The following is a 72,089-nucleotide window of genomic DNA, read 5'->3' on the forward strand; positions in this document are numbered from 1 at the left end:
CATAAGCCAGCCCCTTCTGGTCTCATTTCCCACCCCCCTGCCCCGAAATAGGTCTGACTTGCAACAGTAGCTTTCCTCCAGGGAGAGCTCAGAGGAAGGGGACCTGAGACCTAAGGGAGTGGCTGGAAACCCAGAGGCCTGTCCCGAAACCTGAAACAAGGGAAACTGAGCATCTCCTATATCATGAGTTTGCTGGGAGCAGAAGCCCAGCTGGCGGGAACACTTAATGGGTGAGGGAGGTGGGGTGTAGACAAGTTCAATATAAAAACCCCTGAGGGCCTGACCTTGGGGATGGCAGGACACATTCATGAGTTTTACCTCCAGGAACCCTCCAGGGTCTCAAGATAAAGATCAGAGAAGAATCCCTGCCTACATTGTCACATTGTCAGAGGTGTGGGTTTACCATTTTGAAATATGCCCAGAACACTCTGTTCTCATTAATAAAGACAATTCCTCAGGGTAAACTATGTTACCAGAGCCTAAACAATGAGGAAAAAGAGAAGCACCCAGCCTCAGGCCACTCTAGACTTTTTTGTCTCACCTAAGGGGGTAAAAAAAAGCCTGAGAAGAACACGTGAGGGTCACAGCCCAGGGGCACAGGCCCATTAGAAAAGGAAGGAGACTTAATCATAAGACTATGAAATACTTCCCCTCGCCCAGCACTGACCACCGTATCAATAGGACCACTCCTTTATAGTAACAGAGGATTAAGCTCAAAAGAACACTAAGGCTCAGACTGTTTTAGGAATCAGTAGGAAAACCTAAAGACACCAAGGAGACTAAAACAGAGGCATTAGAGGAAATTTTAGCTTCTGACACCTACAGCTACAGCCAACAGTAAGCACAGCCTAGTTCCTAGCCAGATACATAGAAAACCTTAAGGGTATGTTTACCCCAGTCCTTCTACTCAGTACATCATGTCCATCTTTCATCAGAAAAACAACAGACTGAGGAGGCAAAACAAGCATCAGAACTAGATCCAGATACAGCATACATTTGGAAATACCAGCGTCGGGCTTGATAACAGAGCCCCCTGCCCCGTCTTGTGCAGGTAGTGAGTCAGGTAGTTGAAAAAGATTCAGGCAGCGAACAACAGGATAGACATGCTTCATTCCAAAGCAAGCTCTGCCAGCCAGCAGTTCAGAGCCACTGCCTTTTATCTAAAGTACACAACGATGGCAATGAGTCAAGGAGTTTATGGGCATACAGTTACACCACTCTTATATAACTTGTTTACAACAGATGTGCTGAATGATACCCACCCGGACATGAGGCAAGGGGGCCTGACTAAACTAACTCCACTTTCCTCACAATCAGACTAGGAATCCAAAATAACTATGCCCAATATGCCAAGGATTAAAATGGCAAAGTGAACAACATGCAAAAACAAATGGATAATATGAACAGCGAGATAGAAACTCTAAGACAGAATTAAAAGAAAATGTCAGAAAACAAAAACACTGTAGCAGAAATGAAGAACATCTTTAATGGGCTCATTAGTAGACCCAACATGGTCCAGGAAAGTATCAGTGAGCTTGAAGATATATCCATAGAAACTGCCCAAACTGAAAGCAAAGAGAAAAAATAATGGGGAAAAAAACAGAACTGAATATGCAAAAATAGTGGAGAGATTATTTTCTTAAAAATTGACTTTATTTTTTAGAACAAAATTAGTCTTACAGTAAAATTGTTGATAGCTCAGAGATTTCCTATCCAATTAGTGAACCAGTATGATACATAGGTATTCACTAAAGTCCATGCTTTATTCAAATTTTCTTAGTTTTTACCTAATTTCCTTTTTCTGTTCCAGTGTCCCATCCAGCATACCACATTACATATGATCATCTTCACATGGTCTTTTCTCTGTGTGTATCTGTGCCCTAATGTCCTCTTTTTATAAGAACATCAGTCATATTGAATTAGGGCCCACCCTAATAAACTCATTTTAACTTAATTACCTCTTTAAAGACCCTGTCTCCAGATAAAGTCACATTCCTCTGAGGTACTGGGAGTTAGGACTTCAACATATGAATTTAAGGAGGACACAATTCAGCCTAATACATGTACTTTAATTTTTCACTATCAATTTTCAGATTAACACTGATCACAAATTTAGTACAGACTGGATTTACCAAGAGTATACTACAAAACCTTTACAAAAAGTGAGATTCTCAGCAATTTTTTTTTTTTTTTTTTCATTTCAAGAAAGCAATCAGAGGTGCCCAGCAGGACAAGAACCAGTTCTCCCAGTTGGTGCTAAAATACCATTTCCAACTAGGCTTTGGAGTGACCAAAATACCTGTCATCACCAGGACCAGTGCCTCCAGGAAAGAAACCTTGTGACACCTCCCTGCCCCGATTTGACCACAGTAAATCTGAGAGGAATAAAGACACAGATAAAAATTAGGCTCACTCGCAGAGTAAATTATTCATGAGCATTGTAAACCCCTTCATGTCTTACAGAAGAAAATTAAGAGCATAGGAGCTAAGACCAAAATACACAGCTGGTTAAAGCAGAGCCTGAGCTCTGGATTCCTGATGCGCTGCTCACTGCCCTGGGAAGGACAGGTTACTCCATGTTGTTGAGTTCTTGAGCTCGTATATAGGGGCCCTGAGGATAGGAAAATTGTGTGTGGGACCCTGCACCTGTGCTCAGAGAGCCCGTGATTGTATGGAGGTGGCTAACAAAAGGGGAATGTGTTTCCAAATGTTTCTAGAAAGAGGTAGTTGAATACACATTTTGTATGAATGAAACAGAAAGGTGCCAGAGGCACACTAAGGACAAAGGACAAAGAGTGTGTTTCCTGTTGGAGTGATCAATAAGGTTAAGATTCCCACAACTGAGCAACGTCAGTCAGGGGCCTTAGGTTTCTCAATAAAAGCTATTAAGTACCACTGGTAATCTCCATTTGAAAGAGGAACTGCATAAATAAAGTATTCAGTTGGTGCAGATGTAAGATATCATATTAAATGCCTCATTATTAAAATTAACCTTGACAGTTATCTCTCAACTGGACGATGTTACCCATCATATGGTAGAATTGGTATTCTTGTTTTAGGATGGTTCTCTCTCTCTCTCTTTCTCTCCGTGCATGTGTGTGTGTGTACACACACATACATACTTACATGCATACATAGTCGTAATTGAGAAAGATTTAATGAAAATAAAGTAATGTAAATTAATATGCAAACTCAATATCCAAAGCAGAAAATTAAAAACGACATTTCCTTTTATTTTCTAAATAAAACTCTGTGTGTGTATATGTGTGTATCATAAGACTGCTTTCCAAGTGATATAAGTCCAGGTCATTTTAGTTTTTCCAAATCACTTGTTGAGTTTTAGAGTTTCCTTGCCACATAGCCTATTGTGTTCGGTTGCTCTTCACTGAGTTCCCAGGGCACACTTGGATACAGTGAAGGAATGGCTGGCTGTGAGAAAGGGTCTGCCCCTGGACCCCAGGACTCCAATAGGACCCTGCCACAATGCCTCCAATGCTGCTGCCAGCTGCCTCTCCCATTTCCCTGCCTGCAGGAGCTGGGGTTGGGCAACTAACCCTGGTGCTGTGGCCCCACCTCTGCCTCTGTGTCCTCCACAGCATGGTCTTACTGCACTTTGCAAACTTAGCCTCATGCTGTTTGCTAAATGGTGTGGAAGGATTTGCATAGTTTGTGCCCTCACACTGGGGGCCACTGTTTGAGTGTGTATATGTGTATGTATATGGAGATTTATATGTAGGTTACATGATAAAAGAAATGATTCTATGCATTGAAGTCAGTTATAGCCTCTCTTTTGTGGAGAATAATAGATATAAAAGCTTATCCCATTCCCATCCCCCACTGACCTTAAACCCCCTGGGCTTCTTATTCTGTAAAGCTTTAATAAACTTGCTCCTGTATCTAGTCATGAATTTAATATCTTCACCTACCATGAATTCAGATAAAATAAATTCCTATTACTCTGAGAACAAATAATTATGGGCTCTTTGATGTTTTGTTCAGCTTATTAAACTATATATAACTTGCCTTGGGAAACACATTTTAATGTCATACCAAAAAAAAGTACATGTCTCTTTGTATTTCTGATTTCTAACCCAAGATTTCAAACAATCTAATTTGATAATAGATTATCAAAGTATTTTTATGTTGTTATTTTTTAGTGCTGAAACTAGGACTGAGAACTGTTAAATAACACATTCAAAGCTGTCAGGCTGGAACACAGATCCTTCTGCCCCTTCCTGTCAGGCTGGAACTCAGATCCTTCTGCCCCTTCCTGTGCAGGTCGCGAGTCAGGTAATTGAAAGAAGATTCTAGCAACTTTATGCAAGGTAGACATTTTTTACTCTTCAAATATGAGCTTCACAGACATGCTTTATTCTCAGACATGAGCTCTGCTAACCAGCGGTTCAGAGCAGTTAACTTTATACTCTTAGTACACATAGTGGCCACAAGCTGAGCATTACATAATTACAACAATCATGATTAATTAGTAAGTGGGAACACACGCACAGTTATACTACTTTTAACTTGTTTCTAGTGAATGTGCTGAATCTTGCCCATTTGTAACAGATGTAAGGTGAGAGATCCTGACTAAACTTTGATAATATTTGATAATATTTGTATAAATTTACTACAATAATATTTAGGAATCTGAAATAACATGCAATGATGAGTTTACTTTTTATTATAAACTCTTTATTATGATAGGGAAATTATTATATGTAAGAGAAATTTGTTTTTTGTGTCCTGATAAAATGTCTGACTTGACCAAAACAATTTAGTAGCAAAGACAATGTTGGCTCACAATTTTTTTATTCCTGTCAAAATATTTGAGTTTGGGGGGATGGCGGGGAGGAATGGGGGATATTGTTTCAGTCCTTAATTACATTTGAATGACATTATCTGAAAAGATTTTCAATAGATCAATTAAATTTTACCCTGATTTAAAGGAAATGCCCTCCATCAAAGCAGTCTTTAGAAGAAAATGCTTATCTACAGAGGAACAATTTCAAAATACGACTTAAAGAAAAGCTGAGGTCTGTTTTAAATTTGAGAACAATGTTTGGGAAGCATTGTGGGATGAAGGTATAACAGCCAGCAGAGGGCCCTGGGAGGCCATTGCATCCCAGTATGTCACAGCAGAGCTCCAAAGTAGAACAGCCTGGGGAAAATATCCTGTAGTTCACCAAAAAATAAAAATAATAAAGGTCATCACTAAAAAAGAAATTTAGTATTTATTGGCATACTGCTACTTGATTTATCTCACAGAGGACAAATTACTCTTAACTCTCACTCAATTGAAGTACGTTCCTGCTGGCATAGGTCATAGTTTTGTGTGGGGTTACAAGGAGAATGGCAGGACCCTCTTCTCTGTATGTGAGCTGAAGACACAGAATTTTATGTCTTTTTCCTTCACTGTTCCTGCATTATAATCTCTTCACCATGCCAGCAACATGCCTGGGTCTATGCACCTCAAAATGGTGTCTACTTTATCCCACTTGTAGGATAAACTTAGGTGCAGGTATCCACCATATGACAAAGTCCTATGCACTGAAGAGCTCATCTCTATGGAAGGTATGGGAAAATCATGAATTTAATCAGCAGAGGTAAGGGATTGTTGTACACTGTGTTTTTTGTTAGTGAGGCCATTTTTAGAGCTTTTATCTCTAACAGCAAATCCTCATTTATTTCTAACAGATGTCACTTTATACTATTTAATATTATCAATGTTAAACTCTTTAAAAGTATTACTTACTCTGTAGTTTATGTGTTAACTTTCACTTACTAATTTTAAGAACATTCTATTTTCTTTTATTAATACAAAATATAAATTTAGATATTAATTGCTATTTAGAATTAATACTCAGGAACACAAATATTTTTAGTGTGGGTTTTCTTCTTGGCAATACATGAATTTGGAGCTCAGTTTCCAGAACAGAAGGGGAGAAGCAGCGTAGGTTGTCAGAGCTCATGTCCCTCTGTCCTGTGGCAGCCTATGCCAACAATACTACTGCTCTCAGTCTCTGCTCATCCCACACCTTAACTCACTTCCCACCTCCACTGTTTTACATAAACATTCCTTTCAAAGCTGTTGTCCCCATTTTTCTGTTCCCACCAGATTCTTCCCTTCCTTCCTGTAGAGCCATTGAGGAAAAGACAGAAGTTTGACTAGATGAATATTTTGGTAGACAGCCATTTTCTCTCTCTTTCCAGCATCCCTTTCTCTTCTCTGGTAATAAGATTCCTTTTTCCAGTGGAGGCCCATTCTATGACACTCAAGGAAAACTAACTTTCCCCCACTCCTCCCTACTAATACTCACATGCACACACACAAGGGGCTGGGGAGCATGGAGCTGAGGCCTGGCCTGTTGGAGTCCTGCATCCCAGAGCAATAATGACTCGTTCAGGGATAGGACAATTAGAATCACTTCCTTGGATATATAGTTCCTGGAAAAGCAAAAGTCTCTTTGTTCCTTGGTTGTAATGAGCTGTAGCACCACGTGAACCTGGAGCTGCCAGTGCCACACGTAGAGAGAGATGGCCTGACAATGAAGGCAAAAAAGAAGACCCTGGAACAAAGAAATGAAGAGAGAAACGGAGCCCTGATATCATCATTTGAGCATTGAATCCACCCATGTCCATATCTGAGACATGCAGCTCTCTATGCTGCTTTGCAGATGGAGCCCCCATGTCTGATGAAACAGCATCCCAGTGTTCCCTCTTCAGGTGAGAAAGTAACCAGATCAGTTCTTTCTCCTTTCCAGTTCAAACACTCACTTCCAAGAGGGATCAAGCAGTGGTGACAAGGCAATCCATTTGTCAGGAATGAATAACTTAGATTTGGAGAAGGGAGCAAAGCCCTTGGACTAGGCTTCTCATTACACAGGAAACCCAAAGCCCTGTGCTTCGTCATGCTAGAATCTCAGGCCTCTTCCCAGAACATAGTGTTGTCCAAATTTTACGTTGCAACCACTGATGGGAAGGAGATGACAGTAGAAACAATTTGTGTCCTCACTGCTTGATAGATCTCATGTGTCCGTGATGGGTCAGGTGACTTTGTAAAGCAGCCCACAGAGAATCCAGAGTCGTGTAATTTTACAATTGGAAGAAACCATAGAAATAACTGAATCCAGTGTTTTTTCAGTGAGGCTAATTGAAAATAATAATTATTATATTAACCAACATTTATTGAGTACTTAGTTTAGTTGTATGAACCCAGTTCTATGTGAAAGATATTCTTTTTGTCACTATTTTACTAAGGGGACTGTGGTACAGAACAGATGATATCTTGCACAAGACCACATGAATCCCAACTGGAGCTGGGATTTGAAACTAGACAGTCTAATTCCCAAGTCTATATTTGTTTTTATCCTTCCAATCTCCTCTTTTACAATTTACTAACCTCCCATAAAAACCAACCCTGAGATCTCACATCATTTTGCAAGTAATAATCACATTCCACCTCAGCCACTTCCTATACGGCCTTGGCAAGTATAATTGATATAGCCAAACTTAGGACATATAAAACACTTAGTATAGCAATAAATGTAAGGTTCTATAGTTATTGATAGTAGCAGTAGCAGCTAATCAAATCCTAACTGATACTTTCCTCCAGTAAAAAACTCTCAGGCTTGAACGACATATTTTTAGCCTGAATTTCTGGTTGAGGTATATTATGATATAGAAATACCAAGTTTTATTGATAACTTCGAAGATATAGAAAATCCTTAGCTTAGGCCAATTGAGAGACACCTAGGATTTCAAGGGCGGTTTCCAGTCCTTCCTGCCCACATTACACATGGGTTTTCTTCCCCTTAGTAATAATTGGAGTTTCTTTTTGTTTGTTTGTTTGTTTCAAAATTCTAAAAATTTTATTTTTACAAATAAATTCAATGTAAAAATAGTATTTTTAGACAGGTGTGTCCCATGTCCCCACTCCAATCTATGCCCAATATGGAGTTATCACGTTGCAATTTTACTCTAGCAGCTTTTTTTTTTTTTCAATAACAAAACTATATTTTTTTTTTTTAATTTTATTTTGTCGATATACATTGTGGCTAATTATTGCTCCCCATCACCAAAACCTCCCTCCCTTCTCCCTCTCCCCCCCCCCAACAATGTCCTTTCTGTTTGCTTGTCGTATCAACTTCAAGTAATTGTGGTTGTTATATCTTCTTCCCCCGCCCCCCCATTTTGGGTGTGTGTGTGTGTGTGTGTGTGTGTGTGTGTGTGTGTGTGTGTGTGTGTGTGTGAATTTATATATTAATTTTTAGCTCCCACCAATAAGTGAGAACATGTGGTATTTCTCTTTCTGTGCCTGACTCGTTTCACTTAATATAATTCTCTCAAGGTCCATCCATGTTGTTGCAAATGGCAGTATTTCATTCGTTTTTATAGCTGAGTAGTATTCCATTGTGTAGATGTACCACATTTTCCGTATCCACTCATCTGATGATGGACATTTGGGCTGGTTCCAACTCTTGGCTATTTTGTAAAGAGTGCTGCGATGAACATTGGGGAACAGGTATACCTTCGACTTGATGATTTCCATTCCTCTGGGTATATTCCCAACAGTGGGATAGCTGGGTCGTATGGTAGATCTATCTGCAATTGTTTGAGGAACCTCCATACCATTTTCCATAGAGGCTGCACCATTTTGCAGTCCCACCAACAATGTATAAGAGTTCCTTTTTCTCCGCAACCTCGCCTGCATTTATTGTTCAGAGTCTTTTGGATTTTAGCCATCCTAACTGGGGTTAGATGGTATCTCAGTGTGGTTTTGATTTGCATTTCCCAGATGCTGAGTGATGTTGAGCATTTTTTCATATGTCTGTTGGCCATTTGTATATCTTCCTTAGAGAAATGCCTACTTAGCTCTTTTGCCCATTTTTTAATTGGGTTGCTTGTTTTCTTCTTGTAAAGTTGTTTGAGTTCCTTATATATTCTGGATATTAATCCTTTGTCAGATGTATATTTTGCAAATATTTTCTCCCACTCTGTTGGTTATCTTTTAACTCTTTTAATTGATTCTTTTGCTGTGCAGAAGCTTTTTAGTTTGATATAATCCCATTTGTTTATTTTTCCTTTGGTTGCCCATGCTTTTGGGGTCGTATTCATGAAGTCTGTGTCCAGTCCTATTTCCTGAAGTGTTTCTCCTATGTTTTCTTTAAGAAGTTTTATTGTTTCAGGGTGTATATTTAAATCCTTAATCCATTTTGAGTTGATTTTAGTATATGGTGAGAGGTATGGATCTAGTTTCATTCTCCTGCATATGGATATCCAGTTCTCCCAGCACCATTTGCTGAAGAGGCAGTCCCTTCCCCAGTGAATAGGCTTGGTGCCTTTGTCAAAGATCAGATGGCAGTAAGTGTGTGGGTTGATTTCTGGATTCTCTATTCTATTCCATTGGTCAGTGTGTCTGTTTTTATGCCAGTACCATACTGTTTTGGTTATTATAGCTTTGTAGTATAGCTTAAAGTCAGGTAGTGTTATGCCTCCAGCTTTATTTTTTTTGCTCAGCATTGCTTTGGCTATGTGTGGTCTTTTATTGTTCCATATGAATGTCTGGATAGTTTTTTCCATTTCTGAGAAAAATGTCTTTGGAATTTTGATGGGGATTGCATTGAGTTTGTATATCACTTTGGGTAGTATGGACATTTTCACTATGTTGATTCTTCCAATCCAAGAGCATGGGATATCTTTCCATCTTCTTGTATCCTCTCTAATTTCTCTCAGCAGTGGTTTGTAGTTCTCATTATAGAGATTTTTCACCTCCTTGGTTAACTCAATTCCTAAGTATTTTATTATTTTGGTGGCTATTGTAAATGGGCAAGCTTTCTTGATTTCTCTTTCTGCATGTTCACTATTGGAGAAAAGAAATGCTACTGATTTTTGTGTGTTGATTTTGTATCCTGCTACTGTGCTGAAATCATTTATCAATTCCAAGAGTTTTTTTGTAGAGGTTTTAGGCTGTTCAGTATATAGGATCATGTCATCTGCAAACAGGGACAGTTTGACTTCATCTTTTCCAATCTGGCTGCCCTTTATTTCCTTCTCTTCTCTGATTGCTCTGGCTAGTACTTCCAACACTATGTTGAATAGGAGTGGTGAGAGTGGGCATCCTTGTCTAGTTCCTGTTCTTAAAGGAAAAGCTTTCAGCTTTTCCCCATATAATTGGAGTTTCTAATGAAGTTGCAGGTCACTCAAACAGTAAAAAGAGCATTTAAGTTATGAAATATATCCATTTTATACCTCCTCAAACCATAAGCCCACAGATTATAGGTTTATTCCAAGTAATCCTCTAGACAAGGACATCCTGCTAAGGACATTCTGTAAGGTATCTTTCACATAGCAGAAATCATTATTTATCTTAAGTCCAGTTGACAAGGAGATTAGATAGTCACCTGTCTTCTTTTCTCCTCTCCCCACCAGCCTCTGATGGGGGGGAGGTGCTCCCCACAAAGCAAATAAATTGGTTACACACCTACTATTTTTTTTTTTTGGATAAGGACTTTGATTCTTTTTTTTGTTTATTTTTAACTTCTCAATATACATTTAGTCGATTTTTGTGACCCTTTGCCCATTCCTCTTCCCCCACTCCCTCTCTCCCCTCACCCCCCCCACATCATATCTGTTCACTTGGCTTAACAAGTTCAAGGAACTGTTATGATCGTTTTAACTTCTTCCTCCTAGGTGCATTTTTCAAATATTAAGAGCAACTACACCAGACCCTGTAGTTCAGTCTGTGTCTTACAAATGCCTTTATAGTGTAGCTCGTAATTATAAACATCTCATCCTCTGGTATGATTCCAAAGTTATTTTGTTGCTAAATTATTTGCTTCCAACATACAGTCTTTCTTGACCAATTCAAACTCAAGTCTTGTATTATTTACTAGTAGTTCCATTTTAACTGTCTCCAAATATTGGAATAATCATTACTTGAACTTTTCTAGTACTTTCTAGTGTAACATAAAGACATAGATAAAGCAATTTTTAAAATGTATGTAGGTAGACAGATAAACAGATCTCTTAGAATAGGTTTCATTCCACTAATTTGTGCCCGCATTGCAATATATTGCAGTTCCCTGATTAATAGCTTGTCTTTTTTAAACAGTAAGCATCAAAAGTGTATTTGGCCACTTAAGGCACCAATAAGTCTACTAGTAAAGCATTAAAGAAACTGTTTCTGTTTTGTTTACCTCTCTCTATCCAGAATATAGCATAGTTCCTGGCATAAATATGATTGAATATTCCTTCAAGCACCAGTTATTTTAAAAAATTCAGTTATGGCATTTCTTTGTTTTATGTTGTTATCACTAGTCTCCACAAACATGGAGGCTATCAGCAGGAATGTGTAGTGCTGCAAATTCATTATAAATAGAAGATATTGTAATGCCTAGAATTTGCTGCATATTGTGTTTTCTCTCCAAATATAATAATAATTTTCTTAGAAAGTTTCTGATCACATTCCACAAAGTCAGACATTTGTACATCCAAACATACAGCATCCAGCTCAACGAAAGGGTCTTGTTTCAAATGAAAAGCTACTTGCTCCCTTATTTAGATGTTTTCCAATTTATTTTTGTTCATATTTTATTAAACAGGCCAAAGAATCCACCAAAAATGGAAGTGGAAGCCCAGAATATACTTGTACTTCAATCACTTATAAAGCAGAGTTTTCAAAGATAAACAGTAATAAGAAATTTGCTCAGTTTTAAAATAAGAGACTCTGCTAGTGTGTTCTTCCCAGTTCACAAGATGAGTCCCTTTCTACTTCCCTTCTCTAAGTTTTTGCCTTCCCTAAGATTTTTTTTAATCTTTCTTTTGTAAGATGCTGGTTTTTAAATTGTTCTTTGTTTGTATATACAAATACCATGAGGTTTAGAAACAGATAATTCATGGCCATAATGTGGTTATATTGCACTGTGAGCAGGGCAGAGGCTGTGTTTCTCAGTTGAGTTTGATTTCTTTGTCCTTCTATTGGTGGGACAATTCTATTTTGAATTTTGCATGTTTTTTATGGTTGAAAAAGTAGATTTCCATTGGGAGGGCAGTTGGTAACGTTGATTCTGGGATCCTGACACATTATTGTGAAAACAGGTGAATTTTCCTAAATGATTCACAGGTCTGGGAATTTAAGATCATAGTTTAAATTCCTGTATGTTTTGTTGCTGTCCATTAATTATCCCGAGCATTGTCACAGATGGAAAGTTTAAGTAACTTTCATAGTTCCAGGTATAAATACGATTGAATATTCTCTCAAGTACCACTTATTGAAAAAAAAGTCAACTATAGCATTTGTTTGTTTTATGCTGTCACTAGTTTTTGCAGACATAGAGACCATCAGCAGGAATGTGTAGTGCTGCAAATGAATTACAGATAGAAGGTATCATAATGCAGTTCTTAGAAACAGTTAACATTGTTCTTACTGAAGTGGAGCATCATTGAAGTCATCAAAGAATAAATGATTTACCACAGAAATTGATTTTTAGCAGGTACTATTTTGTTTTATTGCAAGACCCACAATCATATATACAATGCATAATTATCATCTTCTAAAAATACAAGATATAAATAATATACATTATAGTAAAGAATATATGAATATATACTTTTGTTTCAGAGAAGAAAGTTGCCTTGGGTGAGTAGGTTTATGCTCTCTTTGGATGAGATTTTCATCTTTATGCTGAATCATCCAAAAAACTCTCAGTTGGAAAATAAACCTCGAATGCACATACAACCTTGTCACAGTTTTCTCCTAAAAATGCTCTAATTTAAAGCCAGCCAATGTATTCCTTTTATTCCAGTTATTCATCTTATTATGTCCCATTACTAGATGAAACATCTATAAATTGTCTGATAATAGTTATACAAGTTTATGAACTTTTATTTCTCAGTAATATATCATAAAATAGAACCATTTTCTTAAGATATATGTGAATATTCCTTGATGTTTTTCCAAACTATTTTTATGAACTATGCTTTCTTTTTAGTATTAAGCCTGGAGTTTTACCTTAAGCCATAGGGGGCACTCCTATATCCTAAGTGGTCTGCGACACTGAGAGCGTTTAGAGGTCTCATCCTCCCTGCTGCCTCCTGCGTGTCTGGTTCATTTCTCTGAGTCTTCTCCAACCTCTCATTAGTTCCTGTCTTCCAGAAGTTGTTACCAGGGTGAGAAGAGAGAATTTATGTAGAGGGTCAACCTCAAGGTTAGACACAGCAGAGAGTACCCTCCTTGTTGAGGTGGGAGGTGTCTGAGAATAGAGGGGCTTGGGCAAATGCACAGTCTGCAATGATGGATGGATGGCAATATGATCACTGCTTCACAGCAGGACACACACAGGCACTCCCACAAGCATGCACGCACACACACGTGTGTGCACACACACACTTTGGCAAGAAAACACATTTGTTCTAAGTGGATTTTCCTACTATATGTGATTTACTTTATTATTCCTATAAAGAAGTGCCATAAAATGACACTCCCATCTTCTCTCCTCTCTCAGTTTGGGGAAGTCGGTACTAGTAATCAAGAAGCTTGGAACATCCTTCGTGGGCTCTAGAGCTACCTCCCTCTCACTTCTGAAGAGATGCAGTATACTCAGGCAACCATCCAGACTCTAGCAATGACAACTAATGCTATGAGAGCATGTACAGTGCTAATTTGAAGAGAACATGCTACTATAATTATATCTCTGTTGTATTTTTTCAGTGGGTAAGAATCTACCAAGAAAATCTGGGGTTTGCTGTTCCATAGAGGTTTTCATGTTTCCTATTTGAGTAGGGTTTGTTCCTAGAACTACGCTGTTGCATGGTGGCCAAAATTTTTAACTCCCTGCTTCAAGTCAACCAATATTTAAGCCATTCCTATCAACATTCAGTTATAAGAATACAAGGGCACCTAGGAACTTCAACGAAATTTAAGACATACTCAAAACAGCATTTCATTTTCATTAGGAAAAATCCATGTCAGGCTGCCTGAAGTATCTTAGGTGACTATCGACACCATGATAATCTGGGATAGAGATAAACATGATCAGAGTGAAATTATGAAGCCACGTGTGAAACCTTCAATGCAAGGTTTTGTTTCCAAAAGGAGAGAGGATATACACCAGAGAGAAAGCGCATGGCGAACAGAACGTAGACACATAGTGACGTCTGTAGTTATTCAGGGCTATACGTTTGATTTTCCTATTAAATTATAGAGGGTACTGCCCTAATAAAGATGGGTGTCATTTCTAAATTATCTCTTTTTTCTTTCCAGGCAAATTACAGAATGTTGCTTTGCCTCCCACGGATTTGTCACCCCTCTTCCCCTGGGTGATGGAGCCATAAAAGATGACTCAAAGCCCATCTCTTCTGAGCAGCGAGAAGCCCCAAAGTGGTTAATCTCCCAGAATCTTCAAGAGAGAGGCATTCCTTTCATTTGAGAAATTAACCACGAATTGGGAGTCTCTTCCCACATTTATTCTCCAGACCAGGAAGTTACAGGAAGAGAACATAGGTGGGGTTATAGTTTAACAATATAGGCTGGTAACATTCAGTAAAACAAGATGACATTCCATAAGGCAATTTAAGTGATCCACCAACAGAAGCTTGATCTTAGCAAAGATTCCTTCTCCCTACAGAGCTTCCCAGTATCTTTACATATCAATCAGTAACTAGTCTGTCTTAGAACCAGCAGCCTTGCTGTGTTACAATTCTTTATCTTACACCAGAGACTATATAGCCTGGGGAAATTTTTCTGGTTTTTGCAAGGCCAACATTTTATATGTACTTTTAAGAAGTTAGACTAAACCTGAAAGTACAAGAAACTAGGCCCTGTGAAATTTATTTGCTTTATAGTATACTTCACAACAGAAAAAGCCATTACTTCTGAAACCATGAGTTTCAGGGGAAAGAAGAGGAAATTTATATGTCGTCTGGAAGTTTTAGCAAAATTACCCTAAATGTGCTGTTCATGGCATTATCCTCAACGGTATGACCTTCACAGAACACCATGCAAGGTATGTCCAGGCACCACGAGTGACATAATGTCCTCATTCGGCACACATTTAGGAACAATTCTACTTCCTGCTGAAAGCTGCAAATAATATCTGGAGACCTACATAAGCAAAATACCTTCCCCTCCATGAATAAAGAGAATCTGGTAATAGCTGTATATTTATAAAGAGATACTGAAAATAAACTAGATTCGGCCAAGCCTACAACTTGGGAGTGAGTTGCAGGTTTTGTTACTTGTTAACACATGAGTTACGAGCACTGTTAAAGGACTAAATGGTGTTCAGGGAGTTTGAAAGATATCACACCATGACTGATTCCCAGGAGTGGCTTATGTTGCAGCAAAAAGTCTCAGCATCAACTCGTAATAACACCTTAATGACATCTTGGGGGATGTCATTAGTGTGCCCTCAAGAAATTGCCTGGCTGGAAGCCAAACCCAGTCCTTATTTGAGCATATACAAATATTTACAGATAAAACTATATATTCTTTCAGTGCTATTCAAACCATTTTATGTTTCTTGACATCAGGACACGCTTTATCATAAGATTATTTACCTGAATAGCATGCTTAAAAAAACAACAACTGTAGTTTTCAAGAAATTAAGCTATGTCAGAAACCAACTTTTGCATGTTTAAATAATTTTATGTCAAGATAATATCCTACTATACATGAGACTCCTCAGGTGTGGGTCCAAGTCTTCCTTAAGCTGTATCCTCACCACATAGCCACAAGAAATGGGTGTCCACACAGCACAGAGTGAGCTGGGCATCAGTCCTGGAAATGGCTCTTCTCTTTTTTGAGGTTGTTGCTGTCACTATTAAACATCTGCTTTGGATGCCACATCTGAATCCAGTGTGCTGCCTTTTCTCTTTTTCTTAAGCAGAACTTTTGAAGCCACGTCGCATATGAAAGCCAGCACAGATTGGTGCTGAACTAAATCTAGGTAACCAGAAGAAAGAGGCCTGTTTCTTTGTCCATCAAGGGAAATGGAAGTCAGCCTTGCTTCCCTGCCCTAGAGAAGAGCCGCGTTTGTTGCTCAGATCTTTTGTCCTTCATCCCCACAGCCTTGATGCTCCCAGGGACCTGGGTCACTAATGCAGCCTGCATCTTACGACTTCAGACCATGAGATTTCTAAAAGCTTATCAAAAATTCTATGTTTCTATCTCAGACTGCAGTAGTAATCTGAGTTAAACCTAGGTCATTGAACTCTTCTCTTCCTGGAGAACTGTAAGAAGACATTTCCACGACTAGTCATACCGGTTTATTCATCCCATCCACATCTCTCACGTAAGCAGGATCCTGGACTGTATTTCTGACCCTGCTGGTGCTCTGTCGTTCTATCCTCATCTTAATTGGAAAGCAGAAGTCCCTGAAACACCGCTTGAAGTTTTCATCAAGAAAAGCGTAGAGAATGGGGTTCAGGCTGCTGTTGGTGTAACCCAAGGCGATGCAGAAGTAATAGCTGGAGAGGGCGGCTGTGCTGTGGGAGGTGCTCCCCAGAGCCTCCACAAGGATGAAGATGTGAATGGGGGTCCAACAGATGATGAAGACAGCCACCACCACCAGGACCAGCCTGGTGATCCGGCGGAGGTTGCGATCTTTCTCTCGGGAGCCAGAAAGGAGCCGGACACTCTTTAGGCGCAGGATCATCAGGGTGTAGCAGACGACGATGATGAGGATAGGGATCACAAAGGCAAAGACGAAGACACAGATCTTCATGAAGAGGTCCCACCAGGAGTAGTCGTCATCCGGGAACTGCAAGGAGCACTCGATGACATCCATGTCTGCAGGAGGGGGACAATACCAACAAAACCACAAAAAGCAAACCTATTAGTGTTATTACCGTGGCTGCAAAGTGTTCCAAATGTAAATTTTAATACGTTTGGTTGCAAAGGTTCGATTATGGTGAGATGACGTCACCTGAAGCAGATCATCAAGTTAGGAATGAATGTCATATTGTATTAACCATCCTATCATTTTGCATAGGACAAGGAAGCTGGAAAGTCACCGTTTATTGGTAACATGCACGAGGCTGAGGAATAAATAAGATCAGCTAGCAGTACGACTTATCTAGTTGCAGAAGCTGGTTTGACATTGATGGTTTTTATAAGACCTAAATTGTAAATGTATAGCATTGGGCACGTGTATTTTCACTTACTAACAGTTCTCCCAGACCTAAGGCTCTGGGAATAAAAGCTAATGTCTATTTGGGTTTTTTGTTTGTTTGTTTGTTTGTTTGTTTGTTTGTTTGTTTTTAAAAAGATGACCGGTAAGGGGATCTTAACCCTTGGCTTGGTGTTGTCAGCACCACGCTCAGCCAGTGAGCGAACCAGCCATCCCTATATAGGATCCGAACCCGTGGCCTCGGCGCTCTCAGCACCACAATCTCCCGAGCGAGCCACGGGCCGGCCCGATTTGCAATAAATAACTAAATATTTCAAGTCTAGCCATTGAGTTTAACAAAGCCTACTTGTCTGAAAAATATTAACTGGTTTATAAGAAATTATTATGTGTCAATAAAAATTGATGTGAAATTTGTCTAAATATAACCCAGGTGTTGTGCTTTAATGGAACAAGTGGTGCTCACTGGGATTAAGGGCATTGCTGAAACATGAGTAAAACTTCGGGGGAGCGGAAGGGCAGGGAGGGAGGAGAATAAAAGGAAAGAGAATCTTTGTCATCATCGTCATCATCATCATCAAGGCAATTCTGAGTAAATCAGGCACATTTTTTTCATTTTTACTAACATTACTGTGTAACTAAGACAAAACAAATATTTTTATGCCATTACTTAGAAAACCGCTTTATTTGCAATGCTTCTCTTTTCTGAATAGTATTCTTCTGGAGTGACCTTAATACTAGAATAGCAGGGACCTGGTAGTTTTTAAGCTACTTTCATGGGGGCTGCTGGCCCTGGCCCCCTTGCTCTAGGCATTACCTGCTCCCCTATCTCGAAACCCCTGCCTTGAGCAGTCAGTGAGCACTGAGCAAGTAGGACACTCTTTGCCCTGATCCTTCCTCACAAAGAAATGAGTCAGGAGCAACACTATGAGTGTAATTTTTGTAATGAAAATATCTTCTGGTATTGGAAAAATCTGCTTCAAAAACAGAATATTTTTACACTTTTTTTTTTTTTTTTTTTTTGTCTTTTTCGTGACCGGCACTCAGCCAGTGAGTGCACCGGCCATTCCTATACAGGATCCGAACCCGCGGCAGGAGCGTCGCTGCGCTCCCAGCGCCGCACTCTCCTTAGTGCGCCACGGGCTCGGCCCCAACTAGATACACTCTCAAATACAAAGGATATAATCATTTTGAACAATTAATAACTATGGCTATTGTAGAGGCCTTCTTTTTATCAATTAAATACCAGTTCAAACCTTTAAGTAGTAAATTAGAACTCCCGTAGTAACTTGTAATTTTGATTCTCTAAAAGTTACAGTCCCAAGTACAATGACTGTGAAGACCATTAGAAACAAGGATCCATTTTAAATTTTGCTTTTGTGGTTTGATTTTTTTAAATTACCGCTATTACCAAAGAAAACAGTATTTCTTAAGCAACTTTCAATGGATGGTACATTACAGAAATCTGAGTTTAATATAAATATCCTAGTCCACATTTTGATTTGTCTGTTGCATCTGGTAGAATACAGCTTCCATGGAGGCAAAGAGCGGGATTTTGTTTTGTTTTGCTTGTTTTCTACTTAACTTTTGTGTTTCAGCGTGTCCCTTGTGGTTGGTCTCATCTTAAATGTCACTTCAGAGACATTTAGATAGAGCTCTCTCTTTAAATAGTCCTCCCCCCTGAAACTTATATTCTCTCCGCATATTATACTCGTTCTGTTTATTTCCTAGACAGACGCTCTTCCAGTGTGCAATACTGCTACCTTTCCTAACCTTTTTCTCTCCATCCAGAATGTGAACTACTTGAGGGTAGGGAACAGCCTACCTCATTTAACACTTAATCCTTGGCAGCCAGGTTGGTGCCTGGAACATATGGTATATAAAGAGAATAAATTGGTAAATGAATGAACTACATGGATACCAACTACAAAACTACATGGATACCAAATCCTGAAAATATGTACTAAGTACGTATTACAGGAGTTATTACGAAAATCACCTGCTAAGCTAAGCAAAGGCAACACAAAGGCTGACGTTTAATTTGGATATGTCTTTTAACTCTGAGGATCAGCTTCCTCTTGCTGATCACAAAGTGTCTTGCATGTAGTAGTAGCTCAATAAATATTTGAAGAATAGGTGAGATAATCAACAACAGACTTTGGAAAACAAACATCTGACTATAGAGTTGGTAATATTCTCCAAAAATGTCAATGAAGCTTAATCTATACCATTACAGAGGAAGGAGAATGCTGAGACAATCATGAAGAAATTCCAGGACAGGCATGCTATTTTACTAAATGTTCTGTTTGAGGAAAAAGAGGATGTTTTCAGACGGAGTTATTCATACAATTGCCTCAGTTAGGAAAATGCTCTTTCTTCTCCTTTTATATTAATATCAGAGGATCATGGCTTCCCCTGGCACCTGTTCCAACATCTCATGGCTGTCGTTAGATCTAATAGCTAAACTAAGTTTTTCTTGTGTATATTCTTTTTGTTAAGAATAACTTTGTCTCTACTTGCAACTATTATAATAATTCTTAGAAACTATAATAATAGTAATATGCAGACTATGGATTCCCAAAATAAACAGTACATAGATTAATATGTAAAATATTAGATGCAACATTTTAATTCCCTAAAATGAAAACTTTGCTGTATACAAGAGCTCTCAATATTGAATGACGACTGGGTAGATGTTGATAACATAAGCAACAAGGCAGACTCTGTTAAAATCATCTATCAGGTGCTTGCTAGACACCGGGCACTGCTTTATCAGTTTTCCATGCATTGACTCAGATCCGGAAAACACACAAGGAGGGAGGCACCACTATTACCCCTACTTTGCAGATGAGGAAATTGAGGTGCAAAGGTCTGAGTAATGTCTCCAAGGTGACACTGCCCATAAATGGTGAGATCAGGATCCAATCCCAGGCAGTTTGCTTCCAGAATCTGTGCTCTTAACCAAAAAGAACTACTGTAAACTAGAAGCATTGGCTGAGACAGTGTTTGTCCAGGTGAGTGTGTTCTAATGCAGTTGATGCCTGGTTGCTTTCAGTGAGCATTCTCCACAAATATGAGGCTATGAACCACAAGTGTCATTCAGCTCCAATTCAGTGCATACAGATTACCTAAAATACTGCTCCTGGTCATCCCAGAGTCTTAACATGCAGTGTGGTCCAACACTGCAAAATGAATGCACTAGGCAATGAAGAAAATCTTTCATTATATAAACAAAATCTACTCTAGAAAAAAATTTTTTTTCAAAAGGGAAGAACAGAGACCTCCTATAAGACTACTTTAATTTTCTTTTTCTTTTTCTTTTTTTTTTTTTTTTTTTTTTGCTGCACAAATTAATTTTCAGTGGCATTGGTAGATCGTTTTTTCCATTGCATCTGCAAACATTTATCTACAGCAACTCTTTTCTACAAAACCCACATCTATCTTCATATCCTCTCTCAGAAGCCTAATTAAAATCCATTTCTTCTAGGATGTCATTTTCTGACAATGATTGGAGGGAAAGTAGTGGTTAAGTCTACACGTGTAACTGGAGATAGAAAACTCAGTTATTTGCCCTGAGAAAAATCATGCATCTTCTTTTATTATTTAGCCCATTCTTCCCTCCCTCATAGTGTATATGCAGCATCTCCTCTTGAATTCGAGCTGTTATGCACAAACACCTAAGCCTCAGAAGAGTTTCTTGCAATTTATTTCTATTTGTTGTAGGCATGAAGAAACAAAATCTTGTATGTGATTAATCATCTTTTAAAATACTTATCTGATAGAGAAAGTTGGGCATTTCTTAAAATTTACCAAGCAGCTTAACACCTGCTGTGGCTATTGCTGGAAATTCATTTTATAGTTTTAGAAGAAGATCATGCTTCATTAAAAAACAACAGACACATGTCATTATAAATTTTCCCAAACCCATAGAATATACAGCCCCAAGAGTGAACCCTAATGTCAAGCATGGGCTCTGAGTGATAATGATGTGTCCCTGTAGCTTCATCAATGGCAGCAAATGCACCACTCTGGAGGGGAAGGCCGTGCATGTGTGGGGGCAGGGGGTGTATGGGAACTCTCTGTGCTCTCAATTTTGCTGTGAACATAAAATGCTCTAAAAAATTGTCTGAAAACAAACAAGCAAACAAAACATATACCAGTTCTGATTTTGGTGCCTGCCCCGTTACTATGACCTGGAAAGTCCTCACTACTGTATTCATATTCTGTACTCACAGGTAGCACAGACCTCCCAAATAAACTGGAGCATTTAGACAACTGCTGGGGCAGCAAATGGCGTTTGTAAAGTTCAAAGTGATTCTGTCCCCTACCTAGGGAATTTCTATTAAGAATAAAGATATTTTCCATAGCTTTACCTTCTCCTACTAAAGCAAAACTCCTGGAACAGTAGTTCTCACCTTGGCAGCAGGTCAGAGCCACCTCGGCAGAGCTTAAAAATCTTAACACTCAAGCTGCACCCCAATTCAATCAGACCCTCCAGGAATATTTTTTTAAAACCCAAGCAATTCCAACACACATTCCACAGTGAGAAATACAGAAGAAAAGTCAATTATCCTGTTTGCATGGAGCAAGAATTAGTATATATAAAACCTAATGATTTTGCTCATCTGTAACTACCATCCATCTATGAGCCTGATTTTGAATGGCCTACAGCCAAATGAAGCTGCCAAGATAGTGATGTGGAGATTAATCGTTAAGAAGAAAGGAAAAAAGCGCCTGCATATGCCTTAATGATTTAGGTCCTTTGTTAGAAAAAGAAAAAAAGGCGTGAGAAGCTGTGTCCTGGAACAGCCAGGATGTACTTTTAAAATCCACGTGCCTGTTGGTCCTTCCTTCATCCCAACCCCTCCAGATTCTAAGTACTTCCAGAATAGAAGACAGGCTGGGCATCTGTGTTCTGGTACTGTCATTATCCCATTCTGTGTTTAGAGGTGGAAAAGAACACAAAATTGTCTTATTTCTCATCTTCCACGGATTTAGGCATAATTTTTCCATTGTCTTTTGGCTTTTCCACTAGATGTGTTTCCTACTCCCTCCCAAGTTAAAAGTTTGTACAATTAGAAGTTATGTTTTTATAAATGGGATAAAAATGACCGCCCTTACCTTCCCTGACTTTGGTGCCCCCAAGGACTATGGCGGATATGCCAACAGATGATGACAGGAGCCAAATACAGATATTGATGATCTTTGCCTTCAAGGGCGTGCGGAAGTCCAAAGCCTTCACGGGGTGGCACACGGCAATGTAGCGGTCCACGCTCATCATGGTCAGGGTGAATATGCTGGTGAACATGTTGTAGTAGTCAATGGAAATGACTATCTTGCACAGCACATCCCCAAAAGGCCAGGAATTCATCAGATAGACCGTGCTCTGGAAAGGCATGGTTGTGGTAACTAAAGCATCCGCCAAAGCCAGATTAAATATATAAATGTTGGTTGCTGTCTTCATCTTTGTGTATCTAAAAGACAAGAAACAATAGCATTTCCCTCCATTTCGAGTCAAACCTATGAGGTTGAATGGGTTCACGATAACCTTTGGATTACTGAATTTTTCTTCTTCATTCACTTATTCTTTACATATTCTTTGAATGTCTAATATGTAAAAAAAAAAACTGTTCATTAGGAGTAGTTGAAAAAATAGGCAACAATCTTTGCCTTTATTGAGCTTTTATTCTAGTGCTTTGTTCAAAAAATATTTAAATAAAAAAGATAAAGATAACAGACAGATAAATAAATAAATATCCATATAGATGTTTTCAACAGACTTGCATATAATACAGGTCTTTATTTTGTGGCTGACAATTCATTATAATCTTACCCAGAGTTAGTTGGCTTTAAGCATTTTTTAAATACTTTGTGTTTTTTTTTTTTTTTTTTCCTTTCACATTTGTGTAAAACAAAGATAAAACATTTTCTCCTTGGGGTTATTTTGATAAATCAATCATTCTAATTATAATGTCTTTTGAAAATGCAGAACGGTTTTCAATTTTTAAATACAGCGAATTGCAATGGCTAAAACACAATTGGGTTTGTTGATTTCTGTTTGCCAGTGTGCCACTATTTCATCATTTTAAATGTGTTATATAAATAAAGCTGGCTGAGTTCTTCTCTCATAGACATCACAGCACTAAAAAGTATTCTGGTACAATGGATGAGAAATAATTCTTTCTTTGCTCCAATTTTGAGAGATTTTTAAAGCACATAATTTGTCTCATCTTCCGATGGAGGGGACAGTAATTTTTAAAGTAGATCAGAAAGATTGCCTTTTTGCCTTAATTATTCTTTATATTATAACATGAAATCTGGCACAATTCTATTTTCAACTAAAACTCAATTAAGTGGGTTATTTAGCTTAGAAGGTGCTTCCTCAGAGATCTATATATAGAGCAGTAAACTCTCTAAACTATACCATTAGAAGCCAAAAGTGCTAAAGCATGTTGGGAGAATTCATACGTGAATTACTTTCTACACACCTCAGATTTGTAAACCTTATTACAATGAATTCATCTGTGCCCCACTCAAGATGTAAATTTCCACATGAGAAACATCTTTTATCATTCATGATAGCACAGCCCTGGCTCCTCTCGGAAGAGTGCAATCTCATATGAAGTCAGATAGATAGTCCTGAGTTTGAATTCACTATATGACTTATCTGAGTTTCAGTTCTCACTAAATAAGGATCATAAAACCTTACTCACAGTGCATGAGATAAGGGCAGTAGATGGCCTGACTCAAAGCACCTGACACAGGACACTTCACCCTTGGCGGCCACTGCCCTTCCTCCCCATCCGATCCCCTCCTGCCTTCTCTTCTCGCTAGGCAGGGGATGTATTCTTGGCTGGATAGGATGCACTGTAAACACTGGTACTAGAATCAATATCTGTTGGTTCCCATTTTGATGTCCTGTTAACTAAAAAGAGATTTAATCTGGACAGTGAAGAGTTTATTTACAAATATGTTTTGCCTTTACACTTTTTACTTAAACATTATTAAATGACCCATAAGTTTTGGAAAGTGAATTAAATGTGGATGGCTAAGTGCTCATAGCATAGGCTTTATCAAAGCACAGATAACTAAGCGAGTATACTTCTGGAGAAAGAGCCAAATGTTTCTAATAAGAAAGACCAAAATGCTATCTATTCAGATACTGCCTTCCTAAAAATAAGGTTTTATGTTTGAAAAAAATGCATTTTACCAACCTTCCTTCTATTCTTCTGCTTTCTCCCCCCAAAATCTGATATTAGCAAATATTCCAGCAGGCAATGTCTTTGACAGCTACTGTCATATTTTGTGACCCTGTCATTCCCTCTTTCTTTATGAAGTTCAACTGCTGTTCTTTGCTTTATGATGTTAGGCAGACCTGGGTTCTAAGTCCTCATTTTCCTTCTAACTAACAGGTGGACTTTAGAGAGGTCACTAACCACCCTGAGCTTCAGTTTCCCCAACTTTAAAATGGAAAATATAGTGTTTATCTCTTAGAGTTCCCGAGATAATTAATGAAATTCACCTGACCCAGAAAACATGTCTAATTTATTTCATGTTCCCCAACTCCTCCTCTCTTCTCATGTGGGTGGAAGCCACCAGTTGCCACAGGATGCGGGGGGAATGCAGTTCCCACGTAACATCCGTGGACATATATACCCCATTCAGCTTGAATGTAAAAGATGAGAGTAGCAATGAAGCCTGGGAGAACATGAATGAATGATAAATAAGTTACCATAAAATATAATATGCACCTTTGAGTAATCATAAAATGTTTAGTGACACCTTGCTTTTAGCTTTTTGAAATATTTATAACTAATAGATGAATGAAACTGCATAAGACGAACTTATAAAGAAGTCAAATGCTGTCATCCAATCTCAGAATAAGAGAGAGCAGCGTGGGCAAGAATCATAACAACCACTCCCTTCCAGAGCTCCCTGAGCCAGGCACTCCGCTGCACAGTCCACATGCTCATTTGGTCCTCACAGTGACCCCACGTGTCAGGGATCAGCAGCCCTATTCTATAGATGAGGCAACTAAGAACCACAGGATTGTCTTAAACATTCTCAAAGTGATATAGTTATAATAAGCATGGAAGAAATTCAAGCCCAACGGTGTTAAGCCCGTGTCTGCGTTCTTACATCTCTGCAACACTTCATAATTTACAGAGTCCAGTGTTTTGACTTCCATGCATTTTACTTGACGCTCACAACTGCCATTCTCTTTTACCTGGGAGATTTATGTCTTCTGCCTCACACTGCGGTATTTCAAAAAGTTTGAGAATTAAATGATAATATGAATCTTTTCATGAACTTTTTGAAGTATCATTGCATAGCTGAAGAAAGTTAGGCTCTGGTGAGTTCAGTGATTTGTCTAGTGTCAACAGAGGCAGGACCTCAGGGGAAGGGTCTGGAAGCGGGCACAGCATTCTGCAAGACACACGCTTACAAACCTACAACACTGGAAGAGAACCCGTGAGGATAATTAAATGCAATAAATACACTATAAGTATTTGTTGAGAGGCTTTCACATACTGCACTGGACTGGATCCTGTAAACACGTAAATTAAAACAAGACCTTTACCCTCAGAGACAGTCTATCTGGCTGAGCACTGGGGCATTGTTCTGCTTGACCACAACAAAACATAGGCCAGTCTTTTCATTAGCAGTACATTCACTGTTCCATTTCATCCACTCTGCTTTACAAAATTTATCAAGCATTTCAAGTGGAATGGCCCCATGCAGGGAGTTCTGGTCTGTGTGGGAGGCTGAAGGAGAGCAGGTGACGAGCGGGTGCACTTTGCAGCGTCCCCACTGCAGGAGCATGTGGCACTAAATGAGCCAAGCATGTGCACTGTCCCCACTAGGCTTGACGGTGTTATAAACCTGGAATTGACAGCACAGGGAGCTGGATGGCATATGAGGGGCAAGCAGAGAGACCGCTCAACTAGGGGACTTGGGGTGTGAACATGAGGACGGCCATGGCCAGAGTTAGAAATGCTTCCCCATGACACCTTCCCTCAAGGCCAAACTGGTGACTTCTTTATACAGAGAAGTGAGGGGCAGCTTCTATACTGGAAATCACAGGAGCTTGTGTGATGGCGAGGAGATCAAAGTTATCTGCTGCGATGTCGGGAACAAAGGCCCCTGAGCAGGAGGATCTCTGGGAGAACCGTGACACTGGCTCTGCTAGAAGTGAAGCGCTGGTGGGAGGAGCTGACCTTGCCACACAGCGGCCTCTCTGCTGCACTCAGACAGTAGGAGGTAGAAGAGATAACTATCAGGTTATTAGCATCCACTGCCACTGAGGTACATTGCTTGAGTTTAGATTTTTGTTTTTTAAATTTCAGTGATGCTTCTTTAATCAGAAACTCTATTTTCACCTTCATGGCCACAGCAGAATAAACCTTGCATCTTGCTGACTGATCACCATATACCTTTAAACACCAGCACACTCTCAGTTTTATTGATTTTGGTTATTTCAGGCCTTTCCCTGATACTGTCCCTCATGTTGACATACACTCACCCTCTCTCCTGTCTCCATATATGTTCATGCTCCCTCCCAACTTCACCCCTCATTATTCAATATGTCTTTAAGTCCCTACCCACAGTCAGCAGTATGCTGGGCTTTGGCGATGACTGAAAAACAAATCCACTGTACAGAACCTGGCCTTCCAGGATCTTTTAAACTGAGTCCAAGTTATAATGTGAACTATAAGAACACACGGAAGAGAAAGATCCGTGTGTAGTGAAGAAATGAGGACGTATTTTGGAGAAGAGAGAGCTCAGCAGGCTCTTGCACTTTGCAAAGGATTTGGACAGAGAGGCTTGATGTCTAGTGTCTCATTCAGGGCTCGGTGAGGAAACAAACTCCCTGGTTCAGGAATCCTGCTGCAGAAAACAGAAGGCTGGTTGGAATGGGAGCAGAAGTGTCAAGCCACAGGAGACCTTGACCCAGAAGTATTAATGACTTTTACGTGACAGACACTGTTTTAAGAACGTTATATTATCTGACAAAGTTGTCATGATGATTAAACAAGACATGCATAAAATCACTTAGCACAGGACCTGGTAATTGATAATTGCTCAGCGAATGCCAGCTTTCATTGTCATCAAACTTTAGTTCCAACGTAATGAAAAAGAAAAAGGAAAAACAAAAACAAACAAAAAGAAACCTTAGTGGCCATTTTTGTAAATAGACTCCTTTAATATAGCAAATACCTAAAGGCCCATAGAGTGCACCTGAACAATTGCTGTTTGGTAAACAAACGAGTGTGATAGAATGGCACTGGCCCACAGGAAGCCGGCGGCTATCTCACAACACTGGAGCTGCCCTCAGAGCCTCAAGACTCTCAAAACACTGGGCTCAGTAGGAGGAAAGTTTTGCAGCACCAGGGAAAATGCAATCCTATTTAACAAGCAGTGCAAGACTAGAGTAGCAAGAGACAAGAATTTTGGCATTCCTTTTCTGTATTGCCAACAAGCATGATTTAGTCATTTTCCTGGGCATGTTTTCCAGATGTATAGCATTCTAGATTTTATGTTTAAAATTATCATAAAAAGTGAGGGAAATGGAGAGATGTTGGTCAAAGAGCATAAACCTTCAGTTATAAGATTAATGCAATCTGGAGGCTATAGTTAATAAGACCGCCTTGTTTACTTGAAATGTTATAAGAGAATAGATCTTAAGTGTCCTCACCATACACACACTCAGTGGTAACTAGACGTGGTGACGGGTGTGTTAATTAATTTGATCGTGGTAATCATTTCACAATGTATACACATATCAAATAAACACATTGTACACCTTGAATATATACAATTTTTATTTGTCAATTATACCCCAATAAAGCTTGGGGGGGAAGAATGAACCTTCATGTAAACTATGGACTTTGGGTGATGGTGATGTGTCAGTGTAGGGTCATCGCTTATAACAAATGGACCACCCTGGTGGGGATGTTGATAATAGGAGAGGCTGTGCATGTGTGGGGTTAGGGGTATATGGGAAATCTATACTTTCTGTTTAATTTTGCTCTGAACTTAAAACTGGTTTTTTAAAAAAGTCTATTGAAAAAATAAATTTTAAAATGACCAGGAATGATGATTGTACAAATGAGCCTTCTCAGCAGAACTTATGTGAAAACATGAGTTTGTTTCATTAAATTCTCCAGATATCTTCAGCTCATCTTGATGAAATTAATTTGCTATATGCCCTTCTGGATTATTTACTATTGAAATTACGGTTCTTTGCTAAAGGATAGTCGTTTATTGATTTTAAAAAGAAAGCAGTCCAGTCATTATTTCTCGAGTGATCTGCAATATTGCACAGGAGTCATATGCACGTGGGAGGCGGGCCTGCAGCTCCCCAGAGCAGCTGTCCCACAGGCAAAGAGGGAGCGCGGTGGAGAGAGCCAGGAGGAGCCTGCCAGAGGTCCGGGCTGCTGCGCTGCAGTCACCACGCGGGGGCGACGCGCAGCCAGGGCGGCGGACGCACGGGTGTCCGTGCAGGGCGGTGGCAAGAGAAGGGGAATGTCGAAGTATAGATCTCACTGGAATAGCCGGTGGCCCAGGAACTGCTCATCTCTTCCTTTCAGTAGTCTCCGGTGGTGAAATGATGCCTATTCCTGCCTCCCAGAACGAATGTTCTAGGACATTCCAGATGCACACGCAGGGTGAGTGCTTATCATGCCCTCCAGCGCCCAGAAGAAAACTGCAGATTGCCAACGACTAGCATGTTGTTTCCTACTGCACAACTACCTGGAAGCTTAAGAGTATGTGGATATTTAAAATTAGTTTTCCTATTTATGCACAAAAAACTGGCCTAGCTAGGGTCAAGCCACTGAGTGTGGGCAAGTAGAGATGCCAAACATTTACCCCCTGCTCTGTCCTCTGCTGGATGAAGCATTTTTCTCATCTTTCATTAAAATTCCAATTTGCTTGGCCAGTGGAGTGGGTACGCATTAAATAAATAAACCACAAGCCTTTTACAATATTATCCCCACTTCTAATATCTGTTCCTCTTACAAAAGTCTACCTTATTAAGACATAAACCAGCCTCCCCTCCAAAGAAAGGGAAAAACAGAAAAACTACTGGCTGATTTTTCTGTCTAGGAGTAAATGAATGTTATCCTGAAACCACCCCGAAGCCTGTATTACCTGCATCACTGAAACAACATAAACCACTACAAAGGCAACTGTCCTGTGGCTATACAATTTTAGGTTTTTAGCTGAGCACAGAACCTCCCAGGCAATGACAACCAAGTGCATCCGAAAGTTAATCAGGAATGAAGGAGATGCCACCTGCACAGTTCACTGGGAGATTCTGCTGCTCCCGAGATACAGCTGAGTGACTGATTCATGGAAAGGGGTTACTCTCTCCCCATGAGGAATAAATTCCTCATGAAACCAACTCTCAGACAGGCACCAGGAAAAACTGCCAAGTCAGCACAATCAAGAAATGACTCTGAAGGCTACAATTTTGTCTGGAGTCTACTAAAATTTAGGAGCTCTGTACCTAATCCCCAAATTGGTTCTCAGTTCTCCTCCTCTCTCTCCTCTCTGTCTCTCTCCTTCTTTCTTTCTTTCTTTCTGCAGCTGTTTAATCTGTGATCCCTAAAACAGTTCCACAAGGCTCTGGACTCATCTGCTATCACACATCCCATAGAAAAGGAGATCATTTTAGCTAATCCTTATAAGCAATTGCAGTAAAACCAATTCTCTCTTTTGTGAGGTTGTCAAATATGTATGAATTACTCTGAGAAATAAAAGATAGCTCTTTTGAAAATAAATTTCTTAAGTTATTTTCCTGTGTTTGCATTAAAGTAAATGCTTAACATAGATTCCAAGACAGGATTCAAGAAAAATTAAAACATATTATTTTAATCAAATCCCAAGATATGACTGATGTTTGATAGGGAGCAGTAAATGGTCAATTATACAGGTGCCACATTGTACCTCTGCCGTTTTCCAATGCCTCTGTGCATGTGGTTTGGTGATATTATCTAAGGCAGGCTATGTTGACACGTGTGAGAATATGGAATGTGCCTGTACATACAACTGCAGGGATTGCAACACGTACTACAAGGAGAGGGAATAAGAAACCTGGGATAGAAAAGGCAGGCACTGTGGCAGACACTCTGACTGGGTCACCCCATTCCTTCCCACACTTCCCCAGTGCTGGGACAGCCACACAGTTTTCGTCAGACTGACACAATCTCAACCACGGAGCCCAAACTGGCCAGGGGTGACCCAGGTGAGTCAGTGCATGCCCATAACCTAAGGTGGCCTAAGCAGAATTAAGGATGAACTCAACAGCTTGGGGAAGAAACATCCTATCTCCCATTTATGAGCAAAAAAACGCGTTCATGAGCAAGGTTGGGTGTGTTGGCTGCCTTTGGAGAAGAAACTTGAGTTCAGGAAGTGTAACCATTTCCATAGTATTTCTGTGGTTTTCCTTTCTTCTAAGCGCCTTATAAATTTGCCCCTTTTGGAAAATTTTGACACTGCAGAGGCTGAAGTATAGGGATGCAAAAGTCTTCTACTCCCGGGGCAAGGTCAGAAAAGGATTGAACCCTAGAGGTCTTTATTAACTTTACTAGTTAATGGAAACTAATGAGGAAAAGAAAAAGCAAAACTTAAGATTAAGGACCACATAATTTTCTTATTTTTCTTATTTTTTCTTAATAAATTTTTCCTTGTTTATCCTTATAATTAATTTACAAAGAAATATACAAGGAGAGCATATACATAATTACTGTGGAAGTTGAAGCTTGGGGAGAATATTCTAAGGAGAACAGAAAACGGATGGGCAGTGCGATGAGCTGAATTGTGTCCCACACCCCAAAAAAATTCAGATGCGGACATCTAACCCCAGAGTGTGGCTACCTCAGAGTGTGACTGCATTTGAAGATATCATCTTTAAAGAGGTAAATAAGGTTAAACCACATCTTACGAGTTGGCCCTAATCTGACATTACTGGTGTCCTTATAAGAAGAGGAGATTCCGATACAGAAATGTGCAGAAGGAAGACCACGTGAAAACACGGGGAGAAGGCAGCCTTCTTCAAGCCAAGGAGAGAGGCCTCAGAGGAATCCAACCCTGCTGACACCTTGATCTTGGACTTCTGGCCTCCAGAACTGTGAGGCAATAAATTTATGTTGTTTAAGCCACCCAGTCTGTGGTGCTTTGTTATGGCAGCCCTAGAGAATTAATATAGGCAGATACTCTAGAAACCTGAGGTGCCTCGGAGATTATCACAAAGAGCCATCCAGAAAGGAGGCGGCTAGCTGAGTCTGCAGATAGGAATGAATAACTGGGAGAGAGAGAAATACATTTAGGATTTGTCAGAATGTACCTGATGATTATGACCATAAGAATGGATGAAACCACTAAGAGTGTGATAATCAGTTTGATGTGTCCCCAAGTCTTCATTCATCTAGGTGCTGCCATGAAGTTGTTTTTGCAGATGTGACTAAAGTCCATAATCATTGACTTTTAGCAAGGGAGATCATTCTAGATAACCTGGGTAGGCCTGATCTAATCAGTGGAAAGTCTTTAAGAGCAGAGCTGAGACTCTCCAAGAACAAATTCCACCCAGGAACAGCAGCTTGCCCCTCCTGGCATCCCGACCTGTGGATTCCGGGCTTGCCTATCCAGGCCCACAATCACATAAGCCAATTCTTTGAGAGAAAGCTCTTAATACAGACATCCCCTGCTGGTTCTTATACAGAGAATATACAAAGTGATGACAGAAGAGAGGTAAGAAGATTATGGAGAATGCGATCATTTAGGAAACATCAGAGGAAGAGCAATCTATGAAGGTGACTGAAGAAAAAGCAGAGGATATGAGGAGAAGGTGCTGTTGGAGAAAGTGAGGGACCTAAGATCAGTCGGGGATGCCAAACCCTGCACAGAAGTCAAGCGACAGGTGGCCTAGAACGAGCTTCTGAAACGTGAGCATCATGGCTTTGATAAAGGACCATCAGGGAGGGCGGTGTAGAGGACCCAGCAGAAGACAAGGAAAAGAAGAGAAGGAATCGCTACTCCAAGAGGCTTACTACCTGTGACAGACAGAGGATGAAACGACACTAGCTAAGGGAACTCAGAAAAATGGAGGGTTGGTGGATGTCGGGTTGTTCATTATTTGTAAGATGACAGATACGTGAGTATATCCATGAGCTGAAGGGACAAGAGCAAGTGGAGAGGAAGAGATTACAGGAGATAACGGATTCGACAAAGACCCTGGGGTGGTGATGAGATTCAAAACACAGAGCAGGGACTTGCCTTAGGTGGAAGGAAAGAAATGTTTCCTTTGAGATGGAACAGAAGAGAGGGGGGTGACTGCGGATGGGCATTGGTGGGGAGGGGTGTTCCCGGGGGCTGCACTCTAGGGTCTCAGTGAATTGCTGGGTGGGAGGGGAATAGGGTCAGGTGGAGGGTTTGACTTTGTCTTTTAGGGGAAATATGAGACAGAATTGTCTCTTTCTGGAAAATAGAGGAGACACACAAAGACTTCTAGGCAGAATGGGGGTCAGATACACTTGAAGGCAGTGGCTTTGCCTTGACAAAGATAAAATTGATTGTATCCAACAGCATTCAGCCAGCTGTGTATAGGAACAAGGAAAGCAGACTACTGGCTTGATCGAGGGTCAAGGCTTTGGTGGATGACAGTGGCAGAAGGACAAGAAGGCAGGTAGTTGAGTGTATTGTCAAGACGGAGGCTGATGTGGCAGCTCCTGGAGTCTAGACTGGGGAACAGAAGAAGAGATAGTCTGGGAAAAAATAAAGAATCTCTGGGGAAGAAAGTATCCAAATGTTTGCAGAAGTGCTATAGGGGACATCAGTAGTAGGGTGAAGTGAGGCTCTGGGGTCAGGCTGCTGGACTTATTTTGGCCCCATGGTTGCAAGATGGGACTTAGGTCAGTTTATTTATTCTTTCTTTACCTTAGTTTCCTCATCTGTTATATGGGTGTGCTAATAATATACCTATGGTTGTGAAGATTAAATAAAATAATTCACATGAAGTAGGTAGCTTTACCTGCTTAGCACATATTAAGTGTCCATTAAATTTTAATCATCTTTGTAAGTGAGAAGAGCCATGTGTGGGAAATGGCAGTAAGAGAGGGAGAATGGATGTTTAAGATATGAAAGCTAAGGTCTGGGGTGTGGGTGTCATGGTGCTTATTGCGGGTGATCCGCACAGGAGGAAGTCAAGAGACCATGGGATTAGGATCCTGAGTGTCACAGCCATGAGCACACCCAAGGGCCACAAATCCCAAAGCCTGGAGAGAGGGGAAGCTGGAGCACTTGAATTTTAAGATCTTCATAGTGCAATATTAATGTGTCCTAATATTAGGAGATTATGGCAACTGGTACACCTTAAATGACGAGAATCCTTGAAATTTTAGATATCTTCATTAGATATGGGGCAGCATTCCAGGTGCCCAAGGTGGGAAAAGCTATTTGTAATGCAGGCCTAAAAATAGTCAGAGCTTTTTCCACAGCTTAAACTTTCTCCCCAGGTCTGAGCTGGGTAGGTCTGTGCCTGCCCACCGTCTGAGGATCTACAGTCCATCTCTAGAATGATTTGCCATGAGATGGATCTACTCTAGGACTCTTTTGCATGTATAATATTTTCAAATAATATTCTCAAAAGTGACCTTCCATCATTTCAAGCAAAGTTGTCCAGTTCTGATGAGCAGACCACAGCCCTCTTCTTGACCTCTTCCTTGAATCTTCAGCCCATTCTTCTCCTGAGCTAAATAAACCCAAGTCCATCAACTTTTCTTCAAAGTTTTTATTGTTCATTTCTTTGGCCATCCACCAGTATGAAAAAATCCTGAATACTCCTTTACCCGCTTAGCTGCAGATGTAAGCAAACTATTGTTTCAGCAGGCTGGCATTCCAGGACAGCAGTATAACTCTCCATTTGTCATTTATTTTCCAATTTAACCGCTATATAGTTGAGAAGAGGGTGGGAGGATTGATGATGTTACGTGGACTAACTTCTTTTATATTTTTAGTTTAATTTATCTCCATCTAACAAATAGTGCCAGACATCTTTGGAAAATCTGTCCATGAAAAGTCCTAGTTAATCTACAAGGCTTTTTCCTCCTGCCATGTCCATCTTTACACATAGCATCTAAATGCTATTTTAAGATTCTTCATTTTTTTAAATCCTAGTCAGCAGGGCCATATAAAAAGTTGTAGAACAATGACAAAGCTCTTTTCAAACTCAAGACTTCAGGTGCTCATTCAAATAACAATAAGATGTATCTGTATTACTTAAGCATCTAAATATGATATGAAATGGAAGAGAGATTTTTTTTGCTTAGAGTTCTGTTTTTGCATAGCTATGTTTTATTACCAAAAAATGGCCTCTGTAGCAAAAGTCTGCTAAAAATTTTGATTATCATGTAGAACACAGGGTCTTTTCTTTTCTTTTGTCTAATCTTCTTTCTAATGGAGATTAGCCCTGAGATTACTAATGATTTGGACAAACAATCTACTTTGAAATATTCCCTTCTAGAGCCTCTACTCATCACTGATAGAATTCCTGTGAAACACAATAGGCAATTTTGGCACCCAAGGGTACCAAGCTACAAACACTAATTACAGGTAAAATGAGCTTTATAATATGTATTTGGAGGCTTAAATGATCATTTTCAATTTCAGAGCATAGCTGGGGATAAAAGACCTGACATCTCCAACCTCCCTGTCCCCACTGCCAAAAAAAAGGTAAAGAGATACTTTTATTATGATAATTTCCCAAGAGAAAGATTCATGCTGCTATAATTGTTGCTCTTAAAGTTCATAGGAAATAAAGGGCCTATTTCAAAACTAAAGTCAGGATTTAAAAAACAAAGTTCTTCAATTCTTCATCCTTTCAACATCCCTAATCAGGGTGACCTGCATCCTTCCTTTCTTTCGTAGGAACTTCTCAGAGGAATGTAAGCTTCTTATTCACTGTCAAAGGTGTGTTTCCAAAGCATGAGGTCTCCCAGAAAGTGAAACATGTATATCTCAAAGGGCCTGCAGAACAAAGTTAGGGTTTCTTTTTTCCTTTTCATTCTTTCATTCTTTCTTAAAAGAAGAATCACTTTACTTACCAAAAAAAAACTAGCATAATGTGGATATTTGGATACTTATTATTGGAAGTTGACTTAAAGAAAATTTCACAAAAGAACAATAAAATAAAACCTTCAATTTCTCACAGTTGATAAAAAAAAAGAAAGAAAGAAAAAGAAACAAAGAAACAGCAAAGTAATTTTTAAAAATCTCCATACCCCAAACTTTAAAGTATGGCTTATTTACAAAAGTGACTGATATTCTAAAGAAATGGAATGACATTTCAGTACTAAAAAGGCCATATATAGATGTCAACACCCTGCGTACTATGTTGGCTTCTGTTTCATAAGCCATAACACCAGTCTGATGAGTCACCAGAATTTCTGCATTATTTTCAGTGTATTTGGTGGCCCTGAAATTTGTCGTTAAGAAATATTTGCAAAGGGCAAAACAAAGTGCTCCAAACTAACGCAGGCAACCAGGTAAAAGGCAAGGCAAGAGGATTAGTTTCTCTACCAGGACACGTCGACCCTCTTGTCGCACCCTGGTGCTTCCCTGCCACGCAGAGTTTTCAGCAGGCGCTTGGGACCCTGGGACAAGGGGGTAGCGGGTAGCTCTTAAATCCTCAAGACGTCTCCGGCCTCAGGTTCCCCCTGTGGGAACCTCCCAGTATCCCACCCAGAAACTCTCCCAGGAGATCCTTCGCCTCCTCTAAGAGGCCACCCTCTGACAATCTCCGGAACCCTGCACGGAATAGGGCCCCCACCACCCGGTGACAGCCCCACAGCCGGCCCTGGTGGCGGGGCCCGACCGACCCTCGCCCCCTGCCCCGCCTGGCCTCCGCGGCGCCCGAGCCCCGCGCTCACCGGATGATCACGAACATGACCAGCGAGTTGCCCACCAAGCCCACGACGAACACCACGGAGTAGACCGCGGTGATGATGACCGGGATGACCGGGGAGATGTGCGCGGGCTCCAGCGGCGCGTCCTCCGCGCTGGCGCTGCCGTTCGGCTCGGCCCAGCCCGGGAACCAGGCGCTGCCGTTGGGGAGCAGGCAGGCGCTCGGGGCGCAGGTGGGGCCCGGCTCCCCGCGGAAGATCTGGACCGGGGACTCCATGGCGGGGCGGCTGCAGCTGGAGGGCGAGGACAGGCGGCACCTGCCGGGCTGCGGGAGCGAGAGGACGGGCTGAACCCGGAGAGGCAAACTTAGCCCGCGCCCGAGCTGGCGAGCTGCGGCCCGTGGCGCTGGGGACCCAGGGCCCTCCGACACCCCCGGGGGCGCGACAGGGAGGACTGATGTCGCTGCCATCTCGACCCGCTGACGCGCCGCCGGGTGCCGGGCAGGGGCGGAGAGCGCTCGCTCCTTCACTCCCCGCTCCCGAGATGCACCCCACCCATCCCCAGGCACCAGCCCCGGGTGGGTATGTTCCCAGACTGGCGATCTGAGCCCCCACGCACAAAGCACCCCTCACCCCGCACCCACCCCCCGCCCCGAGCACCGAGCACCGAGCACCGAGCCCTAGCTGGCGCTGCACCTCGGAAAGCCGAAAGCTCACCCTCGGGTTCCCGGAGACAGGCGCGGGGTCCTGGGGCGCTCTAGTCGGTGCTGAACCGCACGCTCCCTGGTCCTGCTTAGCCGTCGGGGTCGCCGCACCGCTGCAGCCCCCGTCGCCGGCACTCGGACCGGCCCAGTGCTCCGGCCGGAGGGCTCCTACCTACGAGCGCTTCCCAGCCGCTCCGTGCGCGGCTCCCACTGCTGGCGGCGGCTGGGCTGGGCGAGACACCGCGGGGACGCCGACCGGCTGGGGGGCCCCGCGGGTGAGAGCTCCGCCCGCCCGGAGACGCCCCCCGCCCCTCAGCCCTGCAGCCTTCGCGTGGCCTAAGACTGAGCCGCTGGGCCCTGTGGATTCAGTAACAGGGAGGGCGTGCCGATGGAGTGCAGGCAGGCATCTGGATTATTCATAACGTGTCTAGAATTTATTGCAGACACAGTTCGCAGGACAAGTCTTCTTCCAGGGAAGGAGAAAAGCCGTCGCAGTTTTGTTCGTTTGAATGACCCACCCAAACAGAGTAGCAAAATGATCCAGTTAAAATAAGATCAGATCATAAATATTAACGATTTAAGATACAAGGTACTTCAAAAAAATCGTGGAAAAAATAGAGTGAAAAGATAATACAAATCTTTCCACGAACTTTTTGAAGACCCCTCCTATATCAATAGAGTATTTCTGTGCATTCTCTTCTTTACAGTCTGCTCTAACTGGAATGACAGGCCGAACACAAACTGCATCTTACAGGTATTTCTCGAATTTCGTGGTATCACCCGTGAAAAGCAAAGTACTCTCCTTACCCAGGCCTCAGTGTGTCCAGGGATGTGACAATGTCTCTATTTTACATTAATCCCTGCCGCCATCACGTTCTCTTCACTTCTCCCGCACCATAGCGCCTCTTCTATCATACCACCAAGAATCTGTACCTCCTTAGAGAAAGTCAGTCACCACCATTTCTTTGCATAACTTTGCCAGTCCAAGGGTCACAGTCACATTCTGCTGGGTGAAAGAGGCCCTCAGGCAGAGGCACAAAGTTGAGTTTGGAGAAGAGCAAGGGCTCAGCCACTGAGGTGAAGAATCTGAAAGAGAGTGGGGAAGAGATAAGATCGGAGGAGACCAAAGGTTGGGCACCTAAATTCCCAAGTGGATTCACTGTCACAGACTGACCAACATAGGTCCCCCTGCCTCCCACAGCTCAGGCCCACGCCGACACATAGCACCCTAACAGCTGATGCAGCCTTTCCATCCAGCAGCTGAGGGCAGAAGAGGGCTCCTTCCTCTTTCAAGACAAGGTGATCCCAAGGGGAGTTTGACCACCCAGGTCTTCCCACAGCCTAGAAATGCACGACTCTTGAGCACTGTGATATGAAGAGCAGACGAGAGCTTCCCTTTGCCCAGCAGTATCCCTTCAATCCCGAGTTTTTAAAACAGGTGTTATGAAATCTTGCATTTCTTTTAAGCCTGACTGCAAACTTTTGTTAGAATGTAACATCTCCTTTCACAAAACACCAGCCCTGCTAAGGCCTCCATGTGTCCACAAGGAAGATGGCAGACAGAATCTTCTTCATATGCCTGGGGGCTCACTTCCTGTCAAGGTGATCTCATACTACCACCAAATCAGCCTAGCAAAAAATGTTGTGCTTAAAATTAATAAAAACTGAGTAGTATTGGAGCTGAAAAGACAGTAAAAATAGTATTTCAGAGGAAAATAGAAAGTCCTGAGTTATCCATCTACATTATTTTCTATTACCTATCTGTCTATCTATGATTTCATGAATTAAAGATACAACTGCCTTTGTGCTGCACACTTTTCAAAGTGTGTCTATATTTTCTAACTTCCTTTTGCATTCATTTACCACACTGATTTTTTTTTTTTTTTTTTTTTTTTTTTTTTTTTTTTAGCACACAGGTGGCTCACACAGTTGGTAACATTAGATCTGGGCTCAAACACAGGTGTTTCTGGTTTATGCCATAGGCCTAGTGTACAGAATTATTGCATGTAAGTAGATAAATGCAGAGCCACTCTTACCTCCAAGATAAAACAAGTTTAGGAGGGGGTTATTTAGCAGGACAGGAAAAAAAGAAAGAAAGAAAGGTGTTTTACTTGAAAAGATGTAAATAAAATTTTAAAGAGGTAAAAAACTTTAAAGAAGTTTCCAAGTTGATATAATTACAAAAATTCAAACTCTTGATCTCCCTTTCTCACATATATATATATATATATATATATATATATATAGTGAGTGTGAAGGGCTGTACTTTTATAACTAAAGCGGGATGTAGAACTCAGCCTAGGACCTCTAAACTACAATTTGATGTTCTGATTCTGATCGTTGATAAGAAATCTCTACTAGTTGAGACAGGAGTTTGAATTACAATAAAAGTAGTTTTCTTTCATTTGGGTACTCCTGGTTTGGGGGGGGTTGGGGTTTTTTTTTTTCCCTTTTTCACCAAATTAATGACCAAAATAAAGTGAAGTCAAAATGGGCAGAGACTGAGAAACCTCCAGGTGGCTCTGGTTGCCAGGGGAACCTGCCTGGAGTCTCTGGCAGTGAGCACAGCTGCTTCTATACAGTCAGGCTCTCTGGAGTGTGAGATTTTTATCATAATGTTGTATAAAGGATCATAAAATAGAAAGGAGAAATAAACTGCTAAAATGTTGTACAGTATTATACACTGATACAAAACACACGTGATTAAACTTGCTAATACGTTATCTCTACCAGCCATTCTACTCTGTGCAAACACTACGATTATCACTACAAGTAAAGCACTTATAAATATAAAAATGTAGGGATTTTAATTGGTTAATACCATGAAGCATCTTGGGTGCAGGGTGGCTTTGACATCTTGGTCATCTACACTAGATCACCCAGCAGCAAATTGTGATGAGCTCCTTTTCTCGTGGCTTTGACAACAAACATAACAGCAGCAAGTGCAGAGCCGCAGGGAGCAGCTCCATCTGATTGCGACCCTGGGTGCAGCCAGCACATCCTCACTGAGCCAGGAGGCGGTGGCTCCAGCTGGCCTCATTCAGCAGGTGTTGCTGTGTCCCCAAGTGGCAGCAGAAAAGGCAGACCTGAGGGTGCAACAATAACCAAGACAGAGGCAATCCCTTCAAAAGGGGATGTACAATTTCGTGTGAGAGAAGCAACCTAAGTTGAAAGACTTTTATGAATAATTAATTCATAACAATTAAATACAGTCAACCCTGCTATTATGTAGGCAAAGTGTTTAGGGCAGCAGTCACTGCTGCAAGTTTATACAAAATTTTTAAAATGGCTCCCCTTCCTCCAGACACCTTACTTAAGTTGTCAGTAAATTCTCATGATATATCTTCAATTTGCCCTTTTGTTTGGTGTAAAGGCATCCTGTGAGGTACTGCACACTTCGGCAGAGTACAGCCTGATGCCAGGGAGCCTACTCAGTAGGAGAACACCAACAAAGCCCTTCCTGGAGACCCAGCATTGAAGCTGGTATTTAAGGACTGAATGGTAGTTATCCAGGCGAAGAGGGGAAAAGGGACCATTCCAGGCAGGGAACAGCATATGTGAAGGACGTAGATGTCAGGAGTGGAGCACGTTTGTGACACTGAGAGGAGGCCGAGATGCCTGTGCCTGGTAGTCAAGGGCCGTGTGGCATAGGATAAAATGGCAGTCAAGGCCCAGATCACACTGGGCCTCACCAAGTGTCAAAGTGTTTGGATTTCCTCCTGAGTAATAGAGAGCCTTTGATGACTTTCAGGCAGGAGACTGGCATACTCAGATGTGGGATTTTGAAACATCACTTGTCTTGAGTTTAGAGAATGTACCAGAGGAAATGAGAGTAGATGCGAGGACGCCTTATTGAATCAGCATCCTTTGCTGTCACGCTAAAGTCATCTCAGTGTGCCACATACTTGAGCATTATACTCATATAAATGAGGGGTAAAATGAGAACTTTCTCATGGTCTTAGACTTCAACCTGAGACTTCTTACATGGAAACTCTTGATCGAATTGAATCCACGGATGTGAAAGTTCAGTGCCAGTAAAACGTCAGGCACTAGGTGAGGGAGAGAGAGGAATTTTGTAACAGGAGGCAATGAGTGGCTTACTAGAGACATGGGCAGAATTAGTCCACAGGAAATTGAGATTTTTCCTGGTAGCAGAGGAAAGGCCATGCCAATGTAGGAATTGAATTTTGAGCACAATTTACCAGGAAAAAAGGCCCGGGGGCACATGTGCAAAGGGGTGAGAGCCTGCCGCGTTGTGGTGTGTTTGCAGTGTCACTGGTGCCCGATGGCAGCAAGGTGGAGGGGGACAGAATTGGTGCGTGAGAAGGACAGACTTCTGACCGACTGAGGGAAGAGCAGGCCGGGCTGCATGGTGGAGGTGGTGGTCGGTGCAGGTGAGGCACGCGGCTGGACAGAGAATAGGGGTAAAGTTATCCCACGTTCTGGGAGAGATGAGTCACCCCGAGAGCAATGCAGTTGCTTAGAAGATGGGAGACGATAGTCTAGAGAACCATTTAGAAAATTAAATTGGCAAGACTCGTGCTTTGAATGAATATGGAAGTGAGGGAGGAGGAAGGGTTTAGAATTACTTTAGGATTATACTTGGGTGACCAAAGGAACCACAACACCATTAACTGAAATAGGAAATGCAGGAAACGTCACCACAAGCTTTGCGGAGAACAAATGAGCTCAGGCTGTGGAAAGCTGTGTTGGAGGCAGCAGTGGGCATCACTTGTGTGAGCCGTGCAGCTCAGTGCTGGAGAGAGAAAGGGCAGTTCGAGCTACGGACTGCATGAGGACATCCCAGGTGAACACAGCAAGCGAATCAAGCCACTGGGGAAATGCTGGAGAAACCACACCCTTTAACAAGGATCTAGCAAAGACTGATAAGGAACAGGCATAAATGAAGGAGAAGAAACAGAGCCAGAAAAGCCAACAGATGAGAGGATTTCAGAAAGGAGAGGTGATCGACAGTGTCCACGCAACAGAACGTAAATAAGGTATGTGCCAGAAAGTCACTGAGGACCCCAGCGCTACCTATAATTAAAAATATGTTTTACATTTGAACATTAGAACAGAAAAGAACAGGCAACAAAACATAGTGAAGGGCAAAGACCCACCTGACTTTAGAGTTTGAAGGGACTTACCCTGGATGCAGGGTGTGCCAAGTAACCAGTGTGAAGGACACCTCTCCCTGCCCTGCCTGAGGCCATTCCTCACTTTTTATCCTAAGTGTGGGGACAGAAGAGCCCACCTGCTGACCAGCTGTGGGGTGAAGAGCTGCTCACTCTGGAGGTGACCTCTCCTGGTTAGGTCCCAGCTCTCAGCTTATGTGATGTTAGTTCCCCTCTATTCATCAAAATGTACTGCAGTATGTTTCCCCTGAGGTTAAAATATGGTCAACTCCACACACTATAGGTCACTACTAAACTAGGTATTGATGGGGGGGTGTCCTCATTAATCACTGCAGAGAGTGACAGCTCCCCGATCCAGTGGTCAGCTGGCCCCATGCTACCAGGCTGTGGGTCACACATGTCAAAGCCACTCCGTGTCTCAGCTGATTGGACTCTGTGCGTTGTCTGTAGGAAGTTGTGGACATTTTCATGAGGTTCCCAGTGATATCATATCCCAAATCATCTTATTTGTCTAAATCCTTTCACGGAGTTTATAAGAATTTCAAGGGATTCTTTCATTTTTTTTTTTTTCCTTTCATTCTTTTTCTGTCATAGCCAGTAGTCACCTGTGTCTACCCCAAACCAATCAATACCTTACATTAATCGTTACTAAGGCTGTTTCTGGTAGTGACACTCTCTCCCCCACTGTCTGGATGCTCCTCATTTGCCTTAGAAGAGGCATCACAGGAAGAGGGGAAACCCCTCCCCACCCCGAGGATCTTTTTGACAAACCTTGCCCCTCAGCCCTGACGCCATCCACCCCAAGTGGGTCTGCAGGACCGAGCTCCACCCCAAGTGGGTCTGCAGGACCGAGCTCCACCCCAAGTGGGTCTGCAGGACCGAGCTCCACCCCAAGTGGGTCTGCAGGACCGAGCTCCACCCCAAGTGGGTCTGCAGGACCGAGCACGCCTCTCCACCTCCATCTGCACCACCCCCTCTGCTTGAAAACACTGGTTTGGAGCGTAGCTGCAGGCATTTCAGTTCTTCAGCTTCTGAGAACCCAATGAGAAAAGCCATTTTAAAGGAATGAGCACATTCTTTAAGTGAAAGTGTTGTTCATAGTTCATATGAATGTCTTGCAATTTCATCTTATAAATAAAGACGTGTCTCAAGGAAAAGCAAGAAGGTCAGGAACCTTTCATCTTCAGAAATTATCGCAATGGCTGATGCATAACCCAGCAAACAAGGATATTTAGGGCAGAAGTACAAAAGCACTGCCAGCTGAGGAACTGACTGCTAGTTTGGAGGATAACTGGCTTCTCTGGATCTGAAGGACTCCTAAGTCCCTGCATGGCCACATTCTGCCTTGCCCTTGAGTAGCCCAGGAGAGACTGTGCAGAACCCACAGGTGCTAACCCTTCCTCCCCACCGACCTAGCTCCTGGTGAAAACACTCAGCTCCTGCAGAGGGAAGGCAAATTTCACACTGGCCTGGTGGGTCCTTGTACAAGCCCCAAATGCCTAGTCACCTAGACTTAATACATATTCATATTGATATTATTACTCATATCCCCAATACAGTCTCTGGCATCTACAAACATATATTAACTTTTTAGAATTAAGAATAATGGCAGGCTATATGATACATTTCACAGTAAAGAAGCATAAAAGAATGGATGAGCTTTGGACCAGAAAAGGTGCTGATAGACTATTGGCATGTGTTTAAAAAGTAGCATTACCTTAAGACAATGGTAACATTTGATTTACCAACTTTGATAGCATTTCTTTTCCTTTCTCTTACATACATCATTCAGCAAAATTATGACCAAAGTGATAGAACTCAAGGGATAATAGATCAACAGAAAACAAGTTGGTGGATTCCTTTGAATCCTATAGCATTTTGTACATTTATTAAGATCAATAAACTCATTGAGTTTAATAACATTTAGCAGTTCATGACTCCAGAGGTGTTCAGATTCAATAAGCTTCATATCAGAAGGCGGTGCTTGCCCAAAATGTTACTTGTTTTGCAATAGATTTCACAATTATTCAGTTAGCACTCAGAGTCTAGAAACAAAAATCTCCTGAGTGCAGAAGGCACAATAGCTTATGACATTTAATAATACCATCTCTGACTGACTCCTTTGTCTTATAAGAAAAAGATCTCATCCAATTTCTAACATTTTATAGCATGTGCCATTAAAATTAAAAGCTTTAGACTTCACCCAAAGAATGATATTTAAAAAGATGAAAGCATAGTTCTACAATCTACAAAAAAAAAAAAAAAGAATAGAGAATGTTTGAACGACCTACCCCAAGAAAGAAAGAGATAATTACAAGCGTACTTCAGGTGCCACAGAGGTGAAATCTGTTTGATTTTATTTCTACTCTCCCCAGCCCCCCACACACCAATTTAACAGAATGTGAAAACAAGGACATTTGAGCAGCAGAGGGAGTAGGTGCTATAAAGTATTACTTTTCATAAAGAGATAAAAGTAAACAAATATAGAACTGAATAAAACAGTCAACTTTGAATCCAGCTTATTTCAGAGTATTTTTTTTTCTATCAAAATCTATGCAGCATATTAAACCACCTCTTTGTGGTCATGGTAATAACAATATCATAAATTTGCAAAAGCCCTTGATTACATCTAAGCACTTCCTATGATAATATCTCATGGCTCATGATAGCTTCCTTGTACTTTATGCAGAAAAAACCTGACTATCCCTATCTTATAATTTTTTTAAAAAAAAGCTTTGAGAGGTTAAGCCATATAACCATGATCATTTACCAAATGAAGCAAGTAGGAATAGAATCATTGTTTTGAGTCCCAACCCAGTGATCTTTTCACCTTTCCAGGTTGCACAAAAATTTTACTTTGAATGAAAGCAGAGATGAGTCATAGAGTAAAATTAAAATGTGAGAAGAATGTCAGGTGTTTGCTTTAACACTGGGCATGAGCTGTGGTCTCATTGTCTTCATAGTGCAAGAGCTAGCTAATATATTTTATGAAACTATGGAAATAATTTTTTTAAATTATATCAATGTTAGTATGTAAAACTCTCCTATATAAGGGGTATTTCTAGGCAATTAAGCAAATAGAAGGAAAGACTGATCAATTCCACAGATAATTAAAGGAAATATACTGAATGACCGAATACTGCAAATATACCTAGGGAAAAATAATTTATATAAACAGGATTATATAGCACATGTGAAAGTCACACTTAAAATTAGGTAGTAAAATATATCAGGTTTAGATGGTAAACATTAAGAAAATGTCACTTATAGTTAAAAGTAAGCAAGATTTATTTTATTGGTTTAAAAGGATTGTTCATTGTTTTGGCAATACATCATATGAAACCAAAATCAAAACTGTTTACAAAGGAATTGAGAAGTTTTGCTCCCTCAAATTCTACCTCCATTTTGTATAAGTAAACTTCCTTTTTAAGTTTTTTAATACTTATATCTGTGTGTTTCTTTATGCAAACACAGTTAAGTTACTTTTTTAATGTTTTTTACACAAAAATATTAATTGTTCCCCTCCATGTGTTTTCCATGTAGCTGCGTATACTGGAGATATTTCTACACCAAGACTTAGTTTTCTCATTCTTTTTAAAGTTTCCTAACACTTCAGAGCATTCCACTTTGGGGATACACCACAGTTTATATAACCAATCCTTCACACATAGAAAATTGGATTGTTTCTGCCTCCTGCTATCACAAACAATGCAATTGTGTGTATATGTTATCATGCATGAGTAGGTATACCTGTAAGCTAAATCCCCAGAGGGGGATAATTTGATCAAAGGGTAGATAGAGTGGTACGCTGAAATTAGCTTGCAAAATTCTGAAAATCTTTTAATCTTGTTGTTTAAAATGAACACTACTAAAAATTAAATTATATAAACTTAAATTAATTATAAATGAAGGTAATAAATATTCAAATAAATGAATCACTTTCTAATCGTTTCGCTATATTATATTCTTTGGAGATTGTCTACTGTAACAATATGGGGTATGCTGTATAATGGTGTGCTACTGCCCAGTGTTTCCCAGCTCCGTCTTCAGTAAGATCACATTGGTGGCTGAATCAGGTATGATCAGGGTATTTACACCACAGAAATTGGCAACTGCTACTAGTCAGGGTTTGGTTTTATTTTGTTTCTAGAGAGCCCATTGTTAAACATTTACCTGCATACCACTCATTAGATGTCTTTAAGCTATTTGTAACTTATAACATTGTAGCAGACTTTATTTTTGTAAACTGAAATTAAACATTTTTAATTGACGTCTGATTCTCACTCTCTACAGAACTCACTTTTCTTATTGAGTCTCCTTATTTTTCATAGAAATAATAGTTATTTGCATAGGTTCAATAAAAATCTGCCCTTCTTTTTACCAGGACATAATTGAAAACATCAGGAAAAATTGAGAAGTCTTTTCTGTTGTCAGTTTTAGTAAAGTATACTTTTCTACAGTTTCTTATTTCCCCCTCATGATTATTTAATTTTTATATTTGAAAATTTTCCCCTTTTAAAAGTAGGTTAGCTAGTGTTTTCCTTATTTTACTATTTCTCATTATTGTTTCATAGAACCAGATTTGAATATACTCCTTTTTTTTTAAATTTCATAAGTTCTGCTTTTAACTTTACTAATTCCTTTCTTCTTTTTTATGTGTGGTTTGATCTGTTGCTACCCTCTTAACCTTCCATTTGGAGAATAATTTATTTCTTCCTTTTTTTAATAGACAAAAGTATTGAAAGCTATGAATTTTCCTCTGAGTTCTGACTTTATTTTATTCCAAAGGTCCTTAAATACAATAAATTATCTAATTTCGATCTATATTTCCTTTTTGATCCAAGAGTTAAGCGAGACTTTTTTGTAAATGTTCAAAAGGAAGAAACTTTCTGCTTTCTGATGTTTAAAATTCATTTTTATTCTTATGGCATGATCACAATGTTGCCTGAACTTTTTCTTTCTTCCTTTTCTCCTTTTTTGGAGTATATTAAGATTTGCATCTGTGGCTTAATAGGAGGTAACTGTGAATGCTCGATAAGTTTTGAAGAAGATATTTTCTCTGATCTAAGGATATAGAATTAAGAAAATGTCAATAAGATGTACTTTATTAATCATTTTTTCAGTCTTTAATATTCTTATTTATTTACTGTCCACTTGATATATCATATAAGAAAGAGGTGAATTAAATTCCCTTACCACATGTGTTTCTTTCTGTTTCTCCTTGTGTATTCTGTAATTTCTGTTTCGCGAATGTTACTGGCATGTTTTTTGAAGTATTGCTATTCATAACTGTTATGTTTTCATTGCAAAGTTCATTTATTAACATTAATATAGTTCTTTCTGGCCTGAATCTTATCTTGTCCGATATTAACATCTTGGAGTTAAGCAGCTGGCTTGCAATCTATTTCTCTTTAGTTATAGGATTAGGGAGAAACTCCTTGGAAATAAAGGAGGTAGGCAACCTAGTCTAATTATCTTGTAAACATGCCATAACAGATGCCCTAGAAAATAAACTAATGGAAATAGCTAGGAGGAGAGTCCTTATCTATTGAATACTTTTAGCAGGATGTTCCTTGTCTAGGATTGTTTTTGACAAACAACTTCAAATTCTTTGGATGTATGAGACACATCTTCCTGAAAAAGTCACATAAATTATGTAAATTATATAAATCTGAGATAAAATGAGGTGTTTCATAACCTAAATGCTCCCTGCTATGCAAGTAAGGTGACCACACAATCTCAGAGATATCATATTGCGAGTTAGGCCAGAGGATATGTCAGCACAAGAAGAATGCACCTGAGGACCGTGCTGAGTGTTTTGGACACCTTGACGCGATAACCACGCCACTTGAAAATTACTAGTAAAGTTTGATATGGGGTAGGTCGTCTGACTCGTGAAACTGATTTAATTATTCAATTCTTTGTGTTAGCACAACATCACTACCTCTGCTTTCTTTTTCTTTGCATTTGTCTAGTGTAATTTTTCATCATTTTCTGTTCATTTTTCTGAATCACTTCTTTTAGGAATGTCCCTATATATAACAGAGAATTGAGATTTGCCTTTTAATGTAATTTGAAAATCTTTTTGCATTTATAGATGAATTGAGTCCATTTATATTTATTAATTTCACAGATATATTTGGACTTCTGTTACTTTGCATTAAGTGTTCTGGGTCTTGTAAGTTTTGGGGAGTTTGGGGTTTTATTTGCAACTTTTCATAATATAGTCTGCTTTTTCTTGTTTTTTATGTGTGCAGTTCCTCTGATATTTAGGATGGGTTCTATTTATATTAGTCTGCTACGACTGCTATAACAGAGTACCACAGACTAGGTGGCCTGAACAGCAGAAATTTATTTTCTTGCAGTTCTGGAGGCTGGAAGTCCAAGACCAGCATGCCAGCACGGTTGAGTTCTGGTGAGGACTCTCTCCTTTGCTCTTAGATGGCTGTCTTCTTGCTATATTTTCATGTGGTCTTATCTCTGTGCATGTGAAGAGAGAGCTCTGGAGTGACCTTCTGTTCCTATAAGGACACCAGTTCTATTGCATTAAGGTCCCACCCTTATGGCCTCATTTAATTTTAATGATTTTCTTAAAGACCCTACCTACAAATACAATCACCTTGAGGGTTAGGGCTTCAACATATGAATTTGGGGACAAAATTCAGTGCATAACAATGTTTATAACAGTAAAGTTATTATCTTCATAATTGCAATTACATAAAATTACCTTGATCACTTGCTTCTTAAAATAATATGTATTCATTCCTGTGGTAAACTGAATAATGGCCTCAAAAATATGCCCATGTCCTTATCTCCATAACCTGTGAATGTTACCTTATATGGCAAGAGGGACTTTGTAGATATAATTAAGTAAAAGGTCATGAGTTGATGAGATTGTCTTGGGTTATCCGGGGGGGGGGGCCGAGTGTAACCATAAAGGCCTTTAGAAGAGAGAGGCAGGGGTCTGAGTGAAAAAAAAAAAAAAAGAAGAGAGAGGCAGGAGTCAGAGTCAGAGGGAAAGGTGATGAGATGACAGAAGCAGGAATAGGAGCGATGCACTCTGAAGGTGGAGGAAAGGGCTGCAAGCCGAAGACCACAAGTGACCACTGGAAGCTTTAAAAGGCAAGGAAACAAATTCTCCCCTCAGAACCCCCAGAAGGGAGCAGCGCCGCCAACGCCTTGACCTTAGCCCAGTGAAACTGATTTTGAACGTCTGACCTCCAGAACTGTAAGAGAATAAATCTGTGTGGTTTTAAGTGACTAAGTTTGTGGTAGCTTGTTACAGCAGCAATAGGAAATTAATACATTTCCCTATATAAGTAAGGTCAAAATCAGCATGCTTCCATTCTCTCCTTCCACTGCCAAGTGTCAGTCAATAATATCATATTTCTTAGTATTCACCCTTGTGCTGTGACATATGTTTATGATTTAAGTATTTGATTTTTCAACCCTTAATTGCCAGACATTACAGATTAGGCAATTAAGAAAATTACCCTACCTGATACCTTTTTCTCCCTCTCTTTCGATCATTACTACATATATCATTTCCACATTTTAAGACACATGCATTTCCATTCTACTCTGTCACATTATTTCTCCCATTTCTTTAATCAAGTTTTACAGATATATATTTTCAGTGATCACCACTATTACCTTTGCTACAGCTTCCTAGCAATTTTCTCTTTTTTGTTGAAGTTTGTGCTCTATTATTTTTCTTGGAAACAGCTCAGGGAAACAATATTTTCTAAGCTTTTACATTTTCAAATCAATTTTTCTGTTGTCTTTACACATGAAAGACAATTTGGCTAGAAATAAAATTCTTGGCTCACACTCTCTTTCTGGGAGTATCTTGTAGGTATTGTTTTACTATCTTCTGCCTTTTAATGTTGCCATGGAGAAATGAATTCAGCTTAATTTCATTTCTTCTTCTAAGACTTGATCATTTGTCTCAACTTCCCACAGAACTATTTTCATTTTCTTTTGAAGTCCAGTAAACTTAACTGGATATTTCATACTACTGACCATTTCAGACCAATTTTTGTCTACAAGATGAGTCATTTAAAACTGTAGAATTCTGTCTCTTGGCAGAGACGTGTTTTGAAGCATGAAATGTTATTCTGATGTCAGTCTCTCACCACAAGAACTTCCTGCAAGTAGATACTACAGGGAAATCAAGTCAGTCACTGATGAGTAATTAAAAAGGAGAAAAGGAAAAGAAAATATATATTAAAAGAAATTAGAGAAAAATGCAAAAATGTACAGATAACTGAGGAAGAAAAACATAATTTTACAGAACAAATATTTAAAAATATAAACCAGGAAATATTTTCTGAAATGGTGGGAAGCCCTAGCATTCAAGCAAGGGGCTAGTTTCCCCCACTTCCCCATGTCATCCTCTTCCTCACCTTCCCCCACCCCTCACCCCCAACACACACTGGGCTCTGCCTTGTGATATAGCTTTTCCTACAGGTTCAGCAACTGAGTGGCAGTTCCTGTCTCCAGCTCATCCCAGACCTTCCCCCACCCCTCAACCCCAACACACACTGGGCTCTGCCTTGTGATAGAGCTTTTCCTACAGGTTTAGCAACTGAGTGGCAATTCCTGTCTCCAGCTCCCTGGAGTGGAAGAGCTATGCTAGTGGATTCAGCAGCCAGTAAATAGCAACAGATCCCATTTTATACAGCTTCATGCTGTGGAAATCCTACATCAGGAGGGTGGTGGAAGCTGAGCAAGGTGCCCATTCACCCACCCTCAACAGAGAAGATAGGAAAGAGTAAAACCCATTATTCTTGCACAGCTCTGTGTTGCAGAGAGCTGCTCTCGTTGGCTCAATGGCCAAGTGGCAGACTGCTCTTCCCCAGCTCTCCTGTGTGAAAGCTATTTTAGGTAGATTCAGCAGCCAGTGAACATGGCAGATCCCATCCTCCCCAGCTGTTAGTTGCAAAATATTCACCCTGGACCGTGGCAACACCAGTGGCAGCACTGGTTCCTGTCCTTCCCCACTCTTTCCTCACCTCACACACATGCAGCTCTAGCTCTGTAAGGAGGATCCAGATTGAGCAGCTGGTGAAGAGTAAATCCCCATTCCCATCCCACCCCCACCTTCTGCTCCACAACACGGAAGTTTTGCCCAGGAAAGAGTTGAAACAAGCATCAGAGCTAGCAATACCCTGCCCCCACCATGAGGCCTCACTGTATCTGGATCATACTGTGTAGCAATTTATACCCCAGGACATTATCAAAATCAATTTTAAAATCAGTAGCAATTAGTGAAGACTACCAGCTGGGGGGGTGATACCATAGAGCCAGATCTATCCAAAGCTAAATGGAGAGATTAGTGAAAATGATGATCAAAAGGAGCCCAACTAAAATCATAGTCATCTCTGGTAGTCAGGAAGATTATGTGCCTGCCCGAGACTGTGACCTTTAAGGAGTGATCAGAGAGGGAATCTGTGAACTACAAGTCCTGGGCTAACCAAAGGGCAAAAGTAGTCTCTAAACCACACACAGATCCAACCATTCTTGGATCATACAAAGAATGTTCTCAAACAAAAATGGAATTGGATGAAGTGATACCTATAAAGGTATTTATTGAAAAAGAAAGATCTCAAATCAATACTCTAAACTAACATCTTAGAAACTAGAAAAAGAAGAGCAAACTAAACCCCAAACTAGCAGAAGGAAGAAAATAATGATTAGAGTTGAAATAATTGAAATGGGGATTTCAAAAACAATAGAGAAAATATCCACAAAACCAAAAATTGGTCCTTTGAAAAGATAAAAATTGACAAAACTTTAGCCAGTCTCACCAAGAAAAAAAGAGAGAAGACTCAAATTTCTTAAATTGGAAATAAAAGAGGAAACGTCATTAACAGCCTTACAGAAATAAAAAGGAGTAATGGAAAATACTATGAAAAATTGTATTCCAACAAATTAGATAACTCACATAAAATGGAAAAATTCCTTAAAGACACAATTATCAAAGTTAAAGAAGAAATAGAAACTCTTAATAGACATATAACAAATAAAGAGAATGAATAAATGATTTAAAAGTTTTCATGAAGAAAAGCCCAGGCCCAGATGGCTTCACTGGTGAATTCTATAAAAAATTTTAAAAAGAATACCAATTTTTTGAAAACTCTTCCAAAAAAAAGAGGAGAGAATACTTCTCAACCCATTCTTTAAGGTGATATCAAGGTAGATAAGGACATCACAAGACAGAAAACTATAAACCAATATCCTTTATGTATGTAGATGCAAAAATCCTCAACAATACACTAACACAGCCAATCCAGTGACATATAAAAAGAATTATATACTGTGAACAAGTGGAATTTATCCCAGGAATACAAGGTCGGTCTGACATCCAAAAGTTAGTCAATGTAATACATCATATCAGTAGAATAAAGAGACAAAATTATATAATTATTTTAAAAGAGGCAGAAAAAACATTTGACAAAATCCAACACTCTATCATCATAAAACCATTCAACAAAGTAAGAATAGAAAGGAACTTCCTCAACTGATATAGTTCATCAATAAAAAACAGACAGCTTATATCAAACTTAATAGTAAAAGACCAAATGCTTTCCCCCTAAGATCAGGAACAAGACATGAAGATCAATTGTTGCCACTATCTATTCAACATCGCACTGGAGGTTATAGCCAGGGTCATTAGGCAAGAAAATTAAATGAAGTCTTCCAGATTGGAAAGGAAGAAGTGAAACTGTCTCTATTTGTTGATGATAAGATGTTGTATATACAAAACACTATGAAATCCACTAGAAAAAAATGATTAAAACAAATAAATGGGTTCAGAAAGGTGGCGTGATACAAGATCAATCTAAAAAAATCAGTTGCATTACTATGTACTAGCAAAGAACAATCTGGAAATAAAATTATGAAAGCAATTCAATTTACGATAGTGTCAAAAAGAATAAAAAATGTAAGAAAAAATTTTACAAAATAAGCACAAGACTTGTACAGGGAAAACTACGAAAACTCGTTCAAAGAAATTAAAGAATATATAAATAAATGTAACGATATCCCACATTCATGGATGAGAAGACTTAAATGTTATTAAGATGGTGATACTCCATAAATTGATCTCCAGATTTAATACAATTCCTATCACCATCTTGGCTGACATTTTTGCAGATTTGACAGGTTGATCCTAAAATGCATCTGGAAATGCAATGGGCTCAGAATAGACAAAAGAGTCTGAAAAAGGATGAAGGTAGAGAACTCACATTGCCCAATTTCAAAGCTTACTACAAAGCTGCAATAATTAAGACAGTGTAGTACTGGCATAAGAACATATTGACCTGTAGAATAGAATTGAGAGTTCAGCACCAAACCAGTACATCTACGGTGAATCCATTTTCAACAAGGGTGCCAGTACCAGTCAATGGAGAATGAATAGAATAGTCTTTTCAAAAAATGGTGCTACGATGACCATACATCTACTTTCCGAAGAACAAAGTTGGACCTGTATTTCATATCATGTACAAAAAAAAATAAAATTAACTCAAAATGGATCAGAGAGCCAACTGTAAGAACTAAAATTATAAAGGTCTTAGAAGAAAATATACAAGTATATCTTTGTGACCTTGTGTTAGCTAGTAGTTTCTTAGACATGAAACCAAAAGCACAAATTACAAAAGAAAGAAATAGATAAAATGGACTTCTACAAAATTAAAAACATTTGTGCTACAAATGATGCCATCATGAAAGTGAAAAGAAAATCCAACAAAATGGAGAAATTATTTGCAAATTATAGATCTGACAAGATATATCCAGAATATATAAAGAACACTTATAATTCACTAACTATTTTAAACAATAACACATTTTATTAATATGGTGTATCACATTTATTGATTTGCATATGTTGAACCAACCTTGCATCGCTGGGATGAATCCCACTTGATCGTGAGAGGGAAAGTATCTCAACATAATTAAAGCCATATATGCCAAACCCACTGCCAATATCATCCTGAATGGGGAAAAGCTGAAAGCTTTTCCTTTAAGAACAAGAACTAGACAAGGATGCCCACTCTCACCACTCCTATTCAACATAGAGTTGGAAGGGCCGGCCCATGGCTCACTCAGGAGAGTGCAGTGTTGAGAACACCAAGGCCCCAGGTTCGGATCCCATATAGGGATGGCCGGTTGGCTTGCTGGCTGAGCGTGGTGCTCACAACATAGTGTTGGAAGTACTAGCCAGAGCAATCAGAGAAGACAAGGAAATAAAGGGCATCCAGATTGGAAAAGATGAAGTCAAACTGTCCCTGTTTGCAGATGACATGATCCTATATATCGAACAGCCTAAAACCTCTACAAAAAAACTCTTGGGATTGATAAATGATTTCAGCACAGTAGCAGGATACAAAATCAACACACAAAAATAAGTAGCATTTCTTTTCTCCAATAGTGAACATGCAGAACGAGAAATCAAGAAAGCCTGCCCATTTACAATAGCCACCAAAAAAACAAAATACTTAGGAATTGAGTTAACCAAGGAGGTGAAAAATCTCTATAATGAGAACTACAAACCACTGCTGAGAGAAATTAGAGAGGATACAAGAAGATGGAAAGATATCCCATGCTCTTGGATTGGAAGAATCAACATAGTGAAAATGTCCATACTACCCAAAGTGATATACAAATTCAATGCAATCCCCATCAAAATTCCAAAGACATTTTTCTCAAAAATGGAAAGAACTATCCAGACATTTATATGGAACAATAAAAGACCACACATAGCCAAAGCAATGCTCAGCAAAAAAAATACAGCTGGAGGCATAACTCTACCTGACTTTAAGCTATACTACAAAGCTATAATAACCAAAACAGTATGGTACTGGCATAAAAACAGACACACTGACCAATGGAATAGAATAGAGAATCCAGAAATCAACCCACACACTTACTGCCATCTGATCTTTGACAAAGGCACCAAGCCTATTCACTGGGGAAGGGACTGCCTCTTTAGCAAATGGTGCTGGGATAACTGGATATCCATATGCAGGAGAATGAAACTAGATCCATACCTCTCACCGTATACTAAAATCAACTCAAAATGGATTAAGGATTTAAATATACACCCTGAAACAATAAAACTTCTTAAAGAAAACATAGGAGAAACACTTCAGGAAATAGGACTGGGCACAGACTTCATGAATACCACCCCAAAAGCACGGGCAACCAAAGGTAAAATAAACAAATGGGATTATATCAAACTAAAAAGCTTCTGCACAGCAAAAGAAACAATTAAAAGAGTTAAAAGACAACCAACAGAGTGGGAGAAAATATTTGCAAAATATACATCTGACAAAGGATTAATATCCAGAATATATAAGGAACTCAAACAACTTTACAAGAAAAAAACAAGCAACCCAATTAAAAAATGGGCAAAAGAGCTAAGTAGGCATTTCTCTAAGGAAGATATACAAATGGCCAACAGACGTATGAAAAAATGCTCAACATCACTCAGCATCCGGGAAATGCAAATCAAAACCACACTGAGATACCATCTCACCCCAGTTAGGATGGCTAAAATCCAAAAGACTCTGAACGATAAATGCTGGCGAGGTTGCGGAGAAAAAGGAACTCTCATACATTGTTGGTGGGACTGCAAAATGGTGCAGCCTCTATGGAAAATGGTATGGAGGTTCCTCAAACAATTGCAGATAGATCTACTATACGACCCAGCTATCCCACTGTTGGGAATATACTCTGAGGAATGGAAATCATCAAGTCGAAGGTATACCTGTTCCCTAATGTTCATCGCAGCACTCTTTACAATAGCCAAGAGTTGGAACCAGCCCAAATGTCCATCATCAGATGAGTGGATACGGAAAATGTGGTACATCTACACAATGGAATACTACTCAGCTATAAAAACGAATGAAATACTGCCATTTGCAACAACATGGATGGACCTTGAGAGAATTATATTAAGTGAAATAAGTCAGGCACAGAAAGAGAAATACCACATGTTCTCACTTATTGGTGGGAGCTAAAAATTAATATATAAATTCACACACACACACACACACACACACACACACAAAACCGAGGGGGGGGGGAGAAGATATAACAACCACAATTACTTGAAGTTGATACGACAAGCAAACAGAAAGGACATTGTTGGGGGGGAGGGGGGGAAGGAGAAGGGAGGGAGGTTTTGGTGATGGGGAGCAATAATCAGCCAAAATGTATATCGACAAAATAAAATTTTAAAAAAATAAAAAATAAAAAAAATAAATAATAAACAATAACACATTTTAAAAATGGGCACACGATCTAAATAGGCAGGTCTCCAAAGAAGATACCCAAATAACTGAGACACACATGAAAAGATGCTCAAATCATCAGTCATTAGGGAATTGCAAGTGAAAACCACAGTGAGATAATACTTCACACCCACCACCACATCTTTAATTATAAAGATGGAGAACAAGTGTTGGAGAAGATGCAGAGAAATTGCACTCCCCATACATTGCTGGTGAGAATTTGGACTGTAGTTTGGGAGTTCTCAAAATAGCACATATAGAATTACCATATGACCCAGAAATTCCATTCCTAGGTATATCCAAAAGAAATGAAAACATATATCCATACAAAACTTGTTCATAAATATTCACAGCACCATTATACATAATAGCCCAAAAGTGGAAGCAACCAAAATGTCCATCAACTGATGAGTGGATAAGTAACATGTTGTATATCCACACAATGGAATATTATTCAGCCAAAAAAAGACAAAAAAGAATGTAGTACTAATTAAAATGCGGTACTATATGGATGAGGCTTGAAAACATTATGGTAAGTGAAAGAAGCCCATTACGAAAGGCCACGGCTTTCATGATTTCATGTATAGGAAATGTCCAGAACAGGCAAATCTGTAGAAGCCAGTAAGTGTGTTCTTGGTTGCCTAGGCCTGGGAGGAAGTGATAATGAATGACCGTCAATAGTGCAGGGATTCTTTCTGGGTGATAAAAATGTTTCAAAATTAGATTGTGAAAACTGTTGCTCAACTCAATATATGCTGAAAACATTGTATTTTACACAAGTGGTTGAATTTTACATACGTAAATTATATCACAATAAAGTTGTTAAAAGGATATAAGAAAATACCACAATGAAAGGAGACAGAATATCTCCGGTATCTTTCCAGGAAGAAGAAAAAACGCTGTATCTTACGGACACAGTACTCTATATAATACGGTGGCCTCGCAGGGGTTAGAGGAAGGAAATCCCAAAAGGATGGGAGTAGTCTGTACAAGATGACAAAAAAAAAAAAAACAAGAATAAAGGGAGGCAGAACATTTCAAGTGTTAGTGTGTATAAACTGGCTAAGTCAGTATCATGCCAATTTGTAAGTATGTGTATTAGGCCATTTTTGTTGCTAATAACGAAATACATGGAACTGGGTGTTTTATAAAGAAAAACAAAATTTATTGGTTACAGTTTCTGAGGCTGGCAAGTCCAAAGTCCATCTGGTGGTGGCAACAGTGATCCAACGGTCTCACATTGCAAGACGGTGGAAGCAGAGAGAGCAGAAAGAGAGAACGAGGCAGACTCTCTTCTTTTAAAGCCCTCAGAACCACGCCTCTGATCACCATTTTTAATCCATTCACTACTGCACAGTCCTACAATCCAATCACCTCTTCAAGGCTCCACCTTTCAATTACCATAATAGGATTTCCCACCCTCTTAACTGTCACAGTGGGGGCTAAGTTTCTAAGAGATAAAACTTGGGGCACACAATTCAAGCTTCAGGGGGTTTTGGGAGGACATAACTCAATCCACTACAATGTTCCTGTGGTGGATATGAATGCATCAGACTATCATAGCATACGCAGCCACACTCTTTGTACAGATTCCATATGCACTGAACAACCTTTCCATTATATTTTACTTGCCTTACATCCTTTCCTATAGGGAAAAAAGGCACCGATCACACTAACGAGAAAAATACCATCCACATTATAATTGAATGTCTCATTATGTAACAGTAAATTTAATTTTTTTATTGGTTGGTGTCTTGTGAGCTCAGTGATTTTAAGCCCCTGAGACTGAGTCCTCAAGAGTATCTGACCTCTCAAAATGAGACTATGGATCATGAACATAATCCACTTCATAAAGTTTCTTGGAATCCAGCCAGACGATTGACACTCTTCCCATTTTGCTATTGCAATTGAACTGCAATAGTCATATTCCCTGACAATAGCTTTGAAAAAATAATTACACGTACTAATCAAGAGAACATTTTCAACCTAAACACTGGGTTCTGCTAATGGTAAATACATAGGATATGGAATCAAGCAGCAGTTAAAGAAGCTTTGTCTTCAAGAAACCTTGTTTAAGCTTGTCAATATAACAGAAATACAGGTCAATGGAAGCATCACAAGTCCATTTAGATTTAGCCATTTTTTTTCATGTCAGTCTAAATTTGTTTATTTTTTTCAATTGCAGATTGGGTTGAGAAAATAATTCTACTACGCACCTCTTACAATGAACATTGCATCTGTGTTTTTATTATTACAAAAGAAAAAGGAGTTCTAAAATACTGTTCTCTTCACAATCCCTCTTCAATTTTCTAATTTAAACCATTTGCACTAGAAACCCCAATTTTATAATTATAGGTTCACAATCCCATATGAAAAGCCCGGGGGAGAGACTTCTGGTCAAGACGGTGGAATAGATGGTCCCCCAGCATCACTCTCTCCCACAAATCAACCAACTTACAACTATTAACAAGCAACAACAGCCAAGCTGGGGCTTCTAGAGCTCAGGGGAAGAGGAAGAGAGACCTACAGAGTGCATGAATGTGGGAAAAGCTACGATGAGAGAAAGAAAGGATCGCTCCCACCATTTTGAGCCTCGGCAGCTTCAAGGCCAGCCCTGGTGAGCACACGGAGCAAGAGCTGACAAAAAACCACTCCTGTTCCCTTTGTATGAAGTTGCTTGGAGGTGGCGGTGGGGGAAGAAGGCCTTGGTGGCCCCCAGACCAACAAGACCACTAACAGGGTTCCTGTGGACCCACATAGGAGGAAGAAGCCACAGACAACAGAAAAAAGGAGCCACTCAGAGGCTGGTGAGTCATTGCAAGGACCAGCACACAGCCCATCCCATGGGAAGTGTTTGGAGTGCGGGTAGTGGGGGAGATGGGCCCACAGGGAGAACATTAGGGCACAGCATGGACAGCTGATCTGCACCCCAGTCAGCACAGAACCACTCAGTGGAGAATGGTCAGGAATGTGGAACTGCAGGGGGTGCAGTTTGCTGAAGAGACTCAGGCCCAGACCAGAGTTTCCACATAACCCAGGTATCCCAGATCTCATGGGACCTGGACGTACGTACAAGGTCAACAATTAAAACCTGAGCTGCACAAAAAGCCCTCCCCAGGGAATCAGCAGCAATGAAGCAATTTAGCTCAAGTACAGAGCTCAACTGCTGGTCCCCACAGGAATTTCCTCCATTTTAGAAGTAAGCAAAGGACAACAAATTAGTCTTAGTGCAGAGTTTAATTGGTGCAGGCAGCTAATAATCCAACACAAAACTGAAAGTAAAAACACAATACCCACAGATCAGAGACAAAGTCTGATATTAACTAGTAAAGGTCTAACACCACCAAGAACACCTATAAAACCTAAAAGGACCACAAGCCCCTTGGGCTCCCAAGCAGGGGAGGGGGTAGGGCCAAGGGTCTCAGCCACTCCCCCCAACATCCACAACCAGCCCAGCAATGACCACCAAGCCTCCTCAGGAAGCACCCCAGTCTCTCGAGCTGGGGCAGTGGGGGGCCAAGGGCATCGGCCATGCCCCCCCTGACATCCGCAACCAGCTCAGTGACAAACACTAAGCCACCTCTGGTAGCACCTCAGGCTCCTGAGCTAGGACTGTGGGGTTGCCAAGGGCCTCAGCCACTCCCTGCTGACATCTGCATCCAGCAATGACTGAGATGCCACTGGAAGCCCCCGGGTCTCCCTGCCAGAATAAGGGGGGGGCCACAGCCCCAGATCATGCTCCTCCATCCTCCTCTTCCCCCCCTATTCTCCCCCTTCCCCCCTTCCCCACCCCCCAACTGCTCTGCAACAACATCTTAGAATGAGGTCTGGAGCTAGGGAAAGCCGAACCCAGCTGCAACCAGGTAAAGAGCTCACCCAAACACCATTGCCACATGGGGAGCTCACCACGGCCACTGCCACTGCCATGGCTGCCACGAAAGCAGCTAGTCTCTATAGCAGCAGTCACAGCCACCGTGCAGATGGCAGGCCAGACTCTCAACTGCATTGACATAAGGAGAGGCACCAGCTGAGACCAAAAAAAAAAGAAAAGAAAAGAAAAAAGAAGAGGTCCTATCTCTCCACAAAGCACACTCCAGAGTAATAGAAGAAGCATGTGCTTTAGGGTAGTAGGGGAGGACTTGACCACACCTGTCTCAGCACTGGACAGATCATCTAGGCAACAAACCAACAGAGGAACAGTTAATCTATCAGAGGAGAGAACAAATCTATGGTTATGAGGAGAGGAGAGACTGCATAAGGGACATAAAGAACGATTTGTAACAATGAATATGCAAAAAAAAAGTTGTTAACATAACAAAGAAAGAAAGAAAGAAAGAAAGAAAGAAAGAAAGAAAGAAAGAAAGAAAGAAAGAAAGAAAGAAAGAAAGAAAGAAAGAAAGAAAGAAAGAAAGAAAGAAAGAAAGAAAGAAAGAAAGAAAGAAAAGCCCTGGGGCCCTTGTGCTTTAGAATTTAACATTTTTTAAGTTTTAGGAAAAAAATACAGTGCAGACACCATGTTTTACATATCTTCCTCAGGCAGATCTGACGTAGCACTCTTGTAATCCGAAGTATACTGATTATTCTCACAATCAAAAATTAATATCCCACCAAAGTAGGATTAAGACTCATATTACTTCATACCAGATTTTGCCTCCCTATGAATTTATTACAAATTTCTGAAAAAAAAACCAACTTGATTTTGTGAGCTTTTTGCATTTTGGAATCACAAATAAGTGATTCTAGACATGTAATGTAAATCATATGCAGAAGAGAACTAATAAATTTGTCATGTGGCAAAAGTTACAAAGGAAAGAAAGAAAATGTAATCCTTCAGGTCTAATAAGAAATCATATCTAATTCATTTATCTTCTCACCATCCCCATCAACCCTCACATGCAAGCAGGGTGGGGTACTTTAGAGATACCATTTGGCTACATCATGTCACAATTTTAATATATTTCAAATATAATTTAATCCTAAAAATTAAATCTACTCTCTCTCTCTTGTTCTATCACACAGCATTTTCTCAATGGTGTTGACTGTGACTAGACTTAGGTGAGATTAGAAGTGGAAGAGAAAGACTGGAAAAGAAATTCTGGCACCCACACAACTCCTGGTATATGGTGTAGATTGATATAAAATACAAATAAATAAAAAGTTTTTATTATTCAATTTAAGCATTTATATTTCATTGATATGTGTGTTAGAAAACAAGGTTTTGTAAAGCTTTACCAGATGGCAGAATCTAGAGAAAAATATTTTACATCAAAATTTAGGGACTTCTTCCGCAAAAATATCATTGCTTAGCTCTAAAGCAAAAGATTGTGTTTTAGTTTGTTTATGCCACAGAGGGGTTGGACAGGCAAGAAATCAAGTTAATAATTGCTTGTTTTACATTTTTGTAGAAATTACAAATAATACTATACCAAATTTTGTCCTTATTACTAAATAGATTTTTTTTTGTGAAGGCAAATATTCCATTAATCACTCCAGAATTCAATTCCAAGAATTGTCTTTCATGTTAAAATAATGCTTCCCACCAAGTGTTCCAGTGGGATTTTCACTGACTCTGGCCCTTGAGAAACCTCTCGTGGTGAAGTGCGCTGCTTCCTGGAGAAAGCTCGTCTGGAGACGCCAGCACGAATACTGCTGTGAAACACATTGAGCTCATATTTTAAAATTTAAATGACTGACATTCATTTTAGCCACATTTGCTTATGATCCTGTCTTATTTTTCTGGCAGAGACACTAATATAAATTTAGTTATGGAGTAATTTTAGTTTCATTTTTAAATATGTAAAACTTCTTAAGTTTGTGCTTTTGGGGGGAGGAAATAGAATGTCTTGTACAGAATTAACTGCACATGACAACTCCTACAATGAAGCAAAAGACATGAAATTGATTTCCAATATGCCTTATGAAAATGTAGTGAATATGTAGATTATAAGGTGATGTTGAAATTTCCTGTCTCTCTTCATTCCTCTGTCTAGAATTACTGACAAATCAATATCTTCTATCATATATATGCCAATGTCTAATTGCACATTAATTTCTTTTTGGATCAGTGAAGGCAAAAGTGAGTTCTGTAACCTTAAAGCAGTGTCCTTGATCTAAGACAGAAAGAAATCGTATGTAGATACGTTTGGATTATGCTTATACCAACAATATTGCCATTTCTAAAAAAAAAAAAAAAATTAGAATATTCCCTTTATAATTCCATTTAGAAACTTTAACACATGTAGAAATGGTATGTTTTTAATTTAAGTGTCTTTTTGGTATTTGGATATAGCCTAAATTCACTTTTAGGCTTTATACAGTGAGTCAGATTAATCAGATTGATTGCTATTTCAGATGAACTGTGGTTTCAATGTGTTCTTTGCAGAATTTGTGTTGAAACTTAATTCCTATTGTGGTGGTATTAAGAGGTGGGGCCTTTGGGTTTAGATTATTGCCTTATAAAATGGCTGGAGGAAATTGGCTTAGGCCCTTTTTCTCTTGCCCTTTACCTTCTGCCAGGCAAGGACACAGCAACAAGACCCCATCTTGGAATCAGAGAAACTGAGGCCTCACCGAACACTAAACCTACTGTTGCCTTGCTCTGGGACTTCCAGGCTCCAGAACCATGAGAAATAAATTTTTATTGCTTATAAATTACCCATTTTGTGATATTTTGTTATAGCAGCACAAATGTACCAAGACGGACATTTTTAAAGCATGTTATGATGTCATTTATAAAATAGGATTTCGAAAATATTTTGAGCATTTTGGGAATATGTGTTTGTGTCAGTCACAAAAACAGCAACCCCTCTAGCTATCTCAAACACAGGCTATTTAATCCAGGGAGTTGTTTACACAGCTGACGGAAGAGCTGGAAAGACAAACAGGAGACAGAAAGGGGATCAGAGAAGGACGGGAAGTCATACCAGCTCTGGGATTGGGTGACTGTGGGAGAAATGGTGTTTTTAGAGTCCAGACAGAATCTGGAAACATGTAGCAAGAGATAAAACCACAGGAGGTGCTGACCAGTGGGAGCTCAGACCACAGAAGGAAGGACTGACCAGAACTGGAACCACAGTGAGGTGCAGCCACTGTTGGGGATGTCACTCAACACAGAGACTAGGGAGGGAGCATTCCCGCCTCTTCACCCATCTGGCAACCAAGCTTCTCCAGGATCCCTGTGGGTTGTGTCTCTGGGAAGCCAGAAAGTGGTGAATCATGGAAAGTATTCCTTGCAATATGGAAAAGAGTGAGGGTGTAGAACATAGCTGCGAGCAGACCAGTCAGTGTTTGCTTGACCCCCTAAGGTGCTGTACTACTTTGCAAACAAGACTTACATGGAGTTTGGCATTTCTCTACATCTGTTCATTTGTCCCAGAAATAATTGAGCACATACTACATGCAGGCACAATTCTAGGCTCTGGGTGGAAAAACAACATCTCCTGGCTTACGAAACTTACCTGCTAGTAAGGAAGATAGACAATAAACAAGTGAACACATAAATAAGCATACAACTTACAGATAAAATGATGTGTGACAGAGTGTGACTGTTGGGCAAAAGTCTCTCTGGGGTCTTCACATTGAAACCGACTGTCAGGGGAAACCTGGCAGCCTGATCATTTCACATAACAGAAAGAAGCAGTGTAGCTGGAGCAGCATGACTGGACAAGAGAAGATGAGAGACGACGATGAAGAGAGAGCAGGGCCCAGGTGACCTAGGACATCGGGAGGCTGGTGAGGTGTAAGGAGAAGCCCATGGAAAGTTTAAACTGACTAATGGCAGAACATGATATTTTTTCTTTTCTTTATTGAAACATAATTGATTATACATATATGCCAGGCAGAGAGTTGAATATCAATAAATGTGTATAATATATGATGATCCATCAAGATAATTAGTATATTCATCATTACAAAATATAATCATTCTTTGTAACTCAACCAATTTCTTACTAACCCCTCTCCCTCTCCCCCTTTCCCATCTCTAGTAACCACAGGTCTGTTCTCTCCTTTTGAAATTTCAGCGTATTATTGTAATTGTTGGTTCTTTCTTTCTCTTTCTGTTTTCTTCTTTCTTTCTTATTTATTTATTTGCTTATTGTTTTAGCTCCCACTTATGAGAGAGGACATGGCGGTATTTCTCTTTCTGTGCCTAGCTTATTACACTTAACATGATTTTCTCCAAGTTCATCCATGTTGCTGCAAATGGGAGAATTTAATTCTTTTTTATGGCTAAGTAGTATTCCATTGTGTGTATATATCACATTTTCCTTATCGTGTCATCTGTCAATGGACATTTAAGTTGGTTCCAAATTTTGGCTGTTGAACACAGCTACAGTAAACATGGGAGTGCAGCTATCCCTTTGACATGATGAATTCCATTCCTTTGAGTATATACACAGCAGTGGGATTGCTGGATCATATGGCAGTTCTATCTGTGGTTGTTGAGGAATCTCCATACTGTTTTTCATAATGGCTGCACCAATGTACAGTCCCACCAACAGTGTAGGAGGATTTCCCCACCTCCTCACCAGCATTTCTTATTCTCTGGCTTTTTAGTAACAGCCAGTTTAACTGGGGTGAGATGACATCTCATTGTGGTTTTTATTTGCATTTCTCTGATGATTAGTGATATTGAGCATTTTTTCATGTCCTTGTTGGCCATTAGTATGTGTTCCTTTGAAAAATGTCTATTCAGCTCCTTTACCCATTTTTTAAATTGTATTACTTGTTTTTTTACTTTTAAGTTGTTTGGGTTCTTTGTATATTCTGGATATTAATCCCTTGTTGGATGTATAGTTTGCAAATATTTTCTCCCATTCTGTAGGTTGTCTTTTCACTCTGTTGATTGTTTCTTTTACTGTGTAGAAGCTTTTTAGTTTGCTATAATCCCATTTGTTTATTTTTTCTTTTGTTGAAGTCTTATTCATTGCCCAGTCCTACATCCTGAAGTGTTTTCCATATGTTTTCTTCTAGGAGTTTTATAGTTTCAGGTCTTATATTTAAGTCTTCAATCCATTTTGAGTAGATTTGGGTATATGGTGAGAGGTACAGGTCTAGGTTCATTCTTCTACACATGGATGTCCAGTTTTTCCAGCACCATTTATTGAAGAGGCTATCCTCTCCCCAATGTGTGTTCTTGGAGACTTTGTTGAAGATCATTTGGCTTTAAGTACATGCGTTGATCTCCGGATTGTCTATTCCATTCCATTGGTACATATGTCTGTTTGGGTTTTTTTAACTTCAAAAATCTGTATTACCAAACTCACCCAGGGTTAACTCTTTAACCCAGCTAACAGCAAAAACAACATCTCTAACAAGATCAAAGATGGACATGCAGACCCAATAAAGACTCTCTCTTCAGAAAAAGGATTGAAAAAATACACATATGTGCATAAGCATTTTTTTAAAAAAGTGAAATTCTCTAGTAATGCAGGAAAAATATTCCAAACTGATTTCAGTTTATGAAAAAGAGCATTTTCCAGTCTGTTTTGCCTTAGAAACCCCAACTCAGGATAACCCTAGGAGAAAATCATCCCCCACCCATAAAAAAAATTCCCTTTTCTCCTCTTCCTTGGTCAACTCCCACCACTTATTCCAAGAAACACCCAAAAAACAACAGGTTAAACAAGACACAGCTCGCTTCTCTCAGCCTGAATCTGTTAAGGCTCACACCAAGGACTCCCCCTTAGGAATGTTTACCTCTACGACAATCAGGAAATTGATCCTAGTTTCTGGGCCAGACTTCCAGCAACTTGCAGAACATCTGCATGCTTCCTTCAAGGAGGAGCCTAAAGGCCCCTTGAAAGTTCAAGGGGGCAGTGCAGCTGGAATGCCTGTGGGCCACGCACAGGGGGGCCTTTCTTACAAAAACACCCAGCACCTTATAAGCTGAAGTCTATCTAACCTACTGGGTAAAAACAGGCACCAAACTGTGGGCTGTACCAAAAGGTACACACCTCCCGATTTACTCATAAAGGTAAGGGAGCTGAAGAGAGCCAAGTGAGTATCTGACCTTATCTGCATTTTAGGCCAAAGACATGTTGCAGGAAAAAGACATTTGGTCTTTGCTGTTTGTGCCATTCCTGCACAGCCTGGTTCACAGCTGCTTTCCGGAAGCTTTTTCCCTTATGCAGAATACTTATGAGTTAATAGGGAACTTTTCTATTCAACTTCAGAACTGACAATACTTCAATAGCGGCTTCTCAAAACCACCAGTGGAGACAGAGCACCCCTCAGTTCAGGATCACAGCTAGACTTCTGCAGCAGCTCATTGGTTTTTAAAAAAATGTCAATATCCAAAGAACCCTCTATACACCAACAACGGGGAGGTATGATCAGTCTTCAGGACACAGCGATGCTTCCTATCGATTGCACCGCCCTTTGTCTGATCATAAGAGCCCCAGAGCAAGAAGGCAAGGCCACTCGAGTTCTGATTTAGCCAGGACAAAATCACATCAGTAAACTGCTCCCAATCTCTCTCCTTATAAGAATTGGCTGATGGGCCTGAATAGTGAGGATAGCATTGAGTAGGAGAACACTTTGTTTGGCCCACAGATAAATCTCTATGCCATGACGAACAAGACCATGGAGAGTTCTTTATAAGAGTTTTCCAAACTGGGTGCAGGTGGAATAGGTCTTTGAACACTAAAGCAGATCTCTGAACTTGATTGGGTTCATGATAGGGATCCTGTCCCAAGATAACAACTTTCAGACCTCTTACATCACACATTTGGATCCATGTGAAGACTATGTGGGAGTGGATAAATAGTGTAATGTTTTCTTTTTTCTGCAACAAATCCCATTAGCTTTATAAAATACAGCTTCCCAAAGTCTCCACTGAGGTAATTCTTCCAACTCTCACCAAAGCCCAAGGGCACATTGCAGACTGCAAGCCTGAGCAAAGCTGTGGCCTTGTTCCTCTGGATGCAGACCAGATGCTTGGGGGCTCAGCAGAGAGACAGGTGGTGTACTGGGTTCATCCTGCCTGACACTGGCCTTCTTGGCAAGTCTGGCCTGCAAGGGGTTTCCACAGAGGCAGGTCACAAGCTAAAATGGCCCTTTCCCAGGCACCAGCAGCTTCCAACTCAGACCTAGTGGCCCATAGCAGAAGATGACCATTTGTGGAGAAGGTCTGAGCAAAACCAGACCATGGGAGCCCAGAACTGAGCTTGGTCTGGAGATTTGGAGGCTGGTACTAAAGGGGGGCAGGGAGAGGGGCTGTGAGGCAGGCCCATCGCATTCTCCCTGTGTGTCTGTTTTTTGGCCAGTACCATGCTGTTTCAGTTACTATAGCTTTGTAGTATAATTTGAAGTCAGTATTATGTCTCTGGCTTTATTTATTTTGCTCAGGATTGCTTTTGCTATTCAGAGACTTTTGTTGCTCCATATGAATGTTAGAATTGCTTTTTTCTATTTCTGTGAAGAATGTCATTGGTATTTTGATGGGGATAGCATTGAATCTGTAGATTGCTTTGTGTAGTATGGATATTTTTACAATGCTAGTTCTTCCAGGATGCAGGATTGGATTCCAGGTGCAGAACTCCCTTGAAGATTTATTGTAGGGCTGGTTATATGGCAGTGAACTCCCTCAGTTTTTGTGTATCTGGGAAATACACTATTTCTCCTTCATTTCTGAAGGATAGTCTTGCTGGATATAGCATTCCTGGTTGGCGGTTTTTGGTTGTTTTTTTTTTACTACTTGAAATAGATCATCCCATTTTCTTCTGGCATGTAGGATTTCTGACGAGAAGTCTGCTCTTAGTCTGATGGGGAGTCCCTTATAGGTAATTTCATGCTTTTCTCTTGCTGTTTTGGGGATTCTCTCTTTGTCTTTGACAGTTTGACTACAATGTGCCTTGGAGAGGACCTTTTAGGATTGAATCTGTTTGGGGATTGTTGAGTCTCCTGGAGGTCCATGTCTCTATCAGTACCTAGGAAGTTTTGTGCTATTATCCATTGAATAGGTTTTCAGTGCCTTTTCCTTTTTCCTCCCCTTCTGGAACACCTATGATTCAGACGTTTGTGTGCTTAACATTTTCTGATAGCTCTCATAGATTTTCTTCTTTTTAAAAATTCTTTTATTCTTTTTTTTTTTTTTTGTCCACCTGGGTTATTTCAAAAAGACTATCTTCAAGATCAGAAATTCTTTCTTCCACTTGCTCTAGCTGCTGCTTAAGCTCTCAGTTGTAATTTTTATTTAACTGAATGAGTCTTTCAGTTCCAGGAGCTCTGCTACATTCTTTTTAAAGGTATCTACCTCTTTGAAAATTTCCCCTTTCCTATCCTGGGTTGTTTTTCTCATTTTGTTGTTTCATCTAACTGAGTATTCTTGTATTTCATTGAGTTTCCTTAAAATTGTTGCTCAGGGGCTGAGCCCATGGCGCACTCGGGAGAGTGCAGCGCTGGGAGCGCAGCGACGCTCCCGCTGCGGGTTCGGATCCTATATAGGAATGGCCGGTGCACTCACTGGCTGAGTGCCGGTCACGAAAAAGCCAAAAAAAAAAAAAAAAAAAATTGTTGCTCAGAATTGCTTTTCAGTCATTTCATAGGTTTCCTGCTATTTGGAGTCAGGAACTTGAGAATTATTGCATTCCTTTGGTGATGTCATATTTTTTTGTTTTGGTTTGGTTTGGTTTTTTTGTATTTCTAGTATACTTATGTTGATGTCTAGTCATCTGGTAAAGCAGTTGCTTCTTCTATTACTCTTGAGTGGCTTTTGAGGAGAGAAACTCCCTCCTGTAGATGTGTTTTATATTGACTGCTGGTTGGGATGTTTTAGTTTCGGTCTGGGGTAGAATCAGTAGCATAGTATCCATGTGTTTACTTTGGCCATAGTCAATGTCAGAGTTGTTTGTTAATGTCTTCATGGCCTATGCTCTGGGGCACTCAGTGATTCCTTGCAAATGTGAGTGACACTGTGTCAGGTCATTGAGGACATGGGCAAGCTCTTGAGTTCTTGGGAGAAGTGCCTGGGTTCCCTGTTACTCCTTGGCTGAGGTGGGTGACCCTGGGTAGATCTGTCCCATGATCCTGACAGGTGCACTGGGGTATACTGAGGCTCCTCAGCTTGAATGGGTGACCCCGGATGGGATTTCTCTTTCCTCTTTCCTACAGGTAGAGGCTTCTCATGGGTCCTTGCTTCTCCCTTTTTTCTCTTTCCTCCTGCCTAGTAAAAAACAGGAATACCTGCATATGGTTGAGGTGAAGCTGGTGTCCCCAGGCAGGCTTGTTGGCACCATGGCATGTGTCCTGTGACCCTGATGGGTACAATGGGGTATACTGGAGCTCCTCAATTTGAATGGGTGGGCCCAGTGGGATTTCTCTTCCCTTTTTCCTGCAGGCAGAGGCTCCTCCTGGGTCCTTACTTCCCTCAGCTGGGGGACAGATTGATGGTGGCTAGGTGTTTTCTTCCTTACTCTGCTTGGATATCTTGGGTGTTCTATACTCAGCAGCAACTGCATGTGTGTCCCTTCCCAGATCAAATCAATTGCATGGGCTTTTCAAGTAGTTCCTACCCCAGGTGAGAGACCCCAGGGGCAGCATAGTTTCTCCTGTGGGTTGGGCCACTGGGTTGAGGGGCTGCCCTTTTCTCTGTCCTCATGTCTGGCAAAACACAGGAACACCTGGATCTAGGTGAGGTGGAGCTGGTGGCACTTGGGCTGTGGCAGGTGGGGTGATGAACTCTTGTGCAGAGAGGTGGGGGATAGCTCTGGGACTAGATAATTGTACTAGAGACCATGGCAGTGATAGCAGTGGGCTGGAACATGAGCAAGAGGAGGATTACCACTGGGAGGTGCTCATGGCCAAGCAAATCATTTTTTCCACAATGGAAAATTCCTCCTGCACCAATCCTGGTGTCAGAAACATGGCAACTTTTGTGTGCCTCCCTCTCGTCTCTGTGCCACCCTCCTGGGTCTTCATGCTCCACAGGGACCTCACCAGACTCCTGTTGCACTCCCATGCTCTCCCACTGATGCCCTCTTCAGTACTTAGCTGTCCATTCCCTGTTCTGGTCTTCTTCTGTGGGAGGAATGTGCCCTGGGCACCTCTAGTCCACCATTTTGCCACTGATTTTTTAATTCGAAAAATATTACTCATACTGCTGTATTTGCACACTATTGTGGGGGTGGGGGAACAAGAGTGAATGCAGGGAGGCAAATTAAGAAGAGAATTTAGAGGCCCAGGAAAAGATGAGAGTGGTGTGGATGGTGGGGGAGTGATGGAAAGAGAGAAGTGGGGGAATTTGAATATTATTTAGAAGTTAAGGGCCGACCCCGTGGCTCACTCGGGAGAGTGTGGCGCTGGGAGCGCAGCAGCGCTTCCGCCGCGGGTTCGGATCCTATATAGGGATGTCCGGTGCGCTCACTGGCTGAGCGTGGTGCGGGCAACACCAAGCCAAGGGTTGCGATCCCCTTACCGGTAACAAAAAAAGGACAAAAAAATAAAAATAAAAAAGAAGTTAACAAAAAATGCTGTTGAATCTGGGGAACGAGGGAAAGAAATAGATCAAAGGTAATTATGAGGTTTTTGTTTTGAGTAACTGGGAAGATGTGGGTGTCATTACCAAGATGGGATCTTATAAAGCTTCAGAACTGAAATGTCACTAATGCTACTTTGAACATGTCAACTTATAAATTAGTCTTAAATATCCAAATAAAAGTATTTTCTTCTTTTGGAAATAGAATTCTATTAATCAGTGAAGGGAGACAGAGCTAGAGAGATAAATTTAGGAGGCACTAACATTTCAATGGTAATGTAAAGCTATAGGTAAGATCACCAAAGAGTGTAGTGCTTGTGTCACCCTTGAAGGAGCACAATTGGCTTTTATGAAAAATTCAACATCAACACCTCTTCTTTGAGGGATGCATGGACACTTTTTGGAACAGATATTCCCATATCTGAGGTCACTTCTACGGGTACATTGGGGAGCATGAATTGAATAGACATTGGTTATTTGCCACATGGAAAACTACACTGGCAACTGGCTGCTTAGATTCTTCTTTCTGTCATTTTCAGGCCTTCCTGTCTTCCTCAGGACGTGCATTAGATTTGGAAATTTTTCAGCCATTATTTTTCAAATTTGCTTCTGCCCCATTTTTCCTTCCCTTTCTTCTGGACTACACATCTGTCACTCCAACTACATGTATGTTATACCTTGTGAACATAGCCCACATCTCTTGCATGCTCTGACCTGGTTTTTTTTTTTTTTTTTTTCCCATTCTGTTTTCTCTTTTTACTTCCTTTTGGATGTAGTCAATGTACCTGTGTTCCTGTCTACTAACACGATCTTCTGCTGTGTCTATTCTGCTGTTAAATCCATTCAGTGAGTTCTTATTTCAGACACTGATGGAGTTTGGATGTGTTGTCCCCTCCAAAACCATGTGGAAATTTGATCTCCAATGTGGCAGTGTTGGAAACTGATTGGGTCATGGGGCAGATCCCTCATGAATGGATTAACGCTCTCCCTGGGGAGGGGAGATTAATGAGTGAGTTCTCGCTCTATTAGTTCCTGCCAGAGCTCGTTGCTTAAAAAGACCCTGGCACCTTCTCTCTCTCTCTCTTCCTTCCTCTCGCCATGTGATCTGCTTGTACCTGCCGGCTGCCTGCTGTTTTCCACCATGAGTAGAAGCAGCCTGAGGCCCGTGTCAGATGAAGCTGTCCCAGAATCGTAAGCCAAATAAACCTCTGTTCCTTATAGATTACCCAGTCGCAGGTATTTCTGTCATAGCCACACAAAACGGACTAGTACAGATACTAATTCTTTGGTTCTAGAATGCTCATTGAAATCTATGTACAGATTCTAATTCTTTGTTGAAATGCTTCTTTTGTCTATCCATTTTTGTCCAGCTTTATCTCTATTTTCTTTGAGATATTAATAATAGTTATATTAGAACCTTGTCTATTATGTCCAAAATCTGCATCATCTTGG

The 72,089-nt window shown here is 40.4% G+C and overlaps 1 protein-coding gene and 1 pseudogene across 2 annotated transcripts; both read right to left on the reverse strand.

Moving 5' to 3' along the window:
• Positions 1-16,253: 16,253 nt before the first annotated feature.
• On the reverse strand, positions 16,254-36,303 carry OPRK1 (opioid receptor kappa 1). 2 transcript variants are annotated; one of them, XM_063079685.1, is made up of 4 exons: positions 36,218-36,303; positions 36,053-36,181; positions 22,245-22,597; positions 16,254-16,786 (listed from the first exon to the last, which is right to left on the reverse strand). In XM_063079685.1, exons 1-4 carry the CDS (start codon positions 36,301-36,303, stop codon positions 16,254-16,256), a joined length of 1,101 nt encoding a protein of 366 aa, XP_062935755.1. The 2 variants fall into 2 exon arrangements, with proteins under 2 accessions (XP_062935755.1, XP_062935754.1); XM_063079684.1 differs by having other exon boundaries at positions 36,053-36,303.
• A 30,046-nt stretch (positions 36,304-66,349) lies between these two features.
• Positions 66,350-67,279, reverse strand: LOC134363636 (uracil-DNA glycosylase-like; annotated as a pseudogene).
• Between the last annotated feature and the right edge of the window lie 4,810 nt (positions 67,280-72,089).

The sequence above is a fragment of the Cynocephalus volans genome, chromosome 15 (genome assembly GCF_027409185.1).
Source record: "Cynocephalus volans isolate mCynVol1 chromosome 15, mCynVol1.pri, whole genome shotgun sequence".
NCBI classification, from domain to species: domain Eukaryota; kingdom Metazoa; phylum Chordata; class Mammalia; order Dermoptera; family Cynocephalidae; genus Cynocephalus; species Cynocephalus volans.

What these genes read in the sequence shown, in the direction of transcription:
- OPRK1 (XM_063079684.1), bottom strand. Translation starts at nt 36,303, where the DNA reads ATGGAGTCCCCGGTCCAGATCTTCCGCGGGGAGCCGGGCCCCACCTGC. An exon ending in GTCATGTTCGTGATCATCCG is followed by an intron (nt 22,598 to 36,052) that starts GTGAGCGCGGGG and finishes CTTGTCTTTTAG; the next exon opens with ATACACAAAGATGAAGACAG. An exon ending in GGGCACCAAAGTCAGGGAAG is followed by an intron (nt 16,787 to 22,244) that starts GTAAGGGCGGTC and finishes CCCCTCCTGCAG; the next exon opens with ACATGGATGTCATCGAGTGC.